Genomic DNA, 72,089 nt, shown 5'->3' with positions numbered 1-72,089 from the left:
TTTTTTTTTTCGAATATTCGCTATATTGCTATATATTCTTGTTTTAGAATATTACGAATATTCGAAAAAACAAAGTTATAGCAATATAGCGAATATTCGAAAAAAAAACGAATATAGAGCAATTTAGCTAATATAGTGCTATAATATTCTTTGTCTAAAAGTTGAAAAATTCGCAAAAAAAAATAGAAAATTCGAAAATTCGCATACGAAAATTCGCATATTACACGATCATTACCTTGCCGATTTTTTGAATAAAAAAAATCTTATAATATAACGAATATTCAAATTTGCGAATATTCGACTAAATATTCGCAAAATATCACGAATTTGAATATGACCCCTGACGCTCATCACTAGTATTGGACACAAAGGTTACTGTAGAATCATCAATCACGTTAAGATCCCGATAGTGGTTCAATATCTTTTGTATCTTGTCAATCACCTGTTTGGTTGGGTCACAGGATAATTTATCAAACAGTACTGTCATTTAATTATCGGTGTATCTCGCCAATATACAGGGAGTGCAGAATTATTAGGCAAGTTGTATTTTTGAGGATTAATTTTATTATTGAACAACAACTATGTTCTCAATGAACCCAAAAAACTCATTAATATCAAAGCTGAATATTTTTGGAAGTAGTTTTTAGTTTGTTTTTAGTTTTAGCTATTTTAGGGGGATATCTGTGGGTGCAGGTGACTATTACTGTGCATAATTATTAGGCAACTTAACAAAAAACAAATATATACCCATTTCAATTATTTATTTTTACCAGTGAAACCAATATAACATCTCAACATTCACAAATATACATTTCTGACATTCAAAAACAAAACAAAAACAAATCAGTGACCAATATAGCCACCTTTCTTTGCAAGGACACTCAAAAGCCTGCCATCCATGGATTCTGTCAGTGTTTTGATCTGTTCACCATCAACATTGCGTGCAGCAGCAACCACAGCCTCCCAGACACTGTTCAGAGAGGTGTACTGTTTTCCCTCCTTGTAAATCTCACATTTGATGATGGACCACAGGTTCTCAATGGGGTTCAGATCAGGTGAACAAGGAGGCCATGTCATTAGATTTTCTTCTTTTATACTCTTTCTTGCCAGCCACGCTGTGGAGTACTTGGACGCGTGTGATGGAGCATTGTCCTGCATGAAAATCATGTTTTTCTTGAAGGATGCAGACTTCTTCCTGTACCACTGCTTGAAGAAGGTGTCTTCCAGAAACTGGCAGTAGGACTGGGAGTTGAGCTTGACTCCATCCTCAACCCGAAAAGGCCCCATAAGCTCATCTTTGATGATACCAGCCCAAACCAGTACTCCACCTCCACCTTGCTGGCGTCTGAGTCGGACTGGAGCTCTCTGCCCTTTACCAATCCAGCCACGGGCCCATCCATCTGGCCCATCAAGACTCACTCTCATTTCATCAGTCCATAAAACCTTAGAAAAATCAGTCTTGAGATATTTCTTGGCCCAGTCTTGACGTTTCAGCTTGTGTGTCTTGTTCAGTGGTGGTCGTCTTTCAGCCTTTCTTACCTTGGCCATGTCTCTGAGTATTGCACACCTTGTGCTTTTGGGCACTCCAGTGATGTTGCAGCTCTGAAATATGGCCAAACTGGTGGCAAGTGGCATCTTGGCAGCTGCACGCTTGACTTTTCTCAGTTCTTGGGCAGTTATTTTGCGCCTTGGTTTTTCCACACGCTTCTTGCGACCCTGTTGACTATTTTGAATGAAACGCTTGATTGTTCGATGATCACGCTTCAGAAGTTTTGCAATTTTAAGAGTGCTGCATCCCTCTGCAAGATATCTCACTATTTTTGACTTTTCTGAGGCTGTCAAGTCCTTCTTTTGACCCATTTTGCCAAAGGAAAGGAAGTTGCCTAATAATTATGCACACCTGATATAGGGTGTTGATGTCATTAGACCACACCCTTTCTCATTACAGAGATGCACATCACCTAATATGCTTAATTGGTAGTAGGCTTTCGAGCCTATACAGCTTGGAGTAAGACAACATGCATAAAGAGGATGATGTGGTCAAAATACTCATTTACCTAATAATTCTGCACGCCGTGTATTTGTGTTTGTCCATTGTAACGAGGGCCCCTCTCTTGTCCGCCGGTTTAAATATTAAAAACTTCCTTTTTAGAAGAGAGGAAAGGGCTTGTCTTTGTGTATTATCTAGATTATGAGTAAACTTGTATCTGCCCCTTTCTAGATCTTTTCTGAACTGAGAGACATCTTGTTGGACTAAATTAATAAATGTCTTAATGGCGACCTGGTTTTTAGGGGGAATAAAGTGGCTCTTGTTCCATAAACTTAGTTAACATATAGAAATCTGTGACATAGGCTGGGTGGTACCCCTATTTGGGGTATCAGGACCGGTAGAAAAATGGACTTTAAGGCAAATGTTCCTAAAGAGCCTTTGTAACTCCAAATCAAGTTGAAATGTATCCAATTGACCGGATGGACAATAGGAAAGGCCTTTCTCTAATAGAGACATTTCCGATGGTTCCAGTGTATGAGATGATATGTTGACCACCAGTGACTGTACCTGAGATTTTGTGGTAATGTTCGAAGAAGATCGTGTGATAGTGTTGTGTCCTCCCCTTTGTCCCCTTCTGCCCGTGTGGGCCGTTGCTCACCCAATCTGGGTTGAAGGTAAGTGTCGCTGCTTGATCCGTACTGGGATGGGTCCATACATGGTGAACATCGTCTGGTATGGCTCAACAGTGATTGATGGATCCGGCTACCTGTAGACCTGCTTTTGTCTATAGTCCTTAGTATCGCGAAGAAATTTAGTTCTTTTCGTAGCTTCCACTTCTTTCGATGCTGTTATGGAGTAGAATTGATTTTGTCTTTCAGTTGATTGTATTCCTCTGTAGACAGGATGGCTTTGAGCTGTTACTCAATTACATTAATTTCAGTCTTGGTATCAGTAATAGCATTCTGTAAATATGATAGGGTTAACGCCATTAGATTAAATGAGCATTTATTTATTATTATTCTCACAGAATTCCGTGTTGTCTTTGAAAAAGGTTGTTCTGGTACGGATCCGTAATCCATGAGGGATGTGTTTTACCTTGAGGTATTCAGCCAGTGTTACGCTGTGTAACTCATAGTTCAACAGTCTACGGCACTCCCGATCCAATTCCCTTGCTTTGAATTCAGAAGGTGGTGTCAGAAAATCACCAGAGATAGAATAAGGGAAATCTCTCCTCTTATTGGAATGACAGAGTTCCACTGGCTATAGTTGTAACAGGTGCTCCACTTAGTTAAGGCAGATTAATCTTCCAAAATTACTTTGTGGCACTTTGCTTAGAAATGCTAGGAGTCAGGTTCCCAACCCATTCACAGTAGAAAAGAAACTCCAGCAATGTATTTGCAAAGTCACAAGTATTTCTTGAAGGTGCGGATGTATACAACGTGATGTTTCGGCCTCAATTGGCCTTTATCAAACTACAGCAAAAAATGTAATAAAACAAATCACATACAACATGTCTGATGGTTATTCACAAATGTCAAGAATTAATGGTAAAAGTAATGCAAACAATAATAGTCAATTTAATCTCGGTGTTTAAAGTCCTGTTCCCCATGGATACTGAAAGTCGGGTAAAGTTGAGTTCAATTGTGGAATCCATAGGTTGAATCTGTATTAGTGAAGAGAATAGGAAAAATAGTCTAAGCTCCGCTTTCTGCTGTCTTTCTTAATAATTCTTTCTCCCACCTGTTTCCTTGCCTCAATGACAACTGCAACCTAAGGTGACTTTAATGCCATATAGACCTTACGCCATATTTTCTTTATAATTATCATATAGAATATTGTTGCCCTTTCTGCCATACACTTTCACAGCGGTATACATAGAATCAATTTCAATAGGAGAGCTCTGGCTCTGGCTAGTCTCTGGAACTAGGTTTGACATGCCCATGCTCCTGCTTCTTTCAAAACGAGGCTTGGCACGCTCTCCCCGCTAGTGCACATGCGCACCGTCCTGCCACGCCACCTGCTTGAGACTGGTGTGCTCTTTTGAATGTGCATGACGGTCTCTAGCTGGTGGCGCGTCTTCAATAGTGCTGTTGCACATTCCTATATAGCGCACGCTTCCTGAACCCTTTACCTACAGTGGCACCAGGTAATTATAAGCAGGGACCCTTTGCTAAGTATTGTATTTGCTGATATTACTGCATGTAATCTGGTTATCTGTTGTTGTTTTTTTTTATGTGGGCCTCTTTTTTTTACTATAAGTGAATTATGGTAAATTTCAACATGTATGTAGAGTATCAACATGTAAAGTATCAACATCATGAGCTTAGACAATCTTTCCTTATTATTCTCTTCACTCATTTGGATTCAACCTATGGATTCCACGATTGAACTCAACTTTACATGACTTTCAGTATCCATGGGAACCGGACTTTAAACACCGAGATTAAATTGACTGTTATTTTTACCATTAATTCTTGACATTCGTGAATAACCATCAGACCTGTTGTATCCATTTACTGTATGTGATTTATTTTGTTATTTTTTGCTGTAGTTTGAATAAAGCCAAGTGAGGCCGAAACGTCACGTTGTATACAGCCGCACCTTCAATAAATAATTAAGACTTTGCAAATATATTGATGGAGTATCTTTTCTACTAATATGTAAATTGAGTAATGAAGAAATTTTATTGAAAACCACATTGATCTAAATAATGATCCTTTAAATATATAAACTAGTGTTGAGCAAATCGAATTCCACAAAGTGGACTTTAATCCGAATTTCAGGGAAAGTTCGATTCACCACAAAGCCGATTTTCCTTGTGATTTGAGGTAGCAAATCGATTCTTCATGAACGGCAGTAAAAATAAAAAATAAACATAGTTACCTTGTCCGTTTGAGGCCTCTTGCACACAACCGTATGTCTTTTGCAGTCCGTTTTTCACTGATACATTTTCCAGTTTTTGTTTCCATTTCCGTTCCGCAAAAAAATCTATGTATGGTTTCCATATGCAATCCGTTTTTTGCAGATCGCAACCTGAAACCTAAAATTTTTAATCATTACTGTAATGTTTGTACACAGTAAACACATGGGCAAAGTGGGCATAGATCCGCAAAAAAAGGATGAAATACGGATGTGTTCCTTATGCATTCCGTATTTTTTGTGGACCCATTGACTTGAATGGAGCAACGGAACTTTATTTGCAGGCGATAATAGGAAAAGTTATATCTTTTAGCGGAACGGATATACGGAAACGGAATGCATTCAGTTTTTTTTGCTGAACCATTGAAATGAATGGTTCTGCATATGGACCGCAAACGGAACCTGCAAAAACGGAACGGAAACAAAAAATGTTTGTGTGCAAGAGGCCTGAATGCAAAGATCCGGCTGCCGCCATCATGATTAAACGTTCTCGCACAAAATCCCATGCGTTATGACATATGATGTCATCACGGGCCACACGTGATTTCACGCTAGATCTTCAATCAAGATGGTGGCTGGCTCTTCGCAATCAAATGAATGAGTTAAGTATGATTTTTTATTTTACACTGTATTATTGCAGTCAGATGCCGCAATCCGCTGTGAATGCGACATCTGAGAGGTACAGTACAATGACGGAGGCGGTGCAATTGCTGCTCCTGTCATTGCACCCACTCCTTTTCAAAGAAATGCGCTTTGTGACAAAGTAATTCGTCACAAAGCAATTTTTTGGGTAAAATTCGGCGAAGCTTATCACTAATATAAACTAAAAATATATAGGCCCATTTCTTAAGCAAGTGTGGCATTTCTTCTCTAAAATGTGTGAAACATTTGATGAGCAATAAGAAAAATGAAGACATAAGAATCATAGTAGAAGCCTCATTTATTATGTGAAATACAAATTAAAATGCATGCAATTTATTAATAAGCGTGAGTCAACTGCCTTCTTTAATCAAATTGGCATAAAAAGCATAAATGTGAGAGACTGTGTACTTATTCTGCTCCAAAAAAGACCAGCTAGAACCATTGACCCAAGGCAGAATGTTTCTGTAAATTCAAGTGGTCTACTTCAAAATTTTAAAAAGTAAATTTAATCTTAAATTGAGATTCAATACTCTATTCAAAATGTTTCCAATCTTGGTGTGGTCTTCAGTTGCTGTATCCCACATACTACAAGTCTGAGGTTCTATATGTAAATATGATATTTTGCATACAACCATCAAGAAACTAATGCAGGATAATAACGTTCCATTCAAGTCAATGGGTCCACAAAAAATACGGAATGCATATGTAACACATCCGTATGTCATCAGTATTTTGCGGATCCATGGCCATTTTGCCCATGTGTTTACTGTTTACAAACAATATATTACAGTAATGATTACAAATTTTATGTTTCCATTTGCGATCCGCAAAAAACGGTTCGCATATGGAACCCATACGGAGATGTTTTTGCAGAAATACGGAATGAAAACGGAAACAAAAAGGACGGATCCGTGAAAAACGGACCACAAAATACACGGTTGTGTGCAAAAGGCATAAGTGTCACAGCGGGGAGTGGGGGAAACCCCCCACCGTGCGGTGTCAAACGGTAAAAAGGGTATCAGCCATGTAACACAACACAAGACATACAACACCCTGAACATAACCCACGCAAACCAAAAGATAAGGGAAGGAGACACCATAATAACATCTATGACCACAAGGGTGGCCCTCACTGGACAGATGGAACACCCTGGACTGGAGCAGAGCTCCAGCACCAACGACAGCTGAAGTACCACTGACTCCAGCCAGGAAACCACAGAAGATAAAAGCCACACCCAGTCAGGGAGTTAACCCTTACAGCACCAGACAGAGGGAGGCTACAACTTAAAGGGGAAGTGCATACACAAGCATACTAAACCACATGTTACCACTGGCAACAGCATGCATGGTAACCATGTCACGGCAATCACCCAGAAGGCCGAGACACTGCCACCGCATGCTCTCACAGCAACACGTTGCCACGGGCAACCGCAAGTGTGGCAACAGTGTCACAGCGCAAACCAAAGGCCGTGACACTCCCACCCCTCAAAGCCCCCCCAACAAAAAAAGGGGAACTAAACAGAAAACCCCCAAAAAAACAACAGGGCAACAGGGTAGGGGAAAGTAACAGGATCAGTGCAAGAAGTCTCTAAAAGACTGCTGCCAGCCCCCGGAACCACCTAGAAAACAGGCAGCCAGCAACCATACAGCTCAGAGAGACCACACCTCAGACCCAGTTCACACAAGGTCGCTGCCAGCAAGCATTCCCAACCAGCACACCACAGGAATGCAGCCAGCACACAACACAAGTGAAGAAACCACTGAGATATGGACAAGGGGAAGTAAGAAGATTCAGCGTCAGAGCAAGGATGTCTCTCTAAGACTGCCGCCAGCCCTGGAAGCAATACACAGGAACCAGGGCACCAGCCACCAAACAGCCCAGAGAAACCGCACTGAACCTCAGACATGGTTCACACCATGTCGCTGCCAGCATGCATCCCCAACCAGCACACCAAAGGAATGCATCCAGCACACAGCACAAGCACCTGAACCACTGAGAAATGGACGAGAAGAAACACAAACACCAGTGATGGTTCACACCAACTGCAACCAACTGTCACAGGGAACCGCACTGTTAACAGCGTCTCGCCTTTCACCCTCCCTCCGGAGGATAAGAATATGCAGGCGGCACTTTGTGATCATACTGTCACGGTGGGGAAAACCCCCCACCGTGCGGTGTCAAAGGGTAAAAAGGGTATCAGCCTGGCCAAAAGGAGTAATAAGGGAGAAGGTCGCCTCCTACAGCGTCCCTAATCCTCTCCCTGACTCCTCACCGTAGGAGCAGACCCCGATGGTAGGACGGCTCATACTCTGGATTCCTAGAGACCCTGAGTCGCCCTGGTAATCCCTCACCAAGGAGCAGGGAAGAGACGATCTGTTCATCCCAGTCATGGAGGAACAGGAGTCTCTATCTGAGGCCAGGCTGCAAGGAGAGGGGAACACATACAGCATATGGAGTTGGCAGGTAAGCAAAACCCATAACACACTTACCTGCCACAGACACACTGACTGGAACCCGTGCACAAGTGCTGCTGTCCACACCAACATTAAGGACACAGCACAAACCGCAACAACACAGGAACCCAGGACAGCCATAGCTGCAATAAACGTGAGACAGGGAAATGTATAGCAAACATGCTGGACACCAAACATCACCAGCCATGTAACACAACACAAGACATACAACACCCTGAACATAACCCACCAAACCAAAAGAGAAGATGGGAAGGCGACACCATAATAACGTCAACATCTATGACCACAAGGGTGGCCCTCACTGAACAGATGGAACACCCTGGACTGGAGCAGAGCTGAAGTACCACTGACTCCAGCCAGGAAACTACAGAATATAAAAGCCAAGTGACCACACCCAGTCAGGGAGTTAACCCTTACAGCACCAGACAGAGGGAGGCTACAACTTAAAGGGGAAGTGCATACACAAGCATACTAAACCACACGTTACCACCGGCAACTGCATGCATGGCAACCATGTCAAGACAATCACCCAGAAGGCCGAGACACTGCCACCGCATGCTCTCACAGCAACACGTTGATTTCTAGATTCTCATTCTTAACATTCATTGCAATATTTCAGAGTTTCCGCAAATTGCAGATCGGCAAAACACAGATGCCGCCCGTCTGCCTCCCGCAATTTGCAGAACGGAACAGGAGGCCCATTATAGAAATGCCTATTCTTGTCCGCAAAATGGACAAGAATAGGACATGCCTCAGAATTTTTGCGGGGCCACGTAATGGAGCAATGGATGCGGACAGCACACGGAGTGCTGTACGCATATTTTGCGGCCCCATTGAAGTGAATGAGTCCGCACCCGAGCCACAAAAAATGCGGCTCGGATGCGGACCAAAACCACGGTCGTGTGAACAATCCCTTACAAGTAGAACAAGTTAAATAGAACAAACATCACAGGTTCTTTTAAGTCAGCAAAAGGCAATATAGTATTGCAGGTTTTTAGGTATTTAAAGGACCAGTTTAAATATTGATCACACAAATATCCATTATCTCTCTACTGACATTACAGACTGATGCATCTTCAAATTGCTATCCAGATATAACCACTAGGGGAATCGACTTCTATGTGCTATTACATCAATGAAAGATGCTTTTTAACACAGTCATATTCTAGATACGGGCTAATAATGGACATGAGAGAGGAGTTAATAGATATTTCACTGATATAAAAGTAATTTTTTTTAAGGACACCGGCCATAAACTGAAATATTTGCTGACTGAAAGCGAAAGGAAAAAACAGATAAAAAAAATGTACATTCAGCCTCAATTGTGTAAAGTTGTGTAATACAATAACATTTCAAGTGCTACTTTAAATGAGAATGTGTGCTATGACTGGTAAATAATCTTAGCACAAAAGCCAATCTATAAGTTGAAGGTATTGATCAACACTCCTCTTCTCTCAACCTGCTGCCCTTATCTTATGTTAATAGATTGGAAACATAATTTGTATCAGCAACTATTTCTTTAATTAAGACCTCTCCCAAACCTTTTCAATTGATTATAGCCATTAGTTTATTGATGAGAGCTTGCTTCTGCTTAGTAGCAGTGATGAGCGGCAGGGGCAATATTCGAATTCGCAATATTCAAATTCGCAATATAATTTGTGATCTCGTCATTATTTTCTTAATTGCGAAAATCAGCAATCGGAAAATTCGCAAACCGCATGTGGCTGGCCCACGGTCGGTGACTGTGCATTGCGGACAACAATTTGCAGTTCGCAGCACGGCCACGGGCAGCACACGTTCGTGTTTGAGAGGCCTAAAATAGGAATCCAAATTGATCTTTGCTACTGGCTGGTACTTCAAAATAAGGCTAAGAGCAGGACAATTGCCCTGCAAACAAATGTGGATAGAGAAATTAATTAAAATAACATATAATTAAAAAAAAAGTTAAAAATAATGATCCTGCTGTGAACATGGTTCCTCCTCATCATCCTCATCCTCCAGAACTGTACCATGGCTGGACAATTGTGTACCTGGCCTCTGTTGGTGCAGGAGCCCACTCTTCGAGCCACTTGTGAATGACTGGCCTGATCACTGTGGAAATGATCCCTCATCCTCCTCCTCTTCCTCATGCGCCACATACTCTTCCTTCATCGCCCAAAGCATTTTTTCAAGGAGACATAGAAGTGAGATAGTAACGCTGCGTCATCGGCACTGGCCATGTTGGTGGAGTACCCAAAACAGCGCAACACGGCACACACGTCCCGTATGGAGGCCCACTCATTGGTGGTGAAGTGGTGAGGTTCCGCATAGGAACTCACCCGTGCGTCCTGCAGCTGAAACTCCACTATGGCCTGCTGCTGCTCGCACAGTCTCTCCAGCATGTGCAAGGTAGAGTTCCACCTTGTGGGCACATCGCATATGAAAGTGGTGAGCGGGAAGGCCAAAGTTACTCTGCAGCGCAGACAGGCGAGCAGCAGCAGGGTAAGAACCCCAAAATTGCATACAGACGGATCACACTTTCTGCAGCAGCTCTGACATATCGGGGTAATTTTTCAGGAACCTCTGCACCACCAAATTCACCACACGCGCCAGGCAAGCAATGTGCATCCAACTGGCTATGCCCAGAGCTGCTACGAGATTTTGCCCATTATCACACACCACCAGGGCAGACTTGAGGCTCAGTGGCACCAACCACTCATCAGTCTTTTGGTCCATGCCCATCCATAGCTCCTGCGCGATGTGGGGGTTCTCCCCCAAACAGATGAGTTTCAAAACAGCCTGCTATCATTTCCCCCTGACTGTGCTGAAGATGGTGGTGAAGGTGTTACGCTGACCAGATGAGGAGGCGGTGGAGGAGGAAGCGGAGTAGGAGGAGGAGGCAAACTGCTATCCGCCTCAGGCCCAGCTGCAACTGCATTTACCTAGTGTGCAGTTAGGGAGACGTCCCTGCCCGTGCTTACTGGTTCATATAACGGTGTTTAGGTGGACCTTACCACAGATGGCGTTGCGCAGTGCACATATAATTTTGTCCACCAGTTGGTTGTGCATGGCGGGGATGGCTCGCCTGGAAAAGTAGTGGCGGCTGAGAACCACATAATGTGGGACAGCCACCACCATAAGTTTTTTTAAGTCTCCGTCTCCACCAGACGGAATGACAGCATTTCAAAGGCCAGTAGTTTTGAAATGCTGACATTCAGGGCCAGGGATCGCGGGTGGGTAGGGGAGTACTTCCTCTTACTCTCCACAGTTTGGGAGATGAACAGCTGAACGCTTCCATGGGACATTGTGGAGATGCTTGGTGACGGAGCTGGTGGCGTTGCTGCCACATCCTCTGTTTGCGTCGTGGTGGCAGGTGCCACTGTCACTCCAGAGGGGGAGGAAGAGGCCAAGACTGCAGTAGAAGAAGGACCAGGAGGAGCCTGAGATCTTTCATGGTTTTTGAGGTGTTTACTCCACTGCAACTCGTGCTTTGCATTTAGATGCCTGGTCATGCAGGTGGTGCTCAGGTTTAGAAAAGTTATGCCTTGCTTAAGGCTCTGATTGCACAGAGTGCAAACCACCCGCATTTTATCGTCAGCAGATTGTTAGAATAACTGCAACGCCAGGGCAACCCTTGGAGCTGGCTTTGGTGTGCTCAGTCACTGGGTGTGGTGGGCAGTAGCAGGCATACTGGCTAGGGGCAGCCACTATGCTTTTGCACACTGCTCCCTCTTTAGCTGTGCAGTTGGTGCTGTGTGACCACCACCTCTTCCTCTGAACTGCACACGTTACTCGCATGACCTTGATTCCATGAGCCTCATGCAGACGTTTGTGTAACACCGTCAATGAGATACCGGACTGGCATTGCAGGAGTGCATGGAGTCATAGCAACCAATGACGCTCCTGCAATGCCAGTCCAGTAACTCATGGACCGTGTTCCACGGACGTCTGCATGTGGCTTAACAGATGGATTAACTATATTATTTTCCCTGTCACGTATGCAGTGCAGGTGTACTTTACGCAATAATCGGGTATATGACGTGCACCTAACTAACAGACGGATTAACTGTATTCATTTCCCTGTCACGTATGCAGTGCAGGTGAACTTCATGCAATAAATGGGTATATTATGTTCACCTATCTAAAGCCTCATGCAGACGTCCGTGGAACACCGTCCGTGAGATACCGGACTGACATTGCAGGAGTGCACAGCGTCATCAGTTGCTATGACGCCATGCGCTCCTGTAATGCCAGTCCGGTATCTCACGGACAGTGTTCCACAGACGTTTGCATGTGACTTAACAGACGGATTAACTATATAAATTTCCCTGTCACGTATGAAGTGTAGGTGTACTTCACACAATAAATGGGTATATGACGTGCACCTAACTAACAGACGGATTAACTATATCAATTTCCCTGTCACGTATGCAGTGCAGTTGTACTTCACACAATAAATGGGTATATGACGTTCACCTAACTAACAGATGGATTAACTATATCAATTTCCCTGTCACGTATGCAGTGCAGTTGTACTTCACACAATAAATGGGTATATGACGTTCACCTAACTAACAGACGGATTAACTATATCAATTTCCCTGTCACGTATGCAGTGCAGTTGTACTTCACACAATAAATGGGTATATGACGTTCACCTAACTAACAGACGGATTAACTATATCAATTTCCCTGTCACGTATGCAGTGCAGTTGTACTTCACACAATAAATGGGTATATGACGTTCACCTAACTAACAGATGGATTAACTATATCAATTTCCCTGTCACGTATGCAGTGCAGTTGTACTTCACACAATAAATGGGTATATGACGTTCACCTAACTAACAGATGGATTAACTATATCAATTTCCCTGTCACGTATGCTGTGCAGGTGTACTTCACGCAATAAATGGTTATATGACGTTCACCTAACTAACAGACGGATTAACTGTATCAATTTCTCTGTGGCGTATGCAGTGCAGGTGCAATTCATGCAATAAATGGGTATATGACGTTCACCTAACTAACAGATGGATTAACTATATCAATTTCCCTGTAACGTATGCAGTGTAGGTGTACTACATACAATAGTGTTGTGAGATGTCTCCCTGGTGCTACCGCTAGCAGGGATAGACGACGGATCCTTAATATTGTTAGGCGAGCAAAGCAGGAAAGGGAGGTGGATGTTATTCTCCATCTTGGGACAAACGATCTGGCTTGCAATGAGGTTTCAAAGGTGAAAGAAGCTTTTCACACACTTGGAAAGGATATACGGGAGGTTGCATCAACTGTTTCATTCTCTGCAGTTTTGCCTGTGCATAACCTTCAGCATGACAGGAAGATGCGCATTGAGGAATTCAATGTATGGCTTGGTGAATGGTGTCTGAACCAAGGGTTTGGCTTTGTGTCTCATATTAGGTCTTGTTGGAATGGAAAAGAACTGTACAAGAAAGATGGTTTGCATCTTTCTCTCATAGGAACGAATGTCCTCGGTGAACAGTTCCAAGTATTTGCTAAGAAGCATTTAAACTAGGAAAGGGGGGCAAAAGAGTGATAATCCAGCAGTCCGACTGCCCCCCGGAACAATGCCAGAAGAGGCCAGTAGCACAAAGGTTAAGAAATGACAAGCGCAGAGTCTTGTCTACAAATGCTCGCAGTCTAGGGAATAAGATCAATGAACTTGAGGCTATAATGGCATCTGAGAATATATATGTAGTGGCTGTTACTGAGACGTGGTTCAAGGGGAGTAATGACTGGGATATATCGGGTTCTCTCTATACAGGAAAGACAGAGAAGGCAAGAAGGGGGGAGGGGTGGCCCTGTATGTGAAAGATAGTATAAAATCTAATTTGATACAAGTTAGCGATAACAATTTAGAGTCAGTTTGGGTTACCGTGCAGCTTGATAATCATAAGGTAACTCGTGTAGGTGTGATATATAGACCACCTAGCCAAGTCAAAGAATTAGATGATCTACTAGTTGAGGAAATAGCTAAAATGACATTGAAGGGGGAAGCTATCATTATGGGGGACTTCAATCTTACAGATGTAAACTGGAAAACCAAAATAGCTAGTTCTGCCAGGAGTACAGATATTCTAAATTCCCTACTGGGATTATCTCTACAGCAAGTAGTGGAGGAGCCAACCCGGAAGGAAGCCATTTTAGATTTAATATTCACAAATGGGAATTTGGTATCTAATATTACTGTAGGGGAAAGCTTGGGATCTAGTGATCACCAGTCAGTGTGGTTTACTATAAGTACAGTGACTGAGTCACACCACACAAAAACAAAAGTTTTAGATTTTAGAAAAACTGACTTTTTTAAAATTAGATTAGTGGTATATGAGTCCCTATCAGACTGGAACAGTTTCATTGGAGTCCAGGAGAAATGGGACTACTTAAAAGTGGCACTATTGAAGGCAACAAAAAATTGCATTAGGCTTGTCAGTAAAAGCAAAAAAAGGAAGAGACCACTGTGGTACTCAGCAGAAGTGGACAAAATCATTAAAAACAAAAAGATAGCATTTAGAAATTATAAAAAATAAAAAAAAACGAGGATGACAGACAAATTTATAAGAATAGGCAGAGAGAGGCCAAACAAGTTATAAGAGCTTCTAAAGCACAGGCAGAAGAGAAATTAGCTCAGTCAGGGAAAAAAGGCGAGTAGGCATTCTTCAGATACATAAATAAAAAAAGGAAACTAAAACAAGGAATTACCAAATTAAAAACAAAAGAAGGAAGATATATGGAAGAAGATAAAGAACTAGCTGACTGCCTCAATGAATAATTCTGTTCAGTTTTTACAAAGGAAAATGAAGGAGAAGGACCTCAGTTAGGAAAGAAGACTAATGAATCTTTTGAAGCATGTGTCTTTACAGAGGAAGAGGTTCTAAGTCAGCTGTCTAAAATTAATACAAATAAGTCACAGGGGCCTGATGGGATACACCCAAAGCTATTAAAAGAGCTCAGCGGTGAACTAGCAAAACCATTAACAGATTTATTTAACCAATCACTGGCAACAGGAGTCGTCCCAGAAGATTGGAAATTAGCAAATGTTGTGCCCATTCACAAGAAAGGTAGTAGGGAGGAATCAGGCAACTATAGGCCAGTAAGCCTGACATCAATAGTGGGGAAATTAATGGAAACCATACTTAAGGAGAGGATTGTGGAACATCTAAAATCCCATGGATTGAAAGATGAAAAACAGCATGGGTTTACTTCAGGGAGATCATGTCAAACTAATCTTATTGATTTTTTTGATTGGGTGACTAAAATAATAGATGGAGGAGGTGCAGTAGGCATCGCTTATCTAGACTTTAGTAAGGCTTTTGATATTGTCCCACATAGAAGGCTTATCAATAAAGTGCAGTCTTTGGGCTTGGACTCCCATATTGTTGAATGGATTAGGCAGTGGCTGAGGGACAGGCAACAGAGGGTTGTAGTCAATGGAGTATATTCAGACCAAGGTCTTGTTACCAGTGGGGTACCTCAGGGATCTGTTCTGGGACCCATATTGTTTAATATCATTATCAGCGAAATTGCAGAAGGCCTCGATGGTAAGGTGTGTCTTTTTGCTGATGACACAAAGATTTGTAACAGGGTTGATGTTCCTGGAGGGATACACCAAATGGAAAAGGACTTAGGAAAACTAGAGGAATGGTAAAAAATCTGGAAACTAAAATTTAATGTTGATAAGTGCAAGATAATGCACCTGGGACATAAAAACCCAAGAGCAGAATATAAAATCAGTGATACAGTCCTAACCTCAGTATCTGAGGAAAGGGATTTAGGGGTCATTATTTCAGAAGACTTAAAGGTAGGCAGACAATATCATAGAGCAGCAGGAAATGCTAGCAGAATGCTTGGGTGTATAGGGAGAGGAATTACCAGTAGAAAGAGGGAGGTGCTCATGCCGCTCTACAGAACACTAGTGAGACCTCATTTGGAGTATTGTGCTCAGTACTGGAGACCATATCTCCAGAAGGATATTGATACTTTGGAGAGAGTTCAGAGAAGAGCTACTAAACTGGTACATGGATTGCAGGATAAAACTTACCAGGAAAGATTAAAGGACCTTAACATGTATAGCTTGGAAGAAAGAAAGAGAGGATATGATAGAAACTTTTAAATACAAAAAGGGAATCAACAAGGTAAAAGAGGAGAGAATATTTAAAAGAAGAAAAACTGCTACAAGAGGACATAGTTTTAAATTAGAGGGGCAAAGGTTTAAAAGTAATATCAGGAAGTATTACTTTACTGAGAGAGTAGTGGATGCATGGAATAGCCTTCCTGCAGAAGTGGTAGCTGCAAATACAGTGGAGGAGTTTAAGCATGCATGGGATAGGCATAAAGCCATCCTTCATATAAGATAGGGCCAGGGGCTATCCATAGTATTTAGTATATTGGGCAGACTAGATGGGCCAAATGGTTCTTATCTGCCGACACATTCTATGTTTCTATGTTTCTATAATAAATTGGTAAATGACATGAACCTAACTAACAGACGGATTAACTATATCAATTTCACCTGTCACGTATGCAGTGCAGGTGTACTTCACGCAATAAATGGGTATATGACATGCACCTAACAGACGGATTAACTATATCAATTTCCCTGTCACGTATGCAGTGCAGGTCTACTTCACACAATAAATGGGTATATGACATACACCTAAATAACAGACGCATTAACTAAATCAATTTCCCTGTCACGTATGCAGTGCAGGTGTATTTCATGCAATAAATGGGTATATGACGTGCACCTAACTAAAGTCTCATGCAGACGTCCGTGAAACACAGTCCGTGAGATATCGGACCAGCATTGCAGGAGCGCACGGCGTCATAGCAACCAATGACGCCGTGCGCTCCTGCAATGCCAGTCTGGTATCTGTATGAGGCTTAACAGACAGATTAACTATATAAATTTCCCTGTCACGTATACAGACGGATTAACTATTATATTTGTGTGTCAGGGTACAAAGTACAATGTTGCATTGCACCCACAAAAAATCTGTAGGCCAGCCACAGAATTAACAGCCAGATTTATGATTAGCTTTCTGTGCCAGGGGTGCAAAGATGGAGTATTGCACCCACAAAAAAATCGCACTAGCACTGTCGCTCCCTTCAGCTGCCTGCTTTCTGTCCCTTCACTACTGAGAGCTGATGGGCTATGCTAAATGTGATCCAGCTTATATAGAGGCTGGGTCACATGATGCACCGGCCAATCACAGCAATGCCATTAGTAGGCATGGCTGTGATGGCTTCTAAGGGCACACGGCTTAAAAGCTTGTTGATTGGCTGCCCTGCAGCCTTTCAACAAGCTTTATTAAATCCCCAAACACCGAATTCGAAACCGAAGTTCGGGTTCAGGTCCGGGTACCAAGTGCAGGTTCGCTCAACACTACTAACAATAACTATACACTCACCTAAAGAATTATTAGGAACACCTGTTCTATTTCTCATTAATGCAATTATCTAGTCAACCAATCACATGGCAGTTGCTTCAATGCATTTAGGGGTGTGCTCCTGGTCAAGATAATCTCCTGAACTCCAAACTGAATGTCAGAATGGGAAAGAAAGGTGATTTAAGCAATTTTGAGCGTGGCATGGTTGTTGGTGCCAGACGGGCCGGTCTGAGTATTTTACAATCTGCTCAGTTACTGGGATTTTCACGCACAACCATTTCTAGGGTTTACAAAGAATGGTGTGAAAAGGGAAAAACATCCAGTATGCGGCAGTCCTGTGGGCAAAATTGCCTTGTGGATGCTAGAGGTCAGAGGAGAATGGGCCGACTAATTCAAGCTGATAGAAGAGCAACGTTGACTGAAATAACCACTCGTTACAACCGAGGTATGCAGCAAAGCATTTGTGAAGCCACAACACGCACAACCTTGAGGCGGATGGACTACAACAGCAGAAGACCCCACCGGGTACCACTCATCTCCACTACAAATAGGAAAAAGAGGCTACAATTTGCACAAGCTCACCAAAATTGGACTGTTGAAGACTGGAAAAATGTTGCCTGGTCTGATGAGTCTCGATTTCTGTTGAGACATTCAAATGGTAGAGTCCGAATTTGGCGTAAACAAAATGAGAACATGTATCCATCATGCCTTGTTACCCCTGTGCAGGCTGGTGGTGGTGGTGTAATGGTGTGGGGGATGTTTTCTGGGCACACTTTAGGCCCCTTAGTGCCAATTGAGCATCGTTTAAATGCCACGGGCTACCTGAGCATTGTTTCTGACCATGTCCATCCCTTCATGACCACCATGTACCCATCCTCTGATGGCTACTTCCAGCAGGATAATGCACCATGTCACAAAGCTCGAATCATTTCAAATTGGTTTCTTGAACATGACAATGAGTTCACTGTACTAAAATGGCTCCCACAGTCACCAGATCTCAACCCAATAGAGCATCTTTGGGATGTGGTGGAACGGGAGCTTCGTGCCCTGGATGTGCATCCCTCAAATCTCCATCAACTGCAAGATGCTATCCTATCAATATGGGCCAACATTTCTAAAGAATGCTATCAGCACCTTGTTGAATCAATGCCACGTAGAATTAAGGCAGTTCTGAAGGCAAAAGGGGGTCCAACACCGTATTAGTATGGTGTTCCTAATAATTCTTTAGGTGAGTGTATATTGATTTATCTTTATTGCAATCATACTTCAAGGAGTTTCTTGGATTGGGACTAATTCTGGTAGATCTGGTGAGACCATGTATTATATGAATGCTTGTTTTTCTGAATGGTAGCCACGTGATACTACAGTTCTGACAATTAACAGCTGAAAGGACCTTTTTTTTTTCTGGAGTAAGGACAATGAAGAATGAAACCTGAAGCTTTCATATTAAAGGGGTTGGAATAAAGCTTGCCATTAGAGTTGAGCGAGCACCTAGATGTTCGGGTTCGGGGAGTTCAATGGGGACCCGAACTTCACTTTATTATTTTCCGTTATAACATGTTTCCGATCGGAGTCCCAGTTTAATCACTGGGGCTCCAATCGGTTACCATGGCAGCCAGGACGCTACTGCAGTCCTGGCTGCCATGGTTACTTAGCACTTTTAGCAGCATTATACTTACATGCGCTGCCTGTGGCCGTCCGGCGCTCCTCCTACTGGTAAGTGAAAGGTCTGTGCGGCGCATTGCTTATAGCACAGACCTGTCACTGAAGGGGTTAATTGTGCGGATCACAGCCCCTTGTAAGAGATCAGGTGCTGCCAGGCAGCAGGGGGCTGTTATCTCCACAGTTCTCCGTATATTCTAACTTGAAGCGTCCCCATCACTATGGGAATGCCTCTGTGTTAGAATATACTGTCGGATCTGAGTTTTCACAATCTTACTCAAGTCCGATGGTATATTCTAACATAGAGGCATTCCCATGGTGATGGGGACGCTTCAAGTTAAAATATACCATCGGATTGGAGAGGGCGCTCCTCCTACTGGTAAGTGACAGGTCTGTGCTATAAGCAATGCGCCGCACAGACCTTTAGCTTACCAGTAGGAGGAGCACCGGCCGGCCACAGACAGAGCATGTAAGTATAATGCTGCTAAAAGTGCTAAGTAACTATGGCAGCCAGGACTGCAGGAGCGTCCTGGCTGCCATGGTAACCGATCGGAACACCCAGCAATTAAACTGGTACTCCGATCGGAACTGCCGCTCTGCTGCCACCAATGATGATGGGGGGAGGGGGGTTGTTAATCAATGATTTTAATTAGGGGGGAGAGGGGAGGCCACACTGGACACCAATGATTTTAATAGGCGGTGGGTGGGGGTGGGGGGCCGCACTGGCCACCAATGATTTTAATAGGGTGGGGGTGGGGGGGCCGCACTGGCTACCAATGATTTTAATAGGGAGGGGGTGGGGGGGCCGCACTGGCCACCAATGATTTTAATACTGGGGAGGGAGGGGGGTCCGCACTGGCCACCAATGATTTTAATACTGAGGAGGGAGGGGGGTCTGGCCCCCTGCTGCCTGGCAGCACCTGATCTCTTAAAGGGGGTTTGTACCAAACTTTACGGTGTTCGGCACCCGAACCCGAACATTTCAGTAAAAGTGTTCGGTGTTCGGGTAATATTAATATACCATCGGATCTGAGTTTTCTCGATGGTATATTTTAACTTGAAGCTCCCCCTGTAAGAGATCAGGTGCTGCCAAGCAGCAGGGGGCTGTTATGTCCACAGTACTCAGTATATTCTAACTTGAAGCGTCCCCATCACTATGGGAATGCCTCTGTGTTAGAATATACTGTCGGATCAGAGTTTTCACGATCTAACTCAAATCCGATGGTGATGGGGACGCTTCAAGTTAAAATATACCATCGGATTGGAGAAAACTCTGATCCGATGGTATATTAATATTACCCGAACACCGAACCTGAACTTTTACTGAAATGTTCGGGTTCGGGTGCCGAACACCGTAACGTTCGGTACGAACCCCCTGTAAGAGATCAGGTGCTGCCAGGCAGCAGGGGGCCAGACCCCCCTCCCTCCTCAGTATTAAAATCATTGGTGGTCAGTGCGGCCCCCCCACCCCCTCCCTATTAAAATCATTGGTGGCCAGTGCGGCCCCCCCGCCCCCTATTAAAATCATTGGTGCCGAACACCGTAAAGTTCATCAGGTGCCGAACACCGTAAAGTTCGGTACGAACCCGAACTTTACAGTTCGGGTTCGCTCAACCCTACTTGGCATGTGTTTCACATTCATAGTCTGTAACCAGCTTGGAACTGTGCTTATATATTACTACAGAGATAATCCTATCATCACAGACACAAGGAAAACATAACCAAGCCACATCTATCCTGTGCAATGCAGGAATATATAGTTGAGAAAGTGTGAATTACCTAATGTATGGACACTCTTGAAATACATACTGTACATACATATGAATCTAATGAACTGCAATCACATATTCCAAGCAGTGCTACAATCAGGGTATTATAGGAGGTACTGCTGTCATAGGATCTGACAAACTCTCGGCTACCTAGTAGTTATGAGATTATGATCCTGCATGAAACTGCACAAGCCCTAAATGGTATTCTTTCTCCCCAGTCTACACTAATCAACTAAATACTGCATGTGGTATTTGGATCCATGGTTTATGGGTGAAATATAGGATAAGTTTATATTGTTTAACCATTTTCCTATCAAAAGAAAACAATAGGGTCTTATATGGAAAATGGGAGCCCTCGAGCAGCTGTGTGTAAGAGGTGTAGACACTTCTTATGACAGCCTTCATTTCTAGTGACTGCTAGACTCATGATGTAAGAATATACTTCATATTTTGTCAGATGTCTGCTTCCTAAATTAGATGAACAGTAAACACTAATAGCAGAATACATTTTTCCAACCTTCAATTTAAATGGTTGGAGCCTCTAGGTGTACCAGCAATGCCCCCAATGCTCCTAGAGGCAAATTTTCATATAATAAAACATGATTTTTCTCAGAAATGGGGACACATATGAACATGGGATTAACACAGATGCCTTCAGCTGCCAAGCGCACATGCAACAGGTCTGCCACTTTCATAGGTACAAATCTGCTAAAAGATGCCTTTTAATAATAAGACTTGCTTTGTAGAATTGCTGCCCTACACATTTGAAAACCTCCAGTAGTCCTGTACTATAGAATAGCAGCCACATGTAAAAAGTAAGCATTCCATATGTGAGTGTTACAGGAGCAGATTACCTACAATGTACTCTCCACGTTATTAAGAAGTAAATGTGAAAGGTGATTTATTTTGTCTTGCATTTAGAGAAAAATATGTGCAGTAGATTTATTGATCCTATGATGATGCTACTAGTCCTATACATGTAAATCACACTAAGTGCCTAAACAATAATACCATTTGATTATATTATGTAAATAAGCTGGCTCAGCAAAAGTGTCTTGTCCATCAATGTACAAAAAAACCTGGAGGACTGGAAACCTGAAAATCCTCAGCAACAGTTTATATGATGGAGTATAATACCCAAGTATCACAATCTATTATACTGTCCACAATGGCATTTTTTTTTACAGATTTATTATCCTCTTATTATTACAAACTGGTAAATTTTTACTGTAGAAATAAATCCACTCCATCAATATTCACAAAGATGAGACCTTAATAACACAAACCTGAAGCAGTAAGCTGTTTAAAACTATTATCGTTAAGGTTATGCATTGTGTTGTGGTTATTTCACAAATGACACAAATTCTTAATTTCACTAGAGCTAAGCCAATTTGTCGAATTTAATTTTTTTTTATTTGTATCCAAATCGATGAATCAAAGCTGCTCCAATTGCATAGAAAATTGCTATATAATTCCATTTAATTTTCTAGGACTTTTTTCAGAAAATATATTATCTATTTTTCAACCCCTTAAGTACCAGCGCCGTACATGTACGGCAGGCTGATCGGGTGGGTGCAGGAGGTGCGCCCGCCCGATCAGCGGCAGGGGTCCGGCAGTCACTGATAGCCCGACCCCTGCTGCATGTACCGGCATTGGTGAAAACACCGATGCCGGCGCATTAACCTTTGCACTGCCGCAGTTAAGGCTGACAGCGGCATGTGCGGGATCCTGGCGTGTGCGGGGTGACCATCAGGTCCCCGCGTTGTTGTGACGGGGACCCGATGGCAGGAAATGCAGCCCGATGCCTTCCTTAGGCATCATGGCTGCCTTCCGTGACAGCCTGTGAGATCCAGCCCCCTGGATCTCACAGGCAAGCAGGCTGAAGTGTATTACAGTGTGTAATACACTTACAGCCAATGCACACAATACAGAATTATTTTGATGCATTGTAAAGGGGATCAGACCCTGAAAAGTTTAAGTCCCAGAGTAGGACAAAAAAATAAAGTGAAAAAAAAAGTTTAAAGAGTTTTACATAAAAATTTAAAGTTGCATGTAAAAAAGAAAAGTCGACAAATTAGGTATCGCCGCGTCACTATCGACCAGCTCTATAAAAATATCACATGACCTAACACCTCAGGTGAACACCGTCAAAAAAATAAAATAAAAAAACTTTTTTTTGTCACCTTACATCACTAAAAGTGCAACACCAAGCAATCAAAAAGGCGCATTCCCCCAAAACAGTACCAATCTAACCGTCACCTCATCCCGCAAAAATTGAGCCCCTACCTAAGACAATCGCCCAAAAATTTAAAAAAACTAAAACATGATTTTTTTGTTTCAAAAATGCTTTTATTGTGTTAAATGTAAAAAAAAAAAGTAGACATATTAAGTATTTCCACGTCCGTAACAACCTGCTCTATAAAAATACCACATCATCTAACCCCTTAGGTGAACACCTAAAAAAGATAAAATAAAAACGGTGTCAAAAAAGCCATTTTTTATCACCTTACATCACAAAAAGTGTAATAGCAAATGATCAAAAAGTCATATGCACCGCAAAATAGTGCCAATAAAACCGTCATCTCATCCCACAAAAATTATACCCTACCTAAGACAATCGCCCAAAAAAAAAAAAAAAACTATGGCTCTCAGACTATGGAGACACTAAAACATGATTTTTTTTTGTTTCAAAAATTATATTATTGCTTAAAACTTACCGTATTTTTCGCCCTATAAGACGCACCGGCCCATAAGACGCACCTAGGTTTTTGAGGAGGAAAATAAGAAAAAAATATTTTTAACCAAAAGGTGTGCTTTTGGTGGGTTTGGAACTAAGGGTGGTCTGTGGATGGCACTATTACTGGGGATCTGTGGATGACAGACACTGTTATGGGGGGATCTGTGGATGACGGACACTGTTATGGGGGGATCTGTGGATGACGGACACTGTTATGGTGGGATCTGTGGATGACGGACACTGTTATGGGGGGATCTGTGGATGACGGACACTGTTATGGGGGATCTGTGGATGACGGACACTGTTATGGGGGGATTTGTGGATGACGGACACTGTTATGGGGGATCTGTGGATGACGGACACTGTTATGGGGGGATCTGTGAGGGACACTGTTATGGGGGGATCTGTGATGGACACTGTTATGGGGGATCTGTGGCTTGCACTGTTACAGGGGGATCTGTGGATGGCACTGTTACAGGGGGGATCTGTGGATGGCACTGTTAGAGGGGGATCTGTGGATGGCACTGTTAGAAGGGGGATCTGTGGGTGGCACTGTTATATATGTGCCATCCACAGACCCCCCCAACCCATAACAGTGCCATCCACAGACCCCCTAGCCCATAACAGTGCCATCCACAGACCCCCCCAGCTTATAACTGTGCCATCCACAGATGTCCCCCATAAAAATTTCATCCACAGATCCCCCCCGCCGCTCCGGTATACTAATATAAAATGTCTTATTCAATTAATAGTTATTAAACATGCCCCCTCACTCCTAATAGTACCTTACATCCTAACCTCTTCAGTACAACGCAGGCAGGTCGGGTGGCCAGCGCGTCACTCACTGACGTCACTTGCCTGCGCCGCCTGCTTCATTCATAAAGTAGGCGGCGCAGGCACGTGACATCAGGGAGTTACGCTGCCGCCTGCCTGGCCTGCCTGCCTGCATTCTACTGAAGCAGTTACGATATAAGGTACTATTAGGAGTGAGGGGGCATGTTTAATAACTACCGTGTTAATTGAATAAGACATTTTATATTAGTATACCGGAGTGGCAGGGCGGGGCTATAGTACAGTGACTGCCCTGCCGCTATTGCCGGCCCCCAGCTCCTCCTCCCAGTCCCTCCCCCCACTCTCGCATACATCGCAGCCAGCGATGTAAAACTGCCAGCATTCGCCCCATAAGACGCAGGGGCATTTTCCCCCCATTTTGGGGGGAGAAAAAGTGCGTCTTATGGGGCGAAAAATACGGTAAATAAATAAAAAAAGTATACATATAAGGTATTGCCACATCCGTAAGGACCTGCTATATAAAAATATCACATGACCTAACCCCTCAGGTGAACACGTAAAAAAAAATAACATGAAAGCCATTTTTTGTCACCTTACATCACAAGCGATCAAAAAGTCACATGCACCCCAAAATAGTGCCAATCAAACCAACATCTCATCTCGCAAAAATGATATCCTATCTAAGACAATTGCGCGGAAAAAAATAAAAATATGGCTCTCAGAATATGGAGACACTAAAACATGATTTTTTATTTTTTTTAAATGATATTATTGTGTAAAACTTAAATGAATAAAAAAGTATACATATTAGGTATTACCACGTCCATGGCAACCTGCTCTATAAAAATATCTCATAATCTAACCCCTAAGGTAAACACGGTAAAAAAAAAAAAACGGTGTAAAAAAAGCCATTTTTTATCACCTTACATCACAAAAAGTGTAATAGCAAATGATCAAAAAGTCATATGCACCGCAAAATAGTGCCAATAAAACCGTCATCTCATCCCACAAAAATTATACCCTACCTAAGACAATCGCCCAAAAAAAAAAAAAAAACTATGGCTCTCAGACTATGGAGACACTAAAACATGATTTTTTTTTGTTTCAAAAATTATATTATTGCTTAAAACTTACCGTATTTTTCGCCCTATAAGACGCACCGGCCCATAAGACGCACCTAGGTTTTTGAGGAGGAAAATAAGAAAAAAATATTTTTAACCAAAAGGTGTGCTTTTGGTGGGTTTGGAACTAAGGGTGGTCTGTGGATGGCACTATTACTGGGGATCTGTGGATGACAGACACTGTTATGGGGGGATCTGTGGATGACGGACACTGTTATGGGGGGATCTGTGGATGACGGACACTGTTATGGTGGGATCTGTGGATGACGGACACTGTTATGGGGGGATCTGTGGATGACGGACACTGTTATGGGGGATCTGTGGATGACGGACACTGTTATGGGGGGATTTGTGGATGACGGACACTGTTATGGGGGATCTGTGGATGACGGACACTGTTATGGGGGGATCTGTGAGGGACACTGTTATGGGGGGATCTGTGATGGACACTGTTATGGGGGATCTGTGGCTTGCACTGTTACAGGGGGATCTGTGGATGGCACTGTTACAGGGGGGATCTGTGGATGGCACTGTTAGAGGGGGATCTGTGGATGGCACTGTTAGAAGGGGGATCTGTGGGTGGCACTGTTATATATGTGCCATCCACAGACCCCCCCAACCCATAACAGTGCCATCCACAGACCCCCTAGCCCATAACAGTGCCATCCACAGACCCCCCCAGCTTATAACTGTGCCATCCACAGATGTCCCCCATAAAAATTTCATCCACAGATCCCCCCCGCCGCTCCGGTATACTAATATAAAATGTCTTATTCAATTAATAGTTATTAAACATGCCCCCTCACTCCTAATAGTACCTTACATCCTAACCTCTTCAGTACAACGCAGGCAGGTCGGGTGGCCAGCGCGTCACTCACTGACGTCACTTGCCTGCGCCGCCTGCTTCATTCATAAAGTAGGCGGCGCAGGCACGTGACATCAGGGAGTTACGCTGCCGCCTGCCTGGCCTGCCTGCCTGCATTCTACTGAAGCAGTTACGATATAAGGTACTATTAGGAGTGAGGGGGCATGTTTAATAACTACCGTGTTAATTGAATAAGACATTTTATATTAGTATACCGGAGTGGCAGGGCGGGGCTATAGTACAGTGACTGCCCTGCCGCTATTGCCGGCCCCCAGCTCCTCCTCCCAGTCCCTCCCCCCACTCTCGCATACATCGCAGCCAGCGATGTAAAACTGCCAGCATTCGCCCCATAAGACGCAGGGGCATTTTCCCCCCATTTTGGGGGGAGAAAAAGTGCGTCTTATGGGGCGAAAAATACGGTAAATAAATAAAAAAAGTATACATATAAGGTATTGCCACATCCGTAAGGACCTGCTATATAAAAATATCACATGACCTAACCCCTCAGGTGAACACGTAAAAAAAAATAACATGAAAGCCATTTTTTGTCACCTTACATCACAAGCGATCAAAAAGTCACATGCACCCCAAAATAGTGCCAATCAAACCAACATCTCATCTCGCAAAAATGATATCCTATCTAAGACAATTGCGCGGAAAAAAATAAAAATATGGCTCTCAGAATATGGAGACACTAAAACATGATTTTTTATTTTTTTTAAATGATATTATTGTGTAAAACTTAAATGAATAAAAAAGTATACATATTAGGTATTACCACGTCCATGGCAACCTGCTCTATAAAAATATCTCATAATCTAACCCCTAAGGTAAACACGGTAAAAAAAAAAAAACGGTGTAAAAAAAGCCACACAAAAAAGTGTAATACCAAGCGATCAAAAAGTCATACGCACCCCAAAATTGTACCAATCAAACCTATCAAATCATCTCATCCCACAAAAAATTTGATCCTACCTAGGACAACTGCCCAAAAAATAAAAAATAAACTATGGCTCTCAGAATATGGAGACACTAAACATGATTTTTTTTGTTTCAAAAATGCTGTTATTGTGTAAAACTTAAATGAATAAAATAGCAAGCGATCAAAAAGTCATGTGTACGCTAAAATAGTACCAATAAAACTGTAATCTCATCCTGAAAAAAATGAGCTCTTTCATAAGACAGTCGCCCAAAAAATAAAAAAACTATGGCTTTCAGATTATAGATTTGGAAACCACGGGCGAATCTAGATATCACTCGGTCACGAGGGGAATAGAGAGACAAGAGGGGTGGGGAGCGCACAATAGGGTAATACGCTCAATACAAATTTAATTGTTAGGCGAGAAAAGGTGCTCACCTTTTTTAGTTGTGCTATGAATAGGCACAACTCTATAGTAGAATAAAATTTTGATGAACATACGTAAGTGTTCCACATTTCTGTATTGACATGACAAGTTTTAAGGACACCTGTCTGGCCAAAATTCCATAGCATTAAGTAAAACAGTATGTGCCACACAAAGGGCACTATCTTCTAGAGAAAAAACGCCATATGGGAGTTGCTATCACAGAGCTAGAGGCAACCAATCTTGTATAAATTGCATCACCATTTCCTGTGCTGACTACAATGGAAGCAAATCTAGCCCTGACAGCTTTTTTGGGAGGTTTTGGCCCTATGTCACCTCTACTCTTTATTGCTGCTGGTGACATCACCCTCTTGCTCTGATGTTACCCCTCCTCTGAATCCTGATCTGGCTTCCAGGTCCTGTCCAGCACATAATCGAGGTCCTCATCCTCCTCACCACTTTTATCAGACTGTGATATGTCATCATGGGTTCATTGGCCTAACTCCTCATTCTATGCTCTGTATTTGCCCCAACTGCAAATGTCACTACCACCGCCCCGACATTTTATTATAAATTAAAACTCATGGCTTTCCGATATATGAAAAGTTATGGGTTTGGTATACACAGATTGTATGTAACAAAATTATAATAGTGTTCTGAATGCCATATTATTATTATGGCAAAATAATTAAATGCTTTTCTTCAAAGAATAACACACGTTCAGTAAAACTTGAGTGTGACAATGCAATATATATTTTTTGCAGTGATGATAGATGGCTTTTGAACTAGACACTGTGATGCAGTAACACAATCACTAGCAAAGTTATAATTTGTGTTACTGAAGTGAAATGTGTTTGTTTGCTCATATCCACCCTTTACCTAACAGCAATGTACAACGTGTTTATTAGCACTGCTATAGCACACAAAAAATGCCTAATTAAAAATGGTAAATAGAAAATAGTTTTTAGTAAAAAAAAATCGTAAACTACCACAAATTCCTGGATATATCTCCTATTCTCTCCCTATAATATTCTTATACTATCCCTCCTTATCACCTATTCTCTGCCTATAATCTTCTTTAAGTGTCAATAGCTCAGCTTCATGCCAAGTTGCAAGTACAACACACTTTTCCCTTTTTGCACAGACACCCCCTTTTCTGCTACCCCCGTGATCTGTCAGCCTATGAACCAATCAGGGTACTTAAAGCACTTACTCACAGTGTCAGTTTCTGATTTGTTTAGAATCGATTCACTGACGCTAAATTTACACCTAAGATATTAAGAGTTAATGGCCTTGTCTAATTTAAATTTGGTAAATTTATTTGTAGAATAGGAAAGCATACCGTTTTCTAATTTACATGCATTTAAAATTCAGCTCATATACCATTCCTATGCAAAGGCAGTAGCCCCTGTCTACACAGTAGAATGGTATATCCCATGAATCAGACCTCTGTAATGCATCCATGGGTCAGCAAAATAGCATTAAACATGGTGTAGCAGCAGGACTACATGACATCCATGAGCTAACTATAATGGTGGGATAATTGTTATTATTACAATGGTTATGGCTAGAGATGGCCTTGCGGTTCGCCAGGCAGTCGTTTCACGGCAAATTTTGCGAAGTTTGCATGCGCCATATTCTTTGCATTGCGCCAAACTTTGACCCATGACACATCCATCAGGTGGGACAGGTCAGCCAATTGAGACATTTCAGCACATATGTACTAACTAGTGGTCCCTAGGGACCTATTTACGTTTTTGGATCCAGTACTGCTTTTTCTTTTAAAACTTCACTTTTTTTTCATTATTTTAATAAATACAATCCTTTTATTCAAATATTTATTGTTACTATGTTACAGACAGATTTAAAACTATCAGTGATGCGGAAAATCTATGAATTCTTTACTCTTAGTGATATATATTCTTATATTAGTGCGTATCGTTTATTGCGACCTTCTTGATAGATGGCTCTTTCTTCCTTTCTATTCTTGTGTAACAACTGTTTTGGCCAGGGGAAGAGTGGGGGGGTGGAATAGAGGAGAGGGGGGGGGGGATAGTGGGGAGGAGGGAGGGTGAGAAGATGTTATCTATTACCCTCGCTAGTGGGACGATGGGTTATAGGAGCGTCACGATCAATTACTTGTTGCTGTTCCCTTAAATATAAGGACATATATCATACTATTACACTAGTGGTGACCCCTATTGTTTTCCTATTAGAATGTCCCTCCTCTCACTTCTTATCAGTCACTCTCTATCTCCTATATACAATCCTCCTCTCACTTCTTATCACTCTATCTCCAACTCCTATGCGCTTTTAGTAACCACTTCCTCCTATACTAGCTACATCTATTCGGGTCTATGTGCTATAGTACACTATTGCCATAGCGTTTACTTTATTATTCATAGGTCTTTATCGCATATCGCTGCCTAAAAAACACTAGCTCTCACACGCCCTGCATCCCGACATGTTTCGCTGTTACACAGCGTCTTCAGGGGATGATGCAGGTGTGAGTGTTGGGGGCGGGGTCCAACCTTTGAAGGCTTTAGAGGTTTAGAGCATGTGACCCAAAGCAAGCCTTCAAAGGTTGGACCCCGCCCCCAACACTCACACCTGCATCATCCCCTGAAGACGCTGTGTAACAGCGAAACATGTCGGGATGCAGGGCGTGTGAGAGCTAGTGTTTTTTAGGCAGTGATATGCGGAAAAGACCTATGAATAATAAAGTAAACGCTATGGCAATAGTGTACTATAGCACATAGACCCGAATAGATGTAGCTAGTATAGGAGGAAGTGGTTACTAAAAGCGCATAGGAGTTGGAGATAGAGTGATAAGAAGTGAGAGGAGGATTGTATATAGGAGATAGAGAGTGACTGATAAGAAGTGAGAGGAGGGACATTCTAATAGGAAAACAATAGGGGTCACCACTAGTGTAATAGTATGATATATGTCCTTATATTTAAGGGAACAGCAACAAGTAATTGATCGTGACGCTCCTATAACCCATCGTCCCACTAGCGAGGGTAATAGATAACATCTTCTCACCCTCCCTCCTCCCCACTATCCCCCCCCCCTCTCCTCTATTCCACCCCCCCACTCTTCCCCTGGTCAAAACAGTTGTTACACAAGAATAGAAAGGAAGAAAGAGCCATCTATCAAGAAGGTCGCAATAAACGATACGCACTAATATAAGAATATATATCACTAAGAGTAAAGAATTCATAGATTTTCCGCATCACTGATAGTTTTAAATCTGTCTGTAACATAGTAACAATAAATATTTGAATAAAAGGATTGTATTTATTAAAATAATGAAATAAAAGTGAAGTTTTAAAAGAAAAAGCAGTACTGGATCCAAAAACGTAAATAGGTCCCTAGGGACCACTAGTTAGTACATGTAAAGTCTAAAACGTTGACAAGTACTGTGAGGTCAGAAGCTATAAAAATTTGCAAATTTCAGCACATAGACACACCCCCACCCTATAACAGAACCCGATCTGGCAGCCATTTTTACATGTGTTTTGCCAGTGTAGGGAGAGGTTGCGTTGTAGAGCAGGGACAGACACCAAACATTTGCTAATAGGGCCACAAAACTCCTTTTAAGGACTGGTATTGGTGTGCTATCAATAGGTGTGATATACTTATAATATACTTTCTAACAAAGAAAGTATATTATAGTGCATTTGTATAGTGCAGCAGATGTGTGTGCGGTTCTGCTGCAATACCACAACTATATAGAGGGATAAACGCTATTGGAATAATTAATTGCAAATGGTGTGATATACCTGTTGCCCCCCAAAAAACTGATTGAGGGGTGTGATATACCTATATTATACTTTCTAACATAGAAAGTTTAAAGTGCATTTGTATAGTGCAGCAGTTGTGTGCGGTTCTGCTACGATCCCGCAGGTATATAGAGAGACAAACGCTACTGGAATAACTATTTGCAACGGGAGTGATATACCTGTTGCCCGCAAAAAAACTGATTAAGCGCTGCAACCTGACTCCACAAAATACTGATTGAGGGGTACGATATACCTGCTTCCACCAAATACTGATTGAGGCCTGCGATATACCTGTTTCGACAAAAGATTGATTGAGGGGTGCGATATACCTGCTTCCACCAAATATTGATTAAGGGGATTGATATACCTACTTCCACAAAATATTCATTGAGGCCTACGTTACACCTGCTTCCACAAAATATTGATTAGGGGGTTTGATAAACCAGCTTCCACTAAATACTGATTCACGAGTGCGATATACCTGCACTATTTTGTGATATTCTTCCTTCCACAAAATACAGATTGAGGGGTGGAATATGCCTGCTACCACCAAATATTGATTAAGTGGTTATATATACTTGATTACACAAAATACTGATTAAGGGGATTGATATACCTGCTTCCACAAAATACTGAATAAGGGGTTTGACATACCTGCTTCCACAATATACAGATTGAGAGGTGCGATATACCTGCCTTCACAAAATATTGATTGAGGCCAGCGATATACCTGCTTCCACAAAATATTGATTAAGGGATTTGATAAACAAGCTTCCACAAAATACTGATTGACGAATGCAATATACCTGCTTCCGCAAATTACTAATAAAGGAGTTTGATATGCTTTCTTCCACAAAATACAGATTGAGGGGTGCTATATACCTGCTTCCACCAAATATTGATTAAGGGGTTATATATACCTGTTTCCACCTAATATTGATTAAGGGGTTATACAGTATATACCTGCTTCTACAAAATACTGATTAAGGGGATAGTTATACCTGCTTCCACAAAATACTAAATAAGGGTTTTGATATACCTGCTTCCACAAAATAAAGATTGAGGAGTGCAATATACATGATTCCACCAAATATTGATTAGGGGGTTCTATATTCCTGCTTCCACAAAATACTGATTAAGGGGTTTGATATACCTGCTTCCACAAAATAGTGATTGAGGAGTGCAATATACCCGCTTCCACCACATAATGATTAAGGGGATTGATATACCTGCTTCCAAAAATATTGATTGAGACCTACAATACACCTGCTTTCACAAAATACTGATTAAGGGGTTTGATATAGCTGCTTCCACAAAATAGTGATTGAGGGGTGCAATATACCTGCTTCCACCAAATAATGATTGAGGCCTTCAATATAACTGTTTCCACAAAATATTGATTGAGGGGTGCTATATATCTGCTTCCACCAAATATTGATTAAGGGGTTCTATATACCTGCTTCCACAATATACAGATTGAGGGGTGCGATATACCTGCCTACACAAAATATTGATTAAGGGATTGATATACCTACTTCCACCAAATTTTGATTGAGACCAGCGATACACCTGCTTCCACAAAATATTGATTGACAAGTGCGATATACCTGCTTCCGCAAAATACTGATGAAGGAGTTTGCTATGCATTCTTCCACAAAATACAGATTGAGGGGTGTGATAAACCTGCTTCCACCAAATATTGATTAAGGGGTTATATATACCTGCTTCCACCAAATATTGATTAAGGGGTTATATATACCTACTTCTACAAAATACTGATTAAGGAGATTGATATACCTGCTTCCATAAAATACTAAATAAGGGTTTTGATATACCTGCTTCCACAAAATAAATATTATGGGGTGCGATATACCTTTATTCCACCAAATATTGATTAAGGGGTTCTATATTCCTGCTTCCACAAAATACTGATTAAGGGGATTGATATATCTGCTTCCACAAAAATCTGATTAAGGGTATTGATATACCTGCTTCCAAAAATATTGATTGAGGCCTAAGAGACATCTGCTTCAACAAAATACTGATTAAGGGGTTTGATATACCTGCTTCCACAAAATAGTGATTGAGTGGTGCAATATACCTGCTTCCACCAAATAATGATTAAGGGGATTGATATATCTGCTTCCACAAAATTCTGATTAAGGTTATTGATATACCTGCTTCCAAAAATATTGATTGAGTCCTAAGATACATCTGCTTCTACAAAATACTGATTAAGGGGTTTGATATACCTGCTTCCACAAAATAGTGATTGAGGGGTGCACTATACCTGCTTCCACCAAATAATGATTGAGGCCTTCAATATACCTATTTCCACAAAATATTGATTGAGGGTTGCAATATATCTGCTTCCACCAAATATTGGTTAAGGGGTTCTATATACCTGCTTCCACAATATACAGATTGAGGGGTGCGATATACCAGCCTACACAAAATATTGATTAAGGGGATTGATATACCTACTTTCACCAAATAATGATTGAGGCCAGCGATACACCTGCTTCCACAAAATATTGATTGACGAGTGCGATATACCTGCTTCCGCAAAATACTGATGAAGGAGTTTGATATGCTTTTTTCCACAAAATACAGATTGAGGGGTGTGATATACCTGCTTTCACAAAATATTGATTAAGGGATATATATACCTCCTTCCACCAAATAATGATTAAGGGGTTATATATACCTGCTTCTACATAATACTGATTAAGGGGATTGATATACCTGCTTCCACAAAATAAAGATTGAGGGGTGCAATATACCTGATTCCACCAAATATTGTTTAAGGGGTTCTATATTCCTGCTTCCACAAAATACTGATTATGGGGATTGATATACCTGCTTCCACCAAATTCTGATTAAGGGGATTGATATCCCTGCTTCCACAGATATTGATTGAGGTCTACGATACACATGCTTCCACAAAATACTGATTAAAGGGTTTGATATACCTGCTTCCACCAAATAGTGAATAAGGGGTTCAATATACCTGCTTCAACAAAATAAAAATTGAGGGGTGCAATAAATATGCTTTCACCAAATATTGAATAAGAGGTTTTTATATAACTGTCTTCACAAAATACTGATTGAGGGGTGCGATATACCTGTTTCCACAAAAAATTGATTAAGGGGTTTTATATACATGTTTTCACAAAATACTGATTGAGTGTTGCGATATACCTTCTTCCACAAAATATTGATTGAGGCCTACGATACACCTGCTTCCACAAAATACTAATAAAGGGGATTGATATTAGTGATGAGAGGGAGGTGCCATATTCGATTTTGCGATATTTCGCGAATATTCGATTGAATATTCATATTATATTCGTCGAAATCGAATATTCGTATTTATTTCATTTATCGCGAATAATATGCGATTAAATTAATCGTACGATTTTTTTTTTTTGTATAAGGCAACGTTCCTATGACTATGGCTAGGCTAATATGTGTATTTTACGAATATTCTTAATATTGCTCTAACTTAGTCTTTTAGAATATTCGTAATATTCTAAAAGATGAAGTTAGAGCAATATTACAAATTTTTGTAAAATACACATATAGATTGTAATTTAGCTAATATAGTGCTATAATCCTTTTTTTTTTCTCTAATTTTTTTTTGCCTCTTCTGAACTTCAGTTTTGGAGAATATGTACACTATTAAAAAAATTACTATAGCAGTATATTAGCTAAATTACAATCTATATGTGTATTTTGCGAATATTCTTAATATTGCTCTAACTTCGTCTTTTAGAATATTCTTTATATTCTAAAAGACGGAGTTAGAGCAATATTACGAATATTCTAAAAGACGAAGTTAGAGCAATATTAAGAATATTCGTAAAATACACATATAGATTTTAATTTAGCTAATATACTGCTAAAGTAATTTTTTTAATAGTGTACATATTTTCCAAAACTGAAGTTCAGAAGAGTCAAAGAAAATTAGACAAAAAAAAAAAAAGGATTATAGCACTATATTAGCTAAATTACAATCTATGTGTATTTTACGAATATTCTTAATATTGCTCTAACTTCGTCTTTTAGAATATTCGTAATATTGCTCTAACTCCGTCTTTTAGAATATTACGAATATTCTAAAAGCCAAAGTTAGAGCAATATTAAGAATATTCTAAAATACGAAGTTAGAGCAATAATATTTCACTTTGGCATACTGCTCCCCGACAAGCGTCCCCGTCACCATGGGAACGCCTGTGGGTTAGAATATACCATCGGATCTGAGGTTTTACGATCTCAGGGAAAACTCAAATCCGATGGTATTTTCAGCCCACAGGCGTTCCAATGGTGACGGGGACGCTTGTCGGGTTGCTTGTTGTATGCTGAAGTTGATTAAATAACGATTTTGTCATGCGCTCGGGCACACATATTAACCATTATGATTTTTCTGTTGTAATATTCGTGAACTCGAATATTATAACTGAGATTATTGGTTTCGATTAGAATAGAACAAATATTCTAAAATTGAATATACAGCAATATATTCTTTATTTCGAATATTCCGGTCCATCTGAAAACGTGATTCCTTCTAGCTTCAATTCAGTTGCTTGTGGGCCAATGGCTCATTGACCCACAAGCAAGAAGCAGGGAGGAATCATATATTTTCAGATGAAAAAAAAAAATATATACGAATATTCGATTTCGCGAATATATGGAACTATATTCTAAATATTCGCGAAATCTCGACATTGTGATATTCGAGATAAAAATTCGAAATTCGAATATTCGTGCTCAACTCTAATTGATATATCGCCATCCACCAAATATTGATTAAGGGCTTGCGATTTACCTTCTACCGCAAAATTCTTATTAAAGGGTTCTATATAACTGCTTCCACAAAATACAGATTGAGGGGTGCAATATACCTGCTTCCACCAAATATTGATTAAGGGGTTCTATATATCTGCTTTCAGAAATACTGATTGAGTGGGGTTTGATATACTTGCTTCCACAAAATAATGATTAAGGGGATTGATATACCTGCTTCCACCAAATATTGATTAAGGGGTTCTATATGCCTGCTTCCACCAAATATTTATTAAGGGATTCTATATACCTGCTTCCACAAAATACAGATTGAGGAGTTCTATATGCCTGCTTCCACAAAATATTGATTAAGGGGATTGACATGCCTGCTTCCACAAATTACTGATTGATGGGTTTGATATACCTGCTTCCACAAAATACTGATTAAGGGGATTGATATAGCTGCTTCCACAAAATAGTGATTGAGGAGTGCAATATACCTGCTTCCACCAAATAATGATTGAGGCCTGCGATATACCTGTTTCCACAAAATATTGATTGAGGGGTGGGATATACCTGCTTCCACCAAATACTGATTAAGGGGTTCTATGTGCCTGCTTCCACAAAATACTGATTAAGAGGAATGAAATTCCTGCTTCCATAAAATATTGATTAAGGGGTGTGATATACCTGCTTCCAAAAAATACTGAATGAGTGGTGCGATATACCTACTTCCACAAAACAGTGATTAAGGGGTGTGATATACCTGCTTCCACAAAATAGTGATTTAGGGGTGTGATATACCTGCTTACACAAAATATTGAATAAGGGGTTTGATATACCTGCTTCCACAAAATACAGATTGAGGGTTGCGATATAACTGCTTCCACCAAATATTGATTAAGATGTTCTATATTCCTGCTTCAACAAAATACTAATAAAGGAGTTTGATATGCCTGCTTCCACAAAATACAGATTAGGGGTGTGATATACCTTCTTCCACCAAATATTGATCAAGGGGTTCTTTATGCCTGCTTTCACAAAATACTAATTAAGGGGATTGATTTACCTGCTTCCAAAAAAAGTAGGCCTTGGTCACACATCAGTTATTTGATCAGTTATTTCCATCAGTCATCGTAAGCCAAAACCTGGTGAGGGTCAAAAACACAGAACAGGTGCAGATCTTTCCATTATAACCTATGTCTGTTTAACCTCCACTCCTGGTTTTGGCTCACAAAAACTGATGAAAAAAACTGATCAAATAACTGATGTGTGATCTGGGCCATACTGATTAAGGGATTTGATATACCTACTTCCACAAAATACTGATTGAGGGGTGTGATATACCTACTTCCACAAAATACTGATTAATGGGTTTGATATTAGTGATGAGCGGCAGGTGCCATATTCGATTTCGACGAAATTCGCGAATATTCGATAGAATATTCGTTTTATATTCGTCGAAATCGAATATTCGTCATTATTCTTGTTATCGCGATTAATATGCGATTTAAATAATCGTGTATTGCGATTTTAACTTAAAGGCTACTCTCCTATTGAAATAGCAATGCGATTAATTCAAGTTATAATAATCGAATTTCGATTTTAACTTAGCACTGCCATATTCCATATTCGTTAATTCTAGCTTAATATGGAATATAGCAGTGCTAAGTTAAAATCGAAATTCGATTATTATAACTTGAATTTTTTTTTTTTTTTTATTGTTATATTTTTTTCTTTCCCACTTCCCTAAAGTTGTTCTTACCTGTCCTTTGGATTCCTGGCTTCCTGGCTGCTCCAGTCAGTGCCCGTTGCCGCTTCTGCCGACTTCCGTGCTCATTCGTCAACTTCGCTAATTCTAGCAATCATATAGGAAAGTTTACTATAGAGACAGCTAAGTTTAATTCGCTATGCGATTATATGACTGCTTTTTAAAAAAAAAAAATAGAATAATTATAATACCTGATAATTATTATAATTATTCTATTTATAAAAAAAGCAAAGTAATATAATCGCATAGCAAATTAAACTTAGCTGTCTCTATAGTAAAGTTTCCTATATGATTGCTAGAATTAGCGAAGTTGATGAATAGGTAGCTAAAACGAAGATGCAGAATACTTCGTTATCTTCGTTTTGTGGAATATGACGAATACATTCGTTATATTCGTTTTGTGGAATATAACGAATATATTCGTCATATTCGCTAATTCTACCAAGCCAACCATAGTAAACCAGGTCCAAGTTGAAATCGCAAATTCGATTAATTCAAGTTATAATAATCGAATTTCGATTTTAACTTAGCACTGCTATATTCCATAGCCTAATATGGAATATAGCAGTGCTAAGTTAAAATCGAAATTCGATTATTATAACTTGAGATAATCGAATTGCGATTTTTCACGTAATTCTCAAATCCGACAGTACATTCTAGTATAAGGAGACGTTCCCATGGTGATGGGGACGCTCCATGAGCACGGAGGTCGGCAGAAGCGGCAACGGGCACTGACTGGAGCAGCCAGGAAGCCAGGAATCCAAAGGACAGGTAAGAACAACTTTAGGGAAGTGGGAAAGAAAAAAATATAACAATTAAAAAAAAAAAAATTCAAGTTATAATAATCGAATTTCGATTTTAACTTAGCACTGCTATATTCCATATTAGGCTAGAATTAAATATAGCAGTGCTAAGTTAAAATCGAAATTCGATTATTATAACTTGAAATAATCGAATTGCGATTTTTCACGTAATTCTCAAATCCGACAGTACATTCTAGTATATGGAGACATTCCCTTGGTGATGGGGACGCTCCATGAGCACGGAAGTCGGCAGAAGCAGCAACGGGCACTGACTGGAGCAGCCAGGAAGCCAGGAATCCAAAGGACAGGTAAGAACAACTTTAGGGAAGTGGGAAAGAAAAAAATATAACAATAAAAAAAAAAAAAAAAAACGAATTTTCGAAATATCGAATTTATATCACTATATTCGAAATATTCGCGAATTAGAGAAGTGCCGATATTCGCAAAAAAAATTCGATATTCGAATATTCGCGCTCAACACTATTTGATATACCTGCTTCCGCAAAATACTGATTAAGGTTTTTGATTTACCTGCTTTCACCAAATATTTATTAAGAGGTTCCATATGGCTTCTTCCAAAAAATACTGATTAAGTGGATTGATATGACGGCGTCCACTAAATACAGATAAATGGGGTTTGATATAACTGCTTCCACAAAAAATTGATTGAGAGGTGCGATATATCTGCTTCCACAAAGTTCTCAATAAGGGGTTTTATATACCTATTTCCACAAAATACTGATTGAGGGGTGCAATATACCTGCTTCCACAAAATATTGATTAAAGTGTTCTATATACCTGTTTCCACAGAATACTGATTGAGGGATGCAATATAACTACTTCCAGAAAATATTGATTAAGAAGTTTGATATACAGTACAGACCAAAAGTTTGGACACACCTTCTCATTCAAAGAGTTTTCTTTATTTTCACGACTATGAAGGCATCAAAACTATGAATTAACACATGTGGAATTATATACATAACAAACAAGTGTGAAACAACTGAAAATATGTCATATTCTAGGTTCTTCAAAGTTGCCACCTTTGCTTTGATTACAGTTTTGCACACTCTTGGCATTCTCTTGATGAGCTTCAAGAGGTAGTCCCCTGAAATGGTTTTCACTTCACAGGTGTGCCCTGTCAGGTTTAATAAGTGGGATTTCTTGCCTTATAAATGGGGTTGGGACCATCAGTTGCGTTGAGGAGAAGTCAGGTGGATACACAGCTGATAGTCCTACTGAATAGACTGTTAGAATTTGTATTATGGCAAGAAAAAAGCAGCTAAGTAAAGAAAAACGAGTGGCCATCATTACTTTAAGAAATGAAGGTCAGTCAGTCAGCCGAAAAATTGGGAAAACTTTGAAAGTAAGGGCTATTTGACCATGAAGGAGAGTGATGGGGTGCTGCGCCAGATGACCTGGCCTCCACAGTCACCGGACCTGAACCCAATCGAGATGGTTTGGGGTGAGCTGGACCGCAGAGTGAAGGCAAAAGGGCCAACAAGTGCTAAGCATCTCTGGGAACTCCTTCAAGACTGTTGGAAGACCATTTCAGGGGACTACCTATTGAAGCTCATCAAGAGAATGCCAAGAGTGTGCAAAGCAGTAATCAAAGCAAAAGGGGGCTACTTTGAAGAACCTAGAATATGACATATTTTCAGTTGTTTCACACTTGTTTGTTATGTATATAATTCCACATGTGTTAATTCATAGTTTTGATGCCTTCATAGTCATGAAAATAAAGAAAACTCTTTGAATGAGAAGGTGTGTCCAAACTTTTGGTCTGTACTGTACCTGCTTCAACAAAATACTGATTGAGTGGTGCAATATTCCTGCTTCCAACAAATATTGATTAAGGGGTTCTATATGCCTGCTTTTGCAAAATACTGATTAAGGGGATTGATATGCCTGCTTTCACAAAATACTCAATAAGGGGTTTGATATACCTGCCTCCACAAAATGCAGATTGAGGGGTGCCATATACCTGCTTCTACCAAATATAGATTAAGATGTTCTATAAACCTGCTTCCACAAAATACTAAATAAGGGGTTTTAATTTACCTGTAGGGTTGAGCAAACCCAAAGTTTTGAACCCCCGGACCCGAACCCGAACATTTCAGTAAAAGTTCGGGTTCGGTGTTCAGCGTTTTCTTGGCACTTTTTAAAAGGCTTCGGAGCAGCCAATCAACAAGCATTTAACTTTGTGACCTTAGAAGCCATCACACCCATGCCTACTAATGGCATGGCTGTGATTGGCCAGTGCAGCATGTGACCCAGCCTCTATATAAGCTGGAGTCACTCTGCTGTTACTAGTGTAGGGAGAGGATGCTGCTGGTGATTTCAGGGAGAGAATAGGACTGAATCTGTGATCAGAACTCCAATATAACTAAGCGATCTACATACATTTAGTTGTGTGGGTGCAGTGCACAATCTATTTACCCTGCCTCGAGCCCAGTGCCATTTTATGCAAGCTCAGTGCACCAGCACTGCATCTGAGCTTTTGTGACATTCAACTCCAAGCTTGAAATACTGCACTAATAATCTGGTTTTAAAAAAACACCCTTTTTTGCCAATATACAACATCTGGTGCATTTGCAGGATTAGTCAATGTGCAATTTAAGCTAGAAATACAGCCATAATTTGCTGGGTTTTTAAAAACACCCTTTTTGTGCAAAATACACTATTTTACAGCCTTAGCTGCATCTGCACGTGTGAAATTCAATCGTTATATGCAGCTTTTATATTCTGTTATTAAAAAAACAACCTTTTTTTTGCCAAATACTTAATATTGCTGCCCTTGCTGCATCTGTGTTTCTTAAAAACAAGTTTTAAAAAATTTCAATAATTTTCTGGCTTTGAAAAAACACAAATTTTTGGCAATAACCAACATCTGGTGCCTTTCCATGATTATTAAGTGTGTAATTTAAGCTAGAAATACAGCCATAATTTTCTGGGTTTTTACAAACAACCTTTTTTGGCAAAATACACAATTTTACAGCCATTGCAGCATCATCACGTGTGAAATTCAAGGGTTATATACTGCTGTCTTATTCAGTTATTAACCCCTTAGGGACATAGCCTTATTTCACCTTAAGGACCAGGCCATTTTTTGCAAATCTGACCAGTGTCACTTTAAGTGCTGATAACTTTAAAACGCTTTGACTTATCCAGGCCATTCTGAGATTGTTTTTTCGTCACATATTGTACTTTATGACACTGGTAAAATTAAGTCAAATATTTTTTATTTTATTTAGAAAAAAATGCCAAATCTACCAAAAATTTGAAAAAAATGGCAAATTTCAAAGTTTCAGTTTCTCTACTTCTGTAATACATAGTAATACCCACAAAAATTGTGATGACTTTACATTCCCCATATGTCTACTTCATGTTTGAATTATTTTGGGAATGATATTTTACTTTTTGGGGATGTTACAAGGCTTAGAAGTTTAGAAGCAAATCTTGAAATTTTTCAAAAATTTAAACCCAATTTTTAGGGACCTCTACAGGTCTGAAGTCACTTTGCGAGGCTTACATAATAGAAACCACCCAAAAATGACCCCATTACATAAACTACACCCCTAAAGGTATTCAAAACAGATTTTACAAACTTCATTAACCCTTTAGGTGTTGCACAAGAGTTATTGGCAAATGGGGATGAAATTTGAGAATTTAATTTTTTTGCCTAATATTCCATTTTAACCCATTTTTTCCACTAACAAAGCAAGGGTTAACAGCCAAACAAGACTGTATCTTTATTGCCCTGACTCTGCCGTTTACAGAAACACCTTATATGTGGCCGTAAACTACTGTACGGCCACACAGCGGGGCGTAGAGTGAAAGATGCGCCGTTTGGTTTTTGGAAGGGAGATTTTGCTGGACTCGTTTATTTACACCATGTCCCATTTGAAGCCCCCCTGATGCACCCCTAGAGTAGAAACTCCATAAAAGTGACCCCATCTAAGAAACTACACCCCTCAAGGTATTCAAAACTGATTTTACAAACTTTGTTAACCCTTTAGGTGTTGCACAAGATTTAATGGGAAATAGAGATACAATTTCAAAATTTCACTTTTTTGGCAGATTTTCCATTTTAATATTTTTTTTACAGTTACAAAGCAAGGGTAAACAGCCAAACAAAACTCATTATTTTTGGCCCTGATTCTGTAGTTTACAGAAACACCCCATATGTGGTCGTAAACTGCTGTACGGGCACACGGCAGGACGTAGATGGAAAGGAATGCCATACGGTTTTTGAAAGGCAGATTTTGCTGGACTGTTTTTTTTGACACCATGTCCCATTTGAAGCTCCCCTGATGCACCCCTATAGTAGAAACTCCAAAAAAGTGACCCCATTTTTGAAACTACGGGATAGAGTGGCAGTTTTTTTGGTACTAGTTTAGGGTACATATGATTTTTGGTTGCTCTATATTACACTTTTTGTGCGGCAAGGTAATTTTATAGAGCAGGTTGTCACGGACGCGGCGATACCTAATATGTATACAATTTTTTTATTTATGTAAGTTTTACACATGATTTCATTTTTAAAACAAAAAAAATCTTTTAGTGTCTCCATAGTCTAAGAGCCATAGTTTTTTCAGTTTTTGGGCGATTATCTTAAGTAGGGTCTCATTTTTTGCGGGATGTGATGACGGTTTGATTGGCACTATGACTTTTTGATCGCTTGCTATTACACTTTTTGTGACGTAAGATGACCACAAATTGCTTTTTTTACACCGTTTTTATTTTTATTTTTTTACGGTGGTCATCTGAGGGGTTAGGTCATGTGATATTTTTATATAGCCGGTCGATACGGACGCGGCGATACCTAATATGTATACTTTTTTTTTATTTATGTAAGTTTTACACAATGATTTTATTTTTTAAACAAAAAAAATCATGTTTTAGTGTTTCCATAGTCTAAGAGCCATAGTTTTTTCAGTTTTTGGGCGATTATCTTGGGTAGGGTATGATTTTTGCGGGATGAGATGACGGTTTGATTGTTACAATTTTGGCGTACATGCGACTTTTTTGATCACTTTTATTACCTTTTTTGGGAAGTAAGGTGGGCAAAATTTCAATTTCATCATAGTTTTTTATTTTTTATTTTTATGGCATTCACCGTTTGGGTAAAGTAACATGACCGTTTTATAGATCAGGTCGTTACGGACGCGGCAATACCAAGCATGTGTAGGGAATTTTTTTTTTTTCATTTTTAATCAGTGATAAATGTGTTTTTTGATTTTTATTTTTTTTCACTTTTTTTTTTGACCCAGACCCACTTGGTTCTTGAAGATCCAGTGGGTCTGATGTCTGTATAATACAGTACAGTACACTATATAGTGTTTTGTACTGTATTTTACTTACACTTTGTCTGAACAGATCTCTGCCTTTAGCACAGATCTGTTCAGCACCATGGACAGCAGGATGGATGTCCTGTTGCCATGGGAACCTTGCCCGTCTGCTCAGTTGTGGCCACAACTGCGCAGATGGGGAAGGGTAAGGAGGGGGGCTGTCTGGGGGCTGTCTGGGGGCTCTCTCCTTCTCCATCGGGGGGCTGCAAAGGCACAGCAGCCCCCCGATCGGAGAGGGAGGGAGCTCCCTGAGCTGTTAACCTTTTCCATACAGCGGTCCGTACGGATCGGGTTAAACGGGTTAAACGGCTGACATCGCATCACAGATGTCAGCCGTTTATACCAGGGTGTCAGCAATGTGCTGACACCCTGGTATACCCATTGGCCTCCAACGCCCACAACCCCCCCTGCACCTCCCGCCGCCATCAAATCATTCAGGGGTGCAGGGGGGGTGAAACACATATAGTTTAGGCATACTAAAGTTTCTGATCCCCGCGGTCAGGGACTGCGGGGATCAGAAACTGCAGAAAGTGCAGCAAACCGCAGGTCTGAATTGACCTGCTGTTTGTTGTGATCGCCAACATGGGGGGGGGGTTACGGGACCCCCCCCCCGGGCATTTAGCCGAGGTGCCTGCTCAATGATTTGAGCAGGCACCGGCTTCCGATCACCGCCTGTTGCGCGGCGGCGATCAGAAATACACAGGGCGTACAGGTACGCCCTGTGTCCTTAAGTACCAGGTCATAAGGTACCTGTGTCCTGAAGAGGTTAAACAAAAACCTGTTTTGGGCAAAAAATTAAATTTTGAAGCCTTTGCTGTATATGTCATTGTGAGATAAACACTATAGATACTGTGGTTATATTCAGTTATTTAAAATACAGCCATTTTATGCACAAAATTTCATTTCCGGTCTAGTCTGGATCAGTACGTGTGAGATACACCCTTTAGATACTGTGGTTCTATTCAATAATTTCAAAAACAGCCATTTTTTGAAAAAAACTTTAATTGCCGCCTAGTCTGGATTAGGGCATGTGAGATACACCCTTTAGATACTGTGGTTATATTTAGTTATTTGAAAAAAAAAAAAAAACATTTTGGGCAAAAATCTTTAATTGCGGCCTAGTCTGCATCTGTACGTGTGATATACACCCTTTAGATATTGTGGTTATAATCTTCTATTAATAAAACACCCTTTTTGGGCAAAATACACAATTTTACCACCCTTGCAGCATCAGCACGTGTGAAATTCAAGAGTTATATACTGCTGTCATATTCAGTTATAAAAAACTTTGCTGCATATGTCATTGTGAGATACACACTTTAGATACTGTGGTTATATTCAGTTATTTTGAAAACAGCCATTTTGTGCACAAAACTTAAATTCCGGCCTAGTCTGGATCAATACGTGTGAGATACACCCTTTAGATACTGTGGTTCTATTCAATAATTTGAAAAACACCCATTTCGGGCAAAAAACTTTAATTGCGGCCTAGTCTGGATCTGTACCTGTGAGATACACACTATAGATACTGTGGTTATATTCTTCAAATAATAAAACACCCTTTTTGGCCAAAAAACTTTAATTGCGGCCTAGTCTGCATCTGTACGTGTGAGATACAACCTTTACATACTGTCGTTCTATTCTGCTATTAATTAAATACCCATTTAAGGCAAGATCCTAAATTTCAGAAATATGGGAAGAGCGTCAAATAAGGGACGTGGCCCAGGTCGTGGTGCTGCTGGTGGAGCTCCTGTTGCAGGGAGAGGAGGTGCTCAATCTGTGTGCATCACTTCCTGTCTGCTGACCAGTGTGACATCATCGCAGGTCCTGCAAGGTGAGAGCTGCAGGAGAAACCAAACATCGGGCTGTGTACTGCGCTTGAAGACAGGGCCGGGGGGCCAACGGTGTATGCTGGGGGGGGAGCGCTGCCCTATCCCCAGGGGGTGACGCTTTCTCCCGGTATGGAGACCCGGGCTACGGCCATCCGGCGCACTTTACCAGGCAGCCAGGACGGAGATGTGAGGAGGGAGAGCGGTGGAGACCCGAAGCAAGCAGCTCCGGGAGTATGGGAGGTGGAAGTAGAAGAATTGGAAAAGCCGTGTGCATTCAAGTGGACTGTCGCAGCCGGGAGGTAAGCGGCACGGAGTGCAAGCATGGCAGTCAAGTGCTCCAACAAGGAGCAGTGTGGAGAAGCAAGGCCTCAGTGGCAGGAGTCTCAGGAAAATAAGCAGCCTGGACTCCTCGCTAGACCGGGCTGGTGTAATGACCGGCGTCACGCACAGGGAGGGAAAAGGGAAAGCCCTTCCCAAGGGAGAGAAAAAGGTGGTGACCTCTGACTCACCTTGCGGCTGGCACCTGACTGCCCTGACATCCCTAGATGGGTTCCTCACCCGTGCGGCGATCACGTGCCTAAACCCTGGCTTTCCCTACAATGAGCCCTAGATAGTGAACGGGCCAGTGGGATCGCTAGTCCGCACCACTGACACTAAGAGGGAAACACCAGGGAGAGGACAGACAATACAGACAAACACATACACCCAGGTGGGCGACCACAGCAGTCCACAAAGGTCCAACAGGGATCCGGAGGGTAGCGTTCTAGACCAACAACCAGAGAACGCAGCAACACAGCTCCAGAGGGTCAGAATAGATGTCCAGGCAGGAAGCTCTATATCTGGCAACCAGAGAAGTGTGAGAGGGGAATATAAGGAGGTTGGGAGTGCTGGACAAGGAACAGCTGAGGAGAAAGAGCTACGGATCCCTGAGTGAGCCAAAAGGGTTGCAAAGCAAACCCAGAAAGCTACCATAAGGAAACAGCCCTATCTTACAACCGGTGCGACTTCCTGACCCCGGGTATAACGGAGTCAGGCGTGGTTCTTGACACTCTCGTGACAGTACCCCCTCTCTACGAGGGGCCTCCGGACACTCAGGACCAGGTCTCTCAGGATGAGAGGCATGAAAAACCCGAACTATCCTGTCGGCGTTTACCTCAGACGCAGGAACCCACATTCTTTCCTCGGGACCGTAACCTCTCCAATGCACCAGATATTGAAGGGAGCGGCGGACCCGACGAGAATTAACAATTTTGGATATCTGAAATTCTAGATTACCATCCACAACAACAGGAGGGGGTGGCAGCGGTGACGGTTCTAGAGGTGGAACATATTTTTTGAGTAACGACTTATGAAAAACATTATGGATTTTAAAAGTCTGAGGTAACTCCAGGCGAAAAGCCACGAAGTTGATGATGGCTACAATTTTGTAAGGACCAATAAACCTAGGACCCAGTTTCCAAGAGGGAACCTTCAATTTAATATTCCTAGTAGACAACCACACATAGTCATTCACTCCTAGGTCCGGACCTGGCGACCGTCTCTTATCAGCCATGCATTTGTATTTACCTCCCATATTTTTCAAGTTAGCTTGCACCTTCTGCCATACTGATGAAAGAGATGACGAAAACCGTTCCTCTTCGGGAACCCCAGAAGACCCCCCCTCTTTGAAAGTACAGAAATCGGGATGAAAACCATATGCACCAAGAAATGGTGACTTGCCAGTGGATTCCTGACGACGATTATTTATGGCAAACTCAGCTAATGGTAAATATGATGACCACAACTCTTGGTTTTCAGACATAAAACATCTTAGATATGTCTCCAGGTTTTGGTTGGTACGCTCAGTCTGTCCATTCGACTGAGGATGGAAAGCTGAGGAAAAGGACAAGTGTACCCCCAAACGGGAACAAAAAGCTTTCCAAAATTTAGAAATAAACTGGGTACCCCGATCCGAAACAACATTGGAGGGGACCCCGTGAAGCTTCACGATTTCACTGACGAATACCTGAGCAAGAGTCTTAGCATTAGGTAGTGCGGGTAACGCAATGAAGTGTACCATTTTGCTAAACCTGTCCACTACTACCAAAATAACTGTTTTACCCGCAGACAAAGGTAAGTCAGTGATAAAATCCATTGACAGATGTGTCCATGGTCTATTGGGAATGACGAGTGGTAATAGAGACCCTGCAGGACGTGTATGTGAAACTTTTGCGCGCGCACAGGTAGAACAAGAAGACACAAAATCCAATACATCCTGACGCAACCTTGGCCACCAAAAACGACGAGACAATAGCTCCAAGGTTGCTTTACTACCGGGGTGCCCAGCAAGTGCCGAATTATGATGTTCCTTTAATAATTCGAAACGCAGGTTCAACGGTACAAACAATTTCTCTGAGGGGCAAGAGACCGGGGCGTCCCCCTTGGCCTCTAACACCTTCCCCTCCAGAACAGAGTGTACCGCAGAAACAACCACTCCTCTTTGAAGAATGGGCACCGGATCACTCACATTACCCCCTCCAGGGAAACAATGAGATAGTGCATCAGCCTTGATATTCTTTTCCCCAGGACGATAGGTAATCACAAAGTTAAACCTGGTAAAAAATAGCAACCACCTAGCATGTCTAGGGGTGAGACGCTTAGCTGATTCGAGGTACAGAAGATTTTTGTGGTCCGTAATCACAGTGACAGGGTGGACTGCCCCCTCTAAAAAGTGACGGCATTCTTCAAACGCTAGTTTAATAGCTAATAGTTCCCTATTGCCAATATCGTAGTTCTTTTCTGCTGCAGATAGTTTCTTAGAAAAGAAAGCACAAGGACGCCATTTTCCAGGAGACGGACCCTGAGACAGCACCGCCCCCACTCCCACCTCTGACGCATCGACTTCAACAATAAAAGGCTGAGAGACATCAGGTTGGACTAGTACAGGTGCTGAGGTAAACCTCTCTTTTAGAGAGGAAAAAGCAACTTTAGCGGCGTCAGACCATTTAGAAAAATCAGTCCCCTTCCTAGTCATGTCAGTAAGGGGTTTTACAATAAGTGAATAATTTTTTATGAATTTCCTATAGAAATTCGCGAAGCGCAAAAACCGTTGCAGTGCTTTGAGGTTCTCAGGAAGATCCCAATCTAAAATTGCCTGGACCTTCCTAGGATCCATACGGAAACCTGAAGCAGATAAAAAATAACCCAGGAATTGTATCTCCTGAACGGCGAAGACACATTTTTCAATTTTAGCATATAATTTATTCGTCCGTAGGACCTGCAGTAATTGTCTGACATGCACCTCATGTGTTCTCAGATCAGACGAATAAATTAAAATATCATCTAGGTATATTACCACAAACCTGCTGATTAGATGACTAAAAATGTCATTAACAAAATGTTGAAAGACGGCAGGAGCATTGGTCAGACCGAAAGGCATAACTAGATTTTCATAATGCCCCTCAGGGGTGTTAAAAGCTGTCTTCCACTTATCCCCCTCCTTAATACAAATCAGAATGTAGGCCCCCCTAAGATCAAGTTTGGAGAACCACCTAGCACCCGCAATCTGGTTAAACAGGTCAGGAATGAAAGGAAATCTACGCAAGGACGCAGGCCCCCATCTTTCTTTTTAACGAAGAAAAACCCTGCAGCCACGGGTGAAGAAGAGGGTCTGATGTGTCCCTTAGCCAAGCTCTCGGAGATATAATCTTTCATGGCTTGTCTCTCTGGACCTGAAAGATTATATAACCTGGTCTTGGGTAATTTTGCGCCGGGAATAAGGTTAACCGGGCAATCATAAGGACGATGAGGTGGGAACTTCTGACAACCCTTTTCAGAAAAAACCTCCTCAAAATCCGAAATAAATGTAGGTAGGGTAGTTATGGAGGCGACTAAGCAATTGCTATTTAAGCAATTTTCTCTGCACTGCTCACTCCACTCCAATATCTCCCTGGCCTGCCAATCCACCACTGGATTGTGCGCTACCAACCAGGAAAGACCCAGCACTACCGGAGTGGGAAGCCCCTCCAGAACATAACATGAAAGCATCTCGTTATGGTGGTCCCCTACCCGAAGGTGTAAATTATGAACAATGTGGGTGAGGTTTCTCTGAGACAGAGGAGCAGAATCAATAGCGAATATGGGAATAGGTCTCTGAAGCGTACAGAGAGACAAACCCAAAGTGCGGGCAAAATGGGCATCTATCAAATTTACCCCTGCTCCACTGTCTAGAAAGAAAGAAATAGTCTCCGTCTTATCACCAAAAACAATAACCGCTGGCAACACAAATTGCGATGTACGTATGGAGGAAACGTATACCCCCCGGCTGACATCCTCCACATAGCCTGGGGTTAGTAGTTTCCCGACGGTCTTTTGTTTCTGAGGAAAGAAGGACAGACATTAATGAAATAACCCCTCTCCCCACAAAAAAAAACAAACTCCACGCCTACGGCGAGCCTCAGGAGGACGGACCTGACGAGTAGTTCCTCCTAGCTGCATAGGCTCGTCTAAGTCCGTACAGACTAACTGCTGCTTGGGAAGGGTAACCAATTGCTCCGGTTTTTTCAACCTGTCCCTAAGGCGTCTATCTATTCGGATAGAAAGGGACATAACCGCATCAAGGGAAAAGGGGGTCTCATATAATGCAAGCGCAACCTTAACCCTTTCGGATAACCCAGAGCAGAACTGACTCCTGAGAGCCGGGTCGTTCCATTGGGTATCCGTAGCCCACCTACGGAAGTCAGAGCAATACTCCTCTACCGGCCGCTCTCCTTGTAGGAGTCTCCGTAATCTTGATTCAGCCAGTGCGACTCGGTCAGGGTCGTCATATATGAGACCCAAGGCCCCGAAAAACTCATCCACTGACCGAAGAGCCTAGGAATCAGTAGGTAAAGAGAACGCCCAGGACTGCGGGTCCCCCTGAAGCAGGGAAATAACAACCCCCACCCGCTGTTCTTCATTACCAGAGGAGTAAGGGCACAGTTTAAAATATAATTTACAGGCCTCACGGAATGTCAAAAACTTGTCCCTTCCCCCAGAAAATCTGTCAGGGAGAGGGACCTTGGGTTCCGCAACAACCTGGTTACCAGTAGCAACCGCTGGGCTTGCGGTCTGTTGTAATTGCTGCTGTTGCTGGAGGACCGACGCCTTCAATCCTGCCACCTCCAAAGACAGGCCATGAAATTGTTTGGTCAGAGCAGCAATTTGATCCATACTGGATTCTAAGTAGGTAAAAAAATATATATATTTTTTTTTTCTTTTTTACCTACACAAAATAAGGGCCAGATATAATGTAATGACCTGCGTCACGCACAGGGAGGGAAAAGGGAAAGCCCTGCCCAAGGGAGAGGGAAAGGTGGTGACCCCTGACTCACCTTGCGGCTGGCACCTGACTGCCCTGACGTCCCTAGACGGGTTCCTCACCCGTGCGGCGATCACGTGCCTAAACCCTGGCTTTCCCTACAATGAGCCCTAGATAGTGAACGGGCCGGTGGGATCGCTAGTCCGCACCACTGACACTAAGGGGGATAACACCAGGGAGAGGACAGACAATACAGACAAACACATACACCCAGGTGGGCGACCACAGCAGTCCACAAAGTTCCAACAGGGATCCGGAGGGTAGCGTTCTGGACCAACAACCAGAGAACGCAGCAACACAGCTCCAGAGGGTCAGAATAGATGTCCAGGCAGGAAGCTCTATATCTGGCAACCAGAGAAGTGTGAGAGGGGAATATAAGGAGGTTGGGAGTGCTGGACAAGGAACAGCTGAGGAGAAAGAGCTACAGATCCCTGAGTGAGCCAAAAGGGTTGCAAAGCAAACCCAGAAAGCTACCATAAGGAAACAGCCCTATCTTACATGGAGCGCGCAGCCAACCGCTGCGACTTCCTGACCCCGGGTATAACGGAGTCAGGCGTGGTTCTTGACACCCTCGTGACAGCTGGTTTGCGTTTGGGGAAGCCATACGTGGCTTTGGAGAAGAAACCTGTTGCTGAACAGGCAATGGATAAGCAGAACAAGGTTATTGCTGAACAATCAGCACGCAGAAATGTGGTTACTACCAAAGCTGCAAGTCAAGCGGTGGTGAAAGCGCCGCCAAAGGTATTCAGGGGGGAAATGTCTGGGACTGGAGCAGGGGCGGAGGTACGTGACTCCAAACAGAGTAGGAGTGTATCTCACCCTGAGGTGTCTCGTTCTGGAGTGTCAGGCATATCTCGCCCTAATGCGTCTCAAACTACAAGCAAGGGGATTAAAGTGATGCCTAATTGGGGAATCCAGGGTCCCACAGATACTGCATCAGACCTGGCTTCCGTGTAATGTACTATCTTGGACTGTATGATACTGTTAAAAAGGACTTAAGGAAAGCAAAATTGGAGTACAAAAACATCAAAATGCAGGAGGACTTATTACCTAAGCGAAGGAGAGGAACCCTCACTGCTAAGCTAGATAAGTTGGAGGAAGAGGTGTCAGTACTGGAAGAAAGGAAAGCTGCTATAGAAAGGAATGGCGGCCCTTTTATGGAAAAGTTCAGAAATGATGAACGTTTTAAAAATATGTCCGGTTGTCAGTCTGGATCTTCTGACCTGTCAGGGCTGCAGGTCAGGAGCCAGAGAGAGGCGGCAGAAAGTGAATCTGAACAGGACTTCTTGCCGGATGGGCAGGGGGAAACCTCTTGGTGTCAGGGAATAGCCTCCGGGGAGGAAAGCGAGTCTGGTGGAGGGCTGATACTACAAAAGGTCAGGCAGCTAGAATCCCCGATAGGTAAGCTCTATTTTGGTAATGAAGAGGTACCTGAAGAGGAAAAAGTTAGGGTGGAAAAAAGTAAAACCAAAGTTGCAGAGATAGAGTTCCTGGTGTATACCCCTTTTAACCCCGCTGCTGAGCCCAGCCTAGCTCCTGATGTGGAGCTGGGTTGTACAGAGCGGGAGAGTTGTTTGGCTGCGGACAAGGTGAAGGAGAGTTTTTTGGCTGCGGACAAGGTAAAGATGGACGAGGTGAGGGCGGACAAGGTCGCGAAAAAGGGCGGACAAGGTAGCTCCTTCTGCGGTAGAGGGGGTGGCACCACTGAGGTCTGAAGTGACAATGGCAAGAAAATATAAGAAAAGTGATGGCAAAGTGATGGAGCCAGTACAGAATACAGTGGTGATTAGGGTAGAAGTGGAGAGAACCCGGCCAGTCTAGGGGGAGTGAGTGGTGGTTCCCGGGGAAAAAGTGATAATCATGTGGTGAAAAGTGGAGTGAACGATGCAAAAAGAGATATGAAAGGTAGTATGAAAGAAGGGAAGAATAGAGTCTGTAATGCAGGACCAAGAGCGGATGCAAGTGTGGATGCAAGTGTGGATGCAAGTGGGAATGCAAAAGTAAGTGAAAATATGGAAGTGAGTGGAAATTATGGGATGTTGTAGGTGGTGAAAATATGGATATGGAAGAATATGACAAAAGGATTTTGACTGCTGAGGATATGGAGAAGTTGAGAAAAGGAGAGACAGTAAAAAAAAGCAAAACGGGGAGCCAGCGCCGGTCAGAGATGGCTGCCTGTTTCTGAGCTCCGTGACTTAGTCCGTCCTCAGCACTAGCTAACTGCAGCTATTTATTCCAAAATGGTCAAAATCGGGAACCCCAAAGCAGAAGAACACCCGAGTACCAACAAAAGTCACATTGCGGGAGGAGAAATGGATAAGCTCATTAAAAAAGCGGCCTCCTCGTTTGCAGCCCGCAAATCCAAGATGGCGCCGGCTCAGCCGCACAAAGCCAGTGCACAAGACAGATCGGAGGATGACAGTGATACAGAGTAGCCACAAGGTAGGGGGGCTTTGCTGATCACCAGAAACTACCTGAAACACACACTATGCAAGGCCCTGGAGCCCCTGCTAAGTGAAATCGCTGCCTTGCGCCAAGATATGAGGCAGGTGGGCGATCGTGTGGAATTGCTAGAAAATCACCAGATTCAGATCCTGGACTATCAGAGGGCTAATACAAGCTCACTCCAAAAGTGCAGCACTTACCTCAATGAGCTTCACAATGCTCTTGAAGATCAAGAGAACAGGGGAGGTCGGAATAACCTGATCCTTAGAGGGATCCCTGAATCCATACTACCTGGAGATATCCCGGCCGCAGTCATATCCCTGTGCACCTCACTGCTCGGTCCAGATTTTGCCCTTGATATTATAATCGAGAGAGCCCACAGAGCACTACAACCGAAACCCAAGCCAGAGGACCCCCCTAGGGACGTGATTTGTAAGTTCCTTAACTTTCAAGTTAAAACGGCAGTGCAGGAAGCTGCCAGGAATCGGTCAGATATTCTTTTTGAGGGCGCTCCAGTGTCTATTTACCAAGATCTAGCCCCTTCCACCCTGAGAAAAAGCAAAACCCTCAAACCGCTGACAGAGTGAATGCGGGCAAACAGAATTCAATATAAATGGAACTTTCCCTTTGGCCTCTCTTTTTCCCAGGGAGGACGTTGCTTCAACATCTCTGCACATTCCGACCTGGAGGCTATTTATGACCATCTGCAAATTCCCCCCTTACAGATTGATAACTGGGACTTATTCCAAGATTTATTCACCTTGCCGGAGGTCCCAACGGTTGTTCCATTCGCCATGCAACATACCCCTAAAGCACACAAAGTGGGAAAGAGAAGCCGGCAGTTGACGCCAAAGAGACTCTCTCAAGACCAATAGCTTTCAGTCTGTAGTCCTTTCTTCACTGCAAACTCGATATGGACTCCCTCTTCACAAGATCACCAGCCGAAAAAGCCTGTGGAAAAGAACTTCCTATCTACTACCAGTCTTCGGCCGCATAATAATACTAGAAGATTCCACAATGGATGTCACGTGGCGTAGGATGTCTGTCAATTGCTGTGTTTTTTTCCTTGTTACCGTTTTTCCCGCCTAATAATTCTTTCAAAACGACCTATAGGTCATACCTTTCCTCTACCCTTTACTGAACCCCTACCATCTACACTCTGCCTTTAACCCTGTTTTTCCTTACTACCCTTCCCTTTGTCTCATGGGTTTCTCCAAAACCCCCTCTGTCCCCTACTATTGATGATTAATCATTTTATCATCCCACCATTTGGATGTTATCTTATGTGCTGAACGGCATGTTTACTGGTCCAGTGACCATAACCCCTCCATGCCTATAGTTTGTGTGTCCTTTCACATTGATTATGTTTTATGTTCTCATTGTTTTCCCCCTTCCTGTGTTTAGTTTCAGGTACTCGATACTCTCACCTATGACCCCAGGGATGGGACATCCTGACCTTTGGACCTTTGCTCCTCCTCCGGACCGAGCGGACACAATTCATCCTGTAAGTGTTCTCCCCTGGGGGACCAGCACATTACCCTGCTTTTCGTCCATTCTAACCCTTGATTATGGCTGATATACATATAGCATCCTATAACGTAAAGAGTTTCAACTCACCTTCCAAAAGGAGCCAAATTTTCACTATTTTGCGCAAGGCGGGTGCTGATGTGCTGCTCCTCCAGAAGACACATTTCAAGTTTAATCATTACCCCAACCTGGAATTTTCACATTACCCCCTCTGGTTCCACTGTGGTGGTAACTCTGCCGCGTCCGGAGGAGTAAGTATAGGGTTTAAGAGGAAAGTTCCTTTTAAATATACTAATCACATACAAGACCCAGAGGGGAGATTTCTCTTGGTCAAAGGTCATATAGGGCCCCAAATATACACTTTTATAAATCTCTATGCTCCTAACACTAAACAGGCCCAATGGCTCTCAGATATTTCCCAGATCGCTGCCTCCTTCAAGGAAGGCATAGTTATTATGGGAGGAGACCTTAACATCGCTATCAACCTCCAAATCGACTCTTCCTCATATAAGTCGACTCACTCAATGTGTTCCTTGAAGTTCATTAAAAACATCTTCTGGGACCTCCATCTGGTAGATGCATGGCGTACATTATACCCTGATACACCAGATTATACTTTCTTCTCACATGTCCATAATACTTATCATCGCATTGATTACATTTTTATATCCAAAGAGCATCTCCAGCTCTGTTCAGAAGCTATAATAGGTTCCATACATATTTCGGACCACACCCCAATTTTCCTTTCAGTTCGCTCCTCGGTGCATAAATCTATATGTTTTGACTGGCGCCCTAATGAATCCATCTTAGGTGACCCCGAAACCATAAGAAAAATAGCTTTATTATTGGATGAATATTTTGCTTTGAACGCCCACCCATCTCTCTCACCCCAAATTCTTTGGGATGCACATAAACCCTTCTTAAGGGGTGAATTCCTCAGTATAGGATCCCACTTGAAAAAACACAGAGAGAGAAACATTGGTATTCTCCTCTCCAAGATAAAAAAGTTGGAATCAATTCACAAACACTCCCTTTCCGAACCCCAACTCCAAGAACTCTCCAAAGCTAGAGCTGAACTAAAAGCCCTCCTGCAAACTAAATCAGCTAAATACTATCTCAACTCGCAATACAAGTATTTTGCGCATGGGGACAAAGCAACTCAATTCCTGATGAACAGAATTAAAACCAGAAGGGCAGAAAACTATATTCACCAACTTTCCTCTCCTAAGGGTACCCCCATTTTCGCATCTTCTAAAATTGCTAAGCAATTCAGGGACTTTTATGGCTCGCTATACAATCTTCCCTCTCCCCCTTCCCCTGATTCTCATTCTTCACTTGTCTCTGCCTTCCTTGAATTAACTACTCGCCCTCCACTCTCCGAAGCCCAAAAACAATCGCTAGAGGTACCATTCACCATGGAGCTTTCCACAGCCTTATCCCAAATGCCCCAAGGGAAAAGCCCTGGTCCTGACGGCCTTCCAGCCTCTTACTATAAAACATTTAGAAAGCAATTGCTACCTCATCTTCTCAATGTCTGTAATCTTTCCCTCCAAGGATGTCCTCTCTCTAGTGATATGACGATTGCTCATATAGCTTTGATACCCAAAGAGGGAAAGGATCCCAAATTGTGCTCAAATTACAGGCCCATCTCGCTCCTAAACATTGACCTTAAACTTTTAGCTAAATTACTTGCCAACCATCTGGCAAATCTTCTTCCTCTCTTGGTACATGTGGACCAGGTGGGGTTTGTTCGTAATAGAGAGGGCAGAGACAACACGACTAGAGTCATTAATGTATTGTGTCATGCCAAACATACCTCTTCCCCACTTGTACTTCTTAGCACTGACGCTGAGAAAGCGTTTGACCGCATCAACTGGGACTATTTAAATCAAGTCCAAGCTAGCTTTGGCCTACCTGGTTCATATGTCAAAGCTGTTTTTGCCATGTATACTCATGCTACAGCTCGCGTCATGGTGAATGGGGACCTATCCTCTCCCTTTCAAATACACAATGGAACCCGTCAGAGTTGCCCCTTATCCCCCCTCCTTTTCATCCTAGCAATGGAACCCCTCCTGGCCACGCTTCGGGCAGATACTGACATCAGAGGCCTGAATCTAGGTGGTCATGATCATAAAATAGCGGCTTTTGCTGACGATGTTATGATAATGACAACCAACCCCAAAACTTCTCTTCCTAAGATACAGAAACACTTAAGTCATTATAGCTTACTTTCCAACTTTAAGATTAATGAGAGCAAATCCCTCATACTTAGTATTGGCATATCCCCCGACTTAAACTTTCTCTAATGGAAAATTCTCCATTTAACTGGTCCTCCCCGACTATTACATATTTAGGAGTTATAATTAGTCCCAGTATTACAGACCTTTTCTCACTCAACTATATCCCCTTAAAGGCTTTAATTTTCAAAACAATCGATAAACTCACCAACTCCGCCCTGACCCTATCCTGGTTCGGCAGAAAAAACCTCCTTACTTCACTAATTATACCCCACCTCACGTACCTTTAATAAGTCCTTCCAATTCCCATACCCAAGTCCTACTATACCTCTCTTAAACAGAGATTCAGGGCCTTTTTATGGAATGGGAGGAAAGCAAGACTTTCCTACTCAACTCCTATCTCAATCCCGCCTCTCAGGTGGTATTGGGCTCCCAGACCCGGAATTTTAGCCATATGGAAAGCCATATTCCTGTATAGAACTGTTGATTGGCTTAGAAACACGAGAAATAAATCCTGGGTTGCGTTGGAACAAAGCATCATAGGGTTGCCTACCCGAGCTCTCTGTTTAGGACAACACCCTCCACCTCTATCAACTTGTCTCCATATCTAATAATAAAAGCTACTTTGGAGGTTTGGAATTGGTTTAGCTCCTCACATTGCTCTGTTCCTTTTCCCTCCCCACTAGTTACAGTTAGAGTTGAGCGAACACCTGGATGTTCGGGTTCGAGAAGTTCGGCCGAACTTCCCGGAAATGTTCGGGTTCGGGATCCGAACCCGATCCGAACTTCGTCTCGAACCCGAACCCCATTGAAGTCAATGGGGACCCGAACTTTTGGGCACTAAAAAGGCTGTAAAACAGCCCAGGAAAGAGCTAGAGGGCTGCAAAAGGCAGCAACATGTAGGTAAATCCCCTGCAAACAAATGTGGATAGGGAAATGAATTAAAATAAAAATAAAAAAAATAAAAATGAACCAATATCAATTGGACAGAGGTCCCATAGCAGAGAATCTGGCTTCACGTCAGCAGAGAATCAGTCTCTTCATGCCATAGCAAAGAATCTGGCTTCATGTCAGCAGAGAATCAGTCTCTTCATGCCATAGCAGAGAATCTGGCTTCATGTCAGCACAGAATCAGTCTTCATGTCATAGCAGAGAATCAGGCTACACGTCACCCACCACTGGAACAGGCCACTGTCACACATTTAGGCCCCGGCACCCAGGCAGAGGAGAGAGGTCCCGTAACAGAGAATCTGGCCTGATGTCAGCACAGAATCTGTCTTCATGTCATAGCAGAGAATCAGGCTTCACGTCACCCACCACTGGAACAGGCCACTGTCACACATTTAGGCCCCGGCACCCAGAAAGAGGAGAGCGGTCCCATAACAGAGAATCTGGCCTTATGTCAGCACAGAATCTGTCTTCATGTCATAGCAGAGAATCAGGATTCACGTCACCCACCACTGGAACAGGCCACTGTCACACATTTAGGCCCAGGCACCCAGGCAGAGGAGAGAGGTCCCGTAACAGAGAATCTGGCCTTATGTCAGCGCAGAATCTGTCTTCATGTCATAGCAGAGAATCAGGCTTCACGTCACCCACCACTGGAATAGGCCACTGTCACACATTTAGGCCCCGGCACCCAGACAGAGGAGAGCGGTCCCATAACAGAGAATCTGGCCTTATGTCAGCGCAGAATCTGTCTTCATGTCATAGCAGAGAATCAGGCTTCACGTCACCCACCACTGGAACAGGCCACTGTCACACATTTAGGCCCAGGCACCCAGGCAGAGGAGAGAGGTCCCGTAACAGAGAATCTGGCCTTATGTCAGCGCAGAATCTGTCTTCATGTCATAGCAGAGAATCAGGCTTCACGTCACCCACCACTGGAACAGGCCACTGTCACACATTTAGGCCCAGGCACCCAGGCAGAGCAGAGAGGTCCCGTAACAGAGAATCTGGCCTTATGTCAGCGCAGAATCTGTATTCATGTCATAGCAGAGAATCAGGCTTCACGTCACCCACCACTGGAACAGGCCACTGTCACACCTTTAGGCCCAGGCACCCAGGCAGAGGAGAGAGGTCCCGTAACAGAGAATCTGGCCTTATGTCAGCGCAGAATCTGTATTCATGTCATAGCAGAGAATCAGGCTTCACGTCACCCACCACTGGAACAGGCCACTGTCACACATTTAGGCCCAGGCACCCAGGCAGAGGAGAGAGGTCCCGTAACCGAGAATCTGGCCTTATGTCAGCGCAGAATCTGTTTTCATGTCATAGCAGAGAATCAGGCTTCACGTCACCCACCACTGGAACAGGCCACTGTCACACATTTAGTCCCAGGCACCCAAGCAGAGGAGAGAGGTCCCGTAACAGAGAATCTGGCCTTATGTCAGTGCAGAATCTGTATTCATGTCATAGCAGAGAATCAGGCTTCACGTCACCCACCACTGGAACAGGCCACTGTCACACATTTAGGCCCAGGCACCCAGGCAGAGGAGAGAGGTCCCGTAACAGAGAATATGGCCTTATGTCAGCGCAGAATCTGTATTCATGTCATAGCAGAGAATCAGGCTTCACGTCACCCACCACTGGAACAGGCCACTGTCACACATTTAGGCCCAGGCACCCAGGCAGAGGAGAGAGGTCCCGTAACAGAGAATCTGGCCTTATGTCAGCGCAGAATCTGTATTCATGTCATAGCAGAGAATCAGGCTTCACGTCACCCACCACTGGAACAGGCCACTGTCACATATTTAGGCCCAGGCACCCAGGCAGAGGAGAGAGGTCGCGTAACAGAGAATCTGGCTTCATGTCGGCACAGAATAAGTCTTCATGTCATAGCAGAGAATCAGGCTTCACGTCACCCACCACTGGAACAGGCCACTGTCACACATTTAGGCCCCGCCACCCAGACAGAGGAGAGGTTCATTCAACTTTGGGTTGCCCCGCAATATAATGGTAAAATGAAATTAAAAATAGTATTGAATGAGGAAGTGCCCTGGAGTAGAATAATATATTGTTAAGGGGAGGTAGTTAATATCTAATCTGCACAAGGGATGGACAGGTCCTGTGGGATCCATGCCTGGTTCATTTTTATGAACGTCAGCTTGTCCACATTGGCTGTAGACAGGCGGCTGCGTTTGTCTGTAATGACGCCCCCTGCCATGCTGAATACACGTTCAGACAAAACGCTGGCCGCCGGGCAGGCCAGCACCTCCAAGGCATAAAAGGCTAGCTCTGGCCACGTGGACAATTTGGAGACCCAGAAGTTGAATGGGGCCGAACCATCAGTCAGTACGTGGAGGGGTGTGCACACGTACTGTTCCACCATGTTAGTGAAATGTTGCCTCCTGCTAACACGTTCCGTATCAGGTGGTGGTGCAGTTAGCTGTGGCGTGGTGACAAAACTTTTCCACATCTCTGCCATGCTAACCCTGCCCTCAGAGGAGCTGGCCGTGACACAGCTGCGTTGGCGACCTCTTGCTCCTCCTCTGCCTTTGCCTTGGGCTTCCACTGGTTCCCCTGTGACATTTGGGAATGCTCTCAGTAGCGCGTCTACCAACGTGCGCTTGTACTCGCGCATCTTCCTATCACGCTCCAGTGTAGGAAGTAAGGTGAACACATTGTCTTTGTACCGGGGATCCAGCAGGGTGGCAACCCAGTATTCCGCACACGTTAAAATGTGGGCAACTCTGCTGTCGTTGCGCAGGCACTGCAGCATGTAGTCGCTCATGTGTGCTAGGCTGCCCAGAGGTAAGGACAAGCTGTCCTCTGTGGGAGGCGTATCGTCATCGTCCTGTGTTTCCCCCCAGCCATGCACCAGTGATGGGCCCGAGCTGCTTTGGGTGCCACCCCGCTGTGAACATGCTTCATCCTCATCCTCCTCCACCTCCTCCTCATCCTCGTCCTCCTCGTCCTCCAGTAGTGGGCCCTGTCTGGCCACATTTGTACCTGGCCTCTGGTGTTGCAAAAAACCTCCCTCTGAGTCACTTTGAAGAGACTGGCCTGAAAGTGCTAAAAATGACCCCTCTTCCTCCTCTTCCTCCTGGGCCACCTCCTCTTCCATCATCGTTCTAAGTGTTTTCTCAAGGAGACATAGAAGTGGTATTGTAACGCTGATAACGGCGTCATCGCCACTGGCCATGTTGGTGGAGTACTCGAAACAGCGCAACAGGGCACACAGGTCTCGCATGGAGGCCCAGTCATTGGTGGTGAAGTGTGTCTGATCCGCAGTGCGACTGACCCGTGCGTGCTGCAGCTGAAACTCCACTATGGCCTGCTGCTGCTCGCACAGTCTGTCCAGCATATGCAAGGTGGAGTTCCACCTGGTGGGTACGTCGCATATGAGGCAGTGAGCGGGAAGGCCGAAGTTACGCTGTAGCGCAGACAGGCGAGCAGCGGCAGGATGTGAACGCCGGAAGCGCGAACAGACGGCCCGCACTTTATGCAGCAGCTCTGACATGTCGGGGTAGTTGCGAATGAACTTCTGCACCACCAAATTCAGCACATGCGCCAGGCAAGGGATGTGCGTCAAACCGGCTAGTCCCAGAGCTGCAACGAGATTTCGCCCATTATCGCACACCACCAGGCCGGGCTTGAGGCTCACCGGCAGCAACCACTCGTCGGTCTGTTGTTCTATACCCCGCCACAACTCCTGTGCGGTGTGGGGCCTCTCCCCCAAACATATGAGTTTCAGAATGGCCTGCTGACGTTTACCCCGTGCTGTGCTGAAGTTGGTGGTGAAGGTGTGTGGCTGACTGGATGAGCAGGTGGAAGAAGAGGAGGAGGAAGCTGAGTAGGAGGAGCAGGAGACCGGAGGCAAAGAATGTTGCCCTGCGATCCTTGGCGGCGGAAGGACGTGCGCCAAACAGATCTCCGCCTGGGCCCCAGCCGCCACTACATTTACCCAGTGTGCAGTTAGGGAGATATAGCGTCCCTGGCCGTGCTTACTGGTCCACGTATCTGTGGTTAGGTGGACCTTGCCACAGATGGCGTTGCGCAGTGCACACTTGATTTTATCGAACACTTGTTTGTGCAGGGAAGGCACGGCTTTCTTGGAGAAGTAGTGGCGGCTGGGAACAACATACTGTGGGACAGCAAGTGACATGAGCTGTTTGAAGCTGTGTGTGTCCACCAGCCTAAATGACAGCATTTCATAGGCCAGTAGTTTAGAAATGCTGGCATTCAGGGCCAGGGATCGAGGGTGGCTAGGTGGAAATTTACGCTTTCTCTCAAATGTTTGTGAGATGGAGAGCTGAACGCTGCCGTGTGACATGGTTAAGATGCTTGGTGACGCAGGTGGTGGTGTTGGTGGTACATCCCATGTTTGCTGGGCGACAGGTGCCAACGTTCCTCCAGAGGCGGAGGAAGAGGCAGAGGCGGCGGCAGCAGCAGAAGAGGCCGAGGCAGCAGCAGCAGAAGAGGTAGCAGGGGGAGCCTGAGTGACTTCTTTGTTTTTAAGGTGTTTACTCCACTGCAGTTCATACTTTGCATGCAGGTGCCTGGTCATGCAGGTTGTGCTAAGGTTCAGAACGTTAATGCCTCGCTTCAGGCTCTGATGGCACAGCGTGCAAACCACTCGGGTCTTGTCGTCAGCACATTGTTTGAAGAAGTGCCATGCCAGGGAACTCCTTGAAGCTGCCTTTGGGGTGCTCGGTCCCAGATGGCGGCGGTCAGTAGCAGGCGGAGTCTCTTGGCGGCGGATGTTCTGATTTTGCCCACTGCTCCCTCTTTTGCTACGCTGTTGGCTCGGTCTCACCACTGCCTCTTCCTCCGAACTGTGAAAGTCAGTGGCACGACCTTCATTCCATGTGGGGTCTAGGACCTCATCGTCCCCTGCATCGTCTTCCACCCAGTCTTGACCCCTGACCTCCTGTTCAGTCTGCACACTGCAGAAAGACGCAGCAGTTGGCACCTGTGTTTCGTCATCATCAGAGACGTGCTGAGGTGGTATTCCCATGTCCTCATCATCAGGAAACATAAGTGGTTGTGCGTTAGTGCATTCTATCTCTTCCACCCCTGGTGAAGAGCTAGGTGGATGCCCTTGGGCAACCCTGGCAGCAGAGTCTTCAAACAGCATAAGAGACTGCTGCATAACTTGAGGCTCAGACAGTTTCCCTGATATGCATGGGGGTGATGTGACAGACCGATGGGCTTGGTTTTCATGCGCCATCTGTGCGCTTTCTGCAGAAGACTGGGTGGGAGATAATGTGAACGTGCTGGATCCACTGTCGGCCACCCAATTGACTAATGCCTGCACCTGCTCAGGCCTTACCATCCTTAGAACGGCATTGGGCCCCACCAAATATCGCTGTAAATTCTGCTGGCTACTGGGACCTGAGGTAGTTGGTTCACTAGGACGTGTGACTGTGGCAGAACGGCCACGTCCTCTCCCAGCACCAGAGGGTCCACTAACACCACCACGACCATGTCCACGTCCGCGTCCCTTATTAGATGTTTTCCTCATTGTTCCCGTTCACCACAATTCTGAGAATGGCAAATTTGGGAATGGTTTTTCAACCCAGAAAAAAAAGTGTGCTTTTACGGTCACTACAAATAACTTGACCAGCTAAAACAGTACAGATTTGGTTAAATAGAGATGTGAGGCCTGTTTTTTTTTGCGCTGTGTGACAGGTATAGGTTTAATCACAGAATCAGACTTCTATCTGCACGCTAGCGTGTGTCTTAGGTTTTTCTGAATGACACTATCACTAGCTTCAATGTAAGATATTCTTTTTGGGATAGATTTCAAGTAGGCCTCAAATACCAGAAACTAGTTATTTTGAGAATGGCAAATTTGGGAATGGTTTTTCAACCCAGAAAAAAAAGTGTGCTTTTACGGTCACTACAAATAACTTGACCAGCTAAAACAGTACAGATTTGGTTAAATAGAGATGTGAGGCCTGTTTTTTTTTGCGCTGTGTGACAGGTATAGGTTTAATCACAGAATCAGATTTCTATCAGCACGCTAGCGTGTGTCTTAGGTTTTTCTGAATGACACTATCAGTACCTTCAATGTAAGATATTCTTTTTGGGATAGATTTCAAGTAGGCCTCAAATACCAGAAACTAGTTATTTTGAGAATGGCAAATTTGGGAATGGTTTTTCAACCCAGAAAAAAAAGTGTGCTTTTACGGTCACTACAAATAACTTGACCAGCTAAAACAGTACAGATTTGGTTAAATAGAGATGTGAGGCCTGTTTTTTTTTGCGCTGTGTGACAGGTATAGGTTTAATCACAGAATCAGACTTCTATCTGCACGCTAGCGTGTGTCTTAGGTTTTTCTGAATGACACTATCAGTACCTTCAATGTAAGATATTCTTTTTGGGATAGATTTCAAGTAGGCCTCAAATACCAGAAACTAGTTATTTTGAGAATGGCAAATTTGGGAATACTTTTTCAACCCAGAAAAAAAAGTGTGCTTTTACGGTCACTACAAATAACTTGACCAGCTAAAACAGTACAGATTTGGTTGAATAGAAATGTCAGGTCTATTTTTTAGGCGCTGGGTGACAGGCTCAACTTGCCCCTGATGTAATATATGGCCAAAAAATAACCACACTGTTGATGGTTAAATGCACTTGGGTGACACAGGCTCAGCCTGCACCAGATGTAGTATATGGCCAAAAAATAATCAGACTGTCGATGGTTAAATGCACTTCGGTGACACAGGCTCAGCCTGCAGCTGATGTAGTATATGGCCAAAAAATAACCAGACTGTTGATGGTTAAATGCACTTCGGTGACACAGGCTCAGCCTGCAGCTGATGTAGGATATAGCACAAAATAACCACACTATCGATGGTTAAATACACTTGGTGATAGCTTGTGCTGGCGCACCACAAGTCACAAAATGGCCGCCGATCACCCCAGAAAAAAAGTGATCTAAAAACGCTCTGGGCAGCCTCAAAAAAGTGAGCAAGTCAATAATAGCACTTCAATGATCCACAGCTGCAGATCGATCACAGATTGAAGTCTTTTGGAGGAGTTAATCTGCCTAATCTCGCCCTAACGTCGCAGCTGCAACCTCTCCCTATACTGATCATAGCAGAGTGACGTGCGGCGCTACGTGACTCCAGCTTAAATAGAGGCTGGGTCACATGCTGCACTGGCCAATCACAGCCATGCCAATAGTAGGCATGGCTGTGATGGCCTCTTGGGGCAAGTAGTATGACGCTTGTTGATTGGCTGCTTTGCAGCCTTTCAAAAAGCGCCAAGAAAGCGCCGAACACCGAACCCGAACCCAGACTTTTACGAAAATGTTCGGGTTCGGGTCCGTGTCACGGACACCCCAAAATTCGGTACGAACCCGAACTATACAGTTCGGGTTCGCTCATCCCTAGTTACAGTCAGTGATATCTTGGGCTCCTCCTCCATGTTTTTGCGCGACTCATCCTCTAAAATAGTTAGATCCTCCTCCCTCCCAATTTCCCACCTCCTTGAATCTCAGGGATCCCTTGCCTCGTCAGAAAGCTTTAGAACTTTGCTCAACCCACAACCCTGTGACTTCACCCTTTTACCACTTATCAAAGCTTTTGTTACTAAAAACAACTCAAGAGGAGAGCTCCTACGCCCTCTTACATGGTATAAAGCCTTAATAGTGAACCCTAACCCCCCTAAAAAAACTCATCTCACAGATTTACAACAAACTACGTTCCCCTCCCCTTACTGTTAAGCCTGCATTCATTCGCTCCTGGGAAAAAGATATGGGGATAGTTTTGCCCCTCACAATATTGCCCACACTATTTGAAATACCGCATAAATCGTCACGTTATGTACGCATTCAGGAAAATGGATACAAAATTCTAACACAATGGTACATCACCCCAGTTAGATCCTCACACTTTTCTGGATCCTCTTCGGACAGATGCTGGAGATGCCTAAGGGAGAGAGGTACTTTCCTCCATATCTGGTGGCAATGCCCAACTATTAGTAAATGGTGGTCGGTAGCATTCAGATCAGTAACCAAATTTGCTCTACATCAGTCAAGGTATCCCCCTATGGAGCCCTTCTCTCATATTTTGAAAAGGGTCTATCCCCTCCTCCTACCTTCCTCTTCAAACAACTATTGGTTGCGGCTCGCCTTTTGATTCCTACATACTGGCTACAGACCTCTCTTCCCTCGGTGGAGCAGTGGAAACTCAAGGTGGACCAACTCTACCGCTTTGAGGAACTTGCCTCATGGGAATCTCGTACCCACCCTGCTTTTATCAAGTGTTAGGCCTTATGGACAAAATACAGGTTTCTCAGACTCCTGTAGACTGCAACCACAACACATTAGCATTCCTTGGCTCTACCTTCAGTGTTCCACTGCAAAACCGAGTGAAACCATCATACAGTCATCACCAAATTTAGGAGTTCGACTGGGAGATTCATCCAACAGCCTTCTAGCATCACATACGCTTCTCAATGCGAAAAATAGGTATCGCTCAATGATTACCTGGTAGTTCCCTCCTCTCCCCATTCTCCTGTCAACCTAGGAAAAGAGTTGTTTACATACAGTATAGACCAAAAGTTTGGACACACCTTCTCATTCAAATAGTTTTCTTTATTTTCATGACTATGAAGGCATCAAAACTATAAATTAACACATGTGGAATTATATACATAACAAACAAGTGTGAAACAACTGAAAATATGTCATATTCTAGGTTCTTCAAAGTAGCCACCTTTTGCTTTGATTACTGCTTTGCACACTCCTGGCATTCTCTTTATGAGCTTCAAGAGGTAGTCACCTGAAATGGTCTTCCAACAGTCTTGAAGGAGTTCCCAGAGATGCTTAGCACTTGTTGGCCCTTTTGCCTTCACTCTGTGGTCCAGCTCACCCCAAACCATCTTGATTGGGTTCAGGTCCGGTGACTGTGGAGGCCAGGTCATCTAGCGCAGCACCCCATCACTCTCCTTCATGGTCAAATAGCCCTTACTTTCAAAGTTTTCCCAATTTTTCGGCTGACTGACTGACCTTCATTTCTTAAAGTAATGATGGCCACTCGTTTTTCTTTACTTAGCTGCTTTTTTCTTGCCATAATACTAATTCTAACAGTCTATTCAGTAGGACTATCAGCTGTGTATCCACCTGACTTCTCCTCAACGCCACTGATGGTCCCAACCCCATTTATAAGGCAAGAAATCCCACTTATTAAACCTGACAGGGCACACCTGTGAAGTGAAAACCATTTCAGGGGACTACCTCTTGAAGCTCATCAAGAGAATGCCAAGAGTGTGCAAAGCAGTAATCAAAGCAAAAGGTGGCTACTTTGAAGAACCTAGAATACGACATAATTTCAGTTGTTTCACACTTGTTTGTTATGTATGTAATTCCACATGTGTTAATTCATAGTTTTGATGCCTTCAGTGTGAATCTACAATTTTCATGAAAAATGAAGAAAACTCTTTGAATGAGAAGGTGTGTCCAAACTTTTGGTCTGTACGGTATATTATGATTGCTTTCTCTTGGCTCCTAAAACTATAAAATCCTTGTTTGTCCAATAACCACCTGCAAACAGCTGTAATTTATCACCATCCTTTATACAAATTGATGTCTCTTTTTGACTTTGTATCAAGTACCTTGTTACACCATTGTTGGTGTCTTGTTACTATGTCTTTTTCTGATTATGAAAATAAACTATTTTAAAACGAAAAAAAAAGAAGAAAAAAAAGAAAAAGCAAAACTTACTTTTGCAAATGTCGTTAAGCTGGGAGCAAGGGACTCTTTGCCCACAGGATCTGGCAAAAGTACCTGGCAACGGCGCCTCTTGGGGGCCTTGAAAGAGGGTGCAGAGACCTCCATACAAGTAGAGGGTGAATCGGTTGACCTGCCTTTCTTGACAGAGAGACACGGGCTGAGAGTCTTCCGAGAGGAAAAGGGGTGTGAGACCGTCTGGACTCACCCCACAGCCGGGGGGGGACCGTAGGAATGTGGCCCGTCTGTTTTGGAAAAGTAAGGAAGCAACACCTTCCAGGAAGACTGTTGTGGAGCTTTTCCTGCAGATGGGTTTTGAGGCAAAAGACATCTATGCTCTCATCCATCCCTATGGGACCAAGTTTTTTTACGTCAGCTTTGTCCGGCCAGAGGGGCTTGAGCTCTTCTGGTCCAGATATGAGCTGACAAAGAGCACCCCGGAGTGGCAGGGTTTTGCCGTCCAGGCCATCACCCGCCAGAACAAGGTGAAGAAAGTGACTGTGTTAACGTGTAATGAGTCTCTTTCTAGTGTAGATATAGCGACCTGGCTGAGTCGCTATGGTGAAGTGGGCTACCAAGCCAAGGTCCTGGATGAGCATAGTATTTGTTCAGGGGCTTGGACCTTTAACATGACGTTGAGGGCCCAGGGAAATTCTGTTACCCATATCCCCTCCTCAGCCTTTATAGGGAGGGATCGGATAATGTTTTTTTACCAGGGGCAGCCAAAGGTCTGCCACAGGTGCGGCGACCCCACACACTTCAGTGCACAGTGTAAGACCCAGAGGTGCGTGAGGTGTGGAGGGAGTGACCATCTTGCCGCAACCTGTCGGAAGATCAGGTGTAACCTGTGTGGAGACCTCGGTCACCCGTTTAGTCGCAGTCCGCTTGCCTTTGCCAACCAGGCTCAGGGACAGGCTCAGAACCAAGCAGGTACTAGCCGCAATGCTGGGCCTGCAGTTGGTGAAGAGTCTGCTGCCGGGACTGGGCAGGCTGGTGAGGGGTCAAGTGCCGGGGATCCCAGCACTGGAGGAAGCAAAAAGGATTCTGATAAGGGAAAAAAAATTATGGCAGCTAGGGTCAGGCAGCAGGAACAACGCCGTAAACAGAGGGAGCAGAAGGCAGCTAATCCCTCAACTGGTACCCTAGTTGAGAATCCGGCCAATAGTGGCCAAGATGACAGTGATGATGATGGGAACCCCGGAGTTCATCCTGAAGAGGCTGACCTCTCTGCTGTCTCTGTCTCCTCAGGTGGGGATAGTGTGGATGAGGAGGACAGTGAATGGTTGGTGAGGAGGAGGAACAAGCAGGGTAAGAAGAGAAACAGCAAGAGAGAGGGCAGGAAGGCCTCTCTTGAGTAGGATCCGTCCATCCCACTCTCCCTTGACCAGATACCAAGGGAGGTTTTGGCTTGTGCCCCTCTTGTGGAGGTCTCCAACCGGTATTGCATAATAAGTGATACCTCCGAGGCTGGCTTGGCTGAGGGGGGGAGAGGGATGCAGTGCCGGAGGGTGAGAAGGCCTCCTCGCGGGTTGCCAGGCCCTGCCCTTCAGAGGGGAAACCTTCTGGAGGGGGGGGGGGCAAGTCAGATCCTGTGGGCAAAGAGAAATGTGATATGGATGTCTCCCAATGCCTGAAAAGGCAGAAAGAAAGTGAGGAGTCAGATGGTTGTGATGGTGAGGGTGGCGGTGGGGTTAAAAAGAAAGCTATCTAGTTCAATCACTTATGATGGCGGAACTCACCCCATTGATGCTAGCAAGCATTAATGTTGCTAGCATTAAGTCAGACATGGCTCGTTATGTGGCCTTTGATTTTTTCAGCCATCTTGATGCTGATGTTTTATTTTTGCTAGAGACCTGGTTGACTTCCACGGAGTTAATGGAGAAAGCGAAGAGAGAGTGGAGGCATGGTCCATCCTTCTGGTCTCTTGCGGCCGAGCCACGGAGCGGGGTAGCGGTACTTTTTAAAAACGCTGGAAGAGCGGAATGCAGGAAAGTAATTGAACTAGAAATGGGAAGGTGCCTGATCCTGGATGTGCTCATGGGAGGACAAGAGCTGAGGCTCATTAACATCTATGGTCCACAAACTGTGTGGGACCGTAAATGTCTCCTCATGAGGATTAAACCTTACCTTTTTTCCAGCCGTCAGGTGATCTTTGGTGGAGACTTCAACAATGTGACAAGAGTCTGTGATAGGGGAGGCTCCAGAATCAGACTGGATACTGATAGTGTCGTGTTGAGGAAGCTAGTCTGGTGGATGCTCATTTAAAGCATAAGCCAGACCACGTGGACTTCACCTTTCATCAAGGTAGCCATAGGTCTAGGATAGATAGGTTTTATTTGAAGGGGGAAGCTGTTTTTTCGGTCTCAAAAACTGAGGAAGTGGTTTTCTCCGATCACTGTTTAATTTGTTTTTCTTTGAATGTTGCAGAGACCCCCTGTATGGGCAGAGGTTTGTGGAAGTTGAATTCATCTCTCCTGGAAGATGCAGCAATAAGACAATCCTTTGAGGAGTTCTTTCAGGGCCAGGAACCGTTAGTGGACCTCTGCAACAGTAAGTCAGAGTGGTGGGAGATGTTTAAAACAAAGACGGCGAGGTTCTTCCGAGAGCTCTCGTACCTCAGGTGCCAGGACAGAAATCATCTGTACCAGGAACTGAGGAAGAAACTTGAAAATCTTGTCTCGACAGGAGGTAGCCACGAGAATATCTCTTGTGTGAAGTCTTTGCTTAAGAGGTGTCAGTACGATAGGTACACATCTTTGGTTGCTGAGAGGGATTTCGGGAAATACCGCTTGCCCGACCCTTATGGCAACTGTAAGATGTCAGTAAGAAGTAAGTTGTTGACAGGCCTGATTGATAGTACAGGATCCCTGAACAGGTCCAAAGCCGGGATCCTGGAGGTTGTCAGGTCTTTCTACTCTAACCTCTTGGGTAGTAAAGAACTAGATCGGGATAAGTTTTCAGCTTTATTGGCTGAAGCTATTCCCAATGTAGGAATGGCCCCTTTCTTGCCATTTTGTCTGAACCAATCAGGGAAGAGGAAGTGAGACTAGCCAATGAAGGGCTTAGGCCCAAGAAATCGCCAGGTCCAGATGGCTTAATATCTGAGTGGTACAGGACTTTCAAGGAACAGTTAGCTCCTCCATTGACTGAGGTCTTTAATGAGTGTCTTTCCTCGGGTACTTTACCAAAGTCAATGGGTAAGTCAGCCCTGATTATTCTGTCAAAGGGTAAAGATCAATCCCGTATTGAGAATTGGAGACCCATATCGCTTCTCAATACGGACAGAAAGATCCTGGCAAAAATACTTTTTAATAGATTGGTGAAGTTTGCACCGAGACTTCTTTCGGGGGCTCAGCACTGCACAGTTCCCGGTCAGAGCGCTTCTAGCGCCGTTCTCAGTGTCCGAGAGGCCGTGGAGCGAGGCAGGGCGGGCCTTTGGAAAGGATAACTTCTGACTTTGGATCAAGCTAAAGCTTTTGACCGGGTGAACCACGAGTACCTGTGGTCCATCCTTTTGTGGTACGGTCTGCCGGGGAGGTTTGTGAATTGGCTAAAGATTTTGTACAAAGGGGCTGAGAGTTTCCAGTTAGTCAATGGTTGGTCAGGACAGCCTTTCAAGGTGGCTTTCGGTGTCCGTCAGGGATGTCCCTTAAGCCCCTTGCTGTACGTGTTTGGGAACTATCCCTTCATTAGAAGGGTAGATCGTGGACCATTGGCAGGGGTGGGGATGGAACTGGCGGGGGCAAGGGGGCCGTCTTTGAGGGTGGTAGCGTATGCAGATGATGTCACCATTTTCGCCTCTTCTGGTGAGGAGGTGGGGTGGGAGATGTCGAC

This window comes from Bufo bufo, chromosome 5 (genome assembly GCF_905171765.1).
Source record: "Bufo bufo chromosome 5, aBufBuf1.1, whole genome shotgun sequence".
NCBI lineage: Eukaryota > Metazoa > Chordata > Amphibia > Anura > Bufonidae > Bufo > Bufo bufo.
This window is presented reverse-complemented; position numbering follows the sequence as displayed.